The sequence below is a fragment of the Homalodisca vitripennis genome, unplaced genomic scaffold, assembly GCF_021130785.1.
Source record: "Homalodisca vitripennis isolate AUS2020 unplaced genomic scaffold, UT_GWSS_2.1 ScUCBcl_1108;HRSCAF=4325, whole genome shotgun sequence".
Classification (NCBI taxonomy): Eukaryota; Metazoa; Arthropoda; class Insecta; order Hemiptera; family Cicadellidae; genus Homalodisca; species Homalodisca vitripennis.
In genome coordinates, this window is record NW_025777241.1 from 13576 (window position 1) to 85664 (window position 72089).

General features: G+C 34.8%; 1 protein-coding gene across 1 annotated transcript; it reads right to left on the bottom strand.

Moving 5' to 3' along the window:
• Window positions 1-17043: 17043 nt before the first annotated feature.
• On the bottom strand, window positions 17044-33408 carry LOC124371215 (microfibrillar-associated protein 1-like). The gene is made up of 9 exons (XM_046829547.1): window positions 33126-33408; window positions 31728-32025; window positions 30581-30755; window positions 29942-30026; window positions 29010-29167; window positions 26120-26286; window positions 24974-25133; window positions 22492-22581; window positions 17044-17303 (listed from the first exon to the last, which is right to left on the bottom strand). The coding sequence occupies exons 1-9, from the start codon at window positions 33211-33213 to the stop codon at window positions 17121-17123; spliced, it is 1404 nt and encodes a 467-aa protein (XP_046685503.1). The 5' UTR covers window positions 33214-33408; the 3' UTR covers window positions 17044-17120.
• Window positions 33409-72089: the final 38681 nt, after the last annotated feature.

The following is a 72089-nucleotide window of genomic DNA, read 5'->3' on the forward strand; positions in this document are numbered from 1 at the left end:
ATGCCGGACATTCCGGCTCTGTAAGCTCGGAACGGTTTACTAGACATGCCAAAATGATTCCGGGCGTTCCGGCGGAACGAATAGGCTGGTAAATGAAGGAGGAGGAGATCTTCTTATTGGAAATATCAATTTTCTATTATTTTACAAAACAAAACTCACAATTCTCCAATAAAATACCAACAATAAATGGTATTTTATTGGAGAATTGTGAGTTTTTCTTTTGTAAAATAATAGAAAAAAGGCTGGTAAATGTTCTAGTTCCGTTCTGGATTGTAGGTAACCACAATATTTTCATGTGGCAACCTGTACTTAATTATTTTTATTGATATATTCAAATCATTATTTATACGTTGCCAACTAATAATTCATATACCGTACAACTGTTAGTGTTCGTAAACTGAAAGAATGGACTTTACCAAATTAAATGTTCGCACAGCTATAATTTAAGGCTCTTCCTAGCAATCAAAAGACAAAATTCTCTTTATTGACATGGACATAGAGTACAGTCATGGCGTCAGAGTTTTTCTTGGGTTCATATAAATTATTGTGGTGATCTTGCTCTATCCAGAAACTCTTCAATGGAATAGAACTCTCTCTCCAGCAGCCAATCAAGAAGAGTTTCTTTAAAGTTCCTCTTGCCTCTCTGTTATTTCAGTCTTGTTGGAAGGATGTTGTAGAGCTTAGCCCGATGTAGGAAGGTTTTTTCTCAAAACCAGTCATGTGATGTGCAGGAAGTATATAGTTTCCTCTGTGCCTGGTAGTATAATGATGTGTCTCTGAGAATTGCGGGGGTTCTTTCTTTATTGCACAGATGATTACCTCACTAATGTAAAGGTTGGCTATTGTCTGTAGCTTCAGTCTTTTGAAAACCCCCTTGCAGGAATCTCGAAAACCCAGTTTGGCCAATACCCTGATTGCCCTCTTCTGAAGAAGCAGTACCCTGTGGAGGTTTTCTTTAGATGAGTACCCCCATACAGACAGCGCATTTGCGACTCAAACAGTGCGAAGTAAGCTGTTCTTGAGGTTTCTATGTTGCTGATTTGTTTGAGTCGCTTAATTACATATAATGCAGTGCTAAGCTTTTTGCACTGTTGGTCTACATGAAGTTTCCAATTCAGGTCGCTGTCTAGGGTTATCCCAAGGTATTTTGCCTCTTGAGAATATGAGGCATTGGGTAGTTCGAGAGCATTCCTTCTTTGTGGACCAAAATGAAGCTGCTGTGTTTTGTCTTCATTTAGTACTAAGTCATTCTCCTAACTATATTGTTTTGCCATGCTGGCTGCGATGTAGGCATTGATTCTAGGTCCTTAATGTTCTTGTGGGAGATAATGAGGGCAGTGTCATCAGTGTATAGGAATACTTCACTTTTGTCCTGTAGTACTGAGACAATGTCATTAGTGTATAAGACAAATAGTACAAGGCCCAGCACAGATCCCTGCGGGACTCCTCTTGTTGTTTGTGCTTCTGTGGATCTAATTTTCTGAGATGTCTTGTTGATAATGTGGACTATTTCCGTAATTTGGGTTCTTCTGCTGATATAGCTTTCAAACCACTGATGCGCCACTCCTCTTATTCCTAGAGTTTGTAATTTATCCAGGAGATGTTTATGACTCAGGCTGTCAAAGGCTTTACTAAAGTGCAAGAAAATGTCAGTTGTTGTGACCCCTTCTTCAGTTGCATCAATGATAGTTTCTACCAGGTCAGTTATGGCCGTGATGGTGGACTTGCCTTTTCTAAAGCCGTGTTGACGGCTGGTTAAGAGATTATTATTTTCTAGGTGTGTAAGCAGCCTTGAGAGTACTATTTTTTCAAAGACTTTTGATAGTGTGCAGATAAGCGATAAGCGAGGTCTGTAGTTGTTAGCTAGACATGAGGGTCCTTTTTTGTATTTTGGATAAATCAATGACTTTTTAAGCAGGGAGAGAAAAATGCCTTGCTGGAAGGACTTGTTAATTGCATTTATTATTGGAGCTAGTATTTCATTTTTGCAGTGTTTAAGAACAACTGATGATATTTCATATATTCCAGAAGATGGCTTTGATTTCAGGGATTATATTGTTTTATTCACCTCTATTGTATTTGTTGGCTTAAAGCTCTCCTCAAAAGACTTGAATTCCCTTTCATAGCGTTGGATATATTTTTAAAGGCAGTTGTTGCGAATTTGATAGAACTTGTTCTGCAGCATTAGCAAAGAAGTGGTTCATGTGTTCCACTATTTTTTGGGGATCAGTTGTTGTTGAACCTTTAATATCAATAGATTTTATACAGTTATTTTTAGATTTACTACTGTAGCGATTGTTATTTATTATTTGCCAGACAGCTCTTGTTTGATTCTCTGCATTTGCATTGTGGTTTATTGTAGCTTCCTTTCTGAAGTATTGTATAGTAGAGAATTTATAGCATGACCGGTGACTTCGAGATGCGCCGTAGGCAAAGACGGAACTAAAGTGGTGGGGGGTGGAGCGGCTCAGTCTCTTGCCGTATTTAGCCTTGTGAACTTCGGTCTCCAGTCTTCTATACGTGCCGCCCAAAAAACATTCGCTTGAGCCAATTCACGAGTTGTAATACAATTTGTGAATTAACTGCGTTGTGCTCATTACGTTTTAAGTAAAGAGTTTGAGATGGATCATAATGTAAAAAGTAAAATTGGAGGTAGAAAGGTTATACACGGCCAAGCAAGAGAAGTGCTTCCCATTTTATGAAACGGGAAGCAGAAACCAACACACTTATAAATTTGAAGAAAGTTCAACAGCGTGTCGTAGAGGCAACTGGAATTTCTGAAAGTACGCTGAGACGAATTCTGAAGGAGGAAAAAAAATAAGTCCAATTGGCAATTCTTTTAGTACGCCCAACAAAGTAAGAAAACGCAAACATACTAAAAGTAATCTGGACAATTTTGATTTGGGTGTAGTTCGAAGAACAATAAATAATTTTAATCGACAACGGGGTTTTGTTATGTTAACTATTGCGTGTGGATCGTTGGCGTTATTGTTATTTTAAGTATACATCATTAAATTAACTTGATACAAGTTGGTAGATAAAACTGAGTTTTTTTTATTCTACTGTGTATATTGACAAATTAGTTTAACCAGTTTTATATTAATTTTTAATTTAGCAGCTAGGCTACGTCAGTTGAAAATTTTGTAGTGTATAATTGTATCTACTATCGTAAATCCTGAAGCTTACACGGTTAGTATATGATAAATTGAATTTTAATGGCTATAAAGCGTAACAATTACAATTCTGAACTGTTGTCGTCGTTGGAGATCAAGAATAATGTAAATTCCTACCTTTTCCCAATTTATAAGAACCCTTTCTTACCACCAGGTATCTCTACTGCGAACTCATTAAGAAGGGTGAGCTATGAACACAATTTCGGCAAAACATAGTCATTGTTAAGATCACGTACATCCGGTCCCAATATTTCCAAGATTTCCTGTATTGAATTCCCCATCATAAAAGTCCGTCGCCGTAACTTCAAAAGAGTCTAGAAATGTTCAAATATTCTCAAGGTCTCCTATACTAAATTGCTCATCATAAAAGACCACCGTGGTAAGAACATAAAGGTCTAGAAATGTTGGCAAACACTACAATATTCGGCTCCCGCCACCACTATGAGCCGGGAGCCGAAAACTCTCAGTAGGGTTAGTAGCACCGTATTCCCTCCCCTACTTTAGACTGTGCCCCCACGCGCTCAACTCCTCCACTCCTCACGCGCATCCCACCGGTCATGCTATAACTTCCCTAGAGTAGTTGAAGATCATATTCTATTATCCTGTCATTGGTTTGTTTTTTGTTTTCTTCCGTGCCCGTCATAATTGATTTATTAAGAGCTGTAATGTATGCCCCTTTCAATCTTATAAGCTCCCGTTCTTGCTCTTGATTTGTATGGATTTTTTTTCTTTTTTGGCCTTGACTGTACAGTTGGACATGCTGTATCTAGTGCGGCTTGTAGGATCTTGTGGAGTTCAGTATAAGCTTGATCTGCATTTTGGGTGTTTGTGACATTTACCCAAGATTCATGCTCTAGAATATTTTTGAGTTTTCTTAGGTTCTGGGCATTATAGTACCTTCTAGATGTACTTGGTATTATAGCTTTGTCAGTTTCCAGGCTTATTTTGTGCAGGTGGCCCGTGCGGTCTGATAAGCCTGCAGTGCTGATCTCTTTTGGCACCAAATTTGTTGCAATGATGTCAATTGATGTTTCTGAATGAGCAGTGATCCTTGTTGGTGGTAGAGGGATTCTGGTAAAATCGTGGCTCGTAAGAACATCATTCAGTTGCTTATTGTCATCCCCATCAGCTAGGCAGTCCACATTTATATCCCCTGTTATAATAATTGGATTTTTCCATGTAGGGAGGTCATCAAGAATAATGGACAAGTTGTCAAGGGCTGCTTCGAGATTATGATAGACTGGAGGTCTGTATATTCCCAGGATATAAAGTTTAGAATTTTTGGTTTTTATTTTTATGAGCTGCGTTTCACAGACAAATTCTATTTGATTTTTCTCTATGTCAATGCAGGAGACTTCGTTACTTAGGTATTGGTTTGCAAAAATTGCCACTCCACCTTTTCTTTGCTTCAGTCTTGAGAAGCCCCTAATATACTCATAATTTTCAACTTGTGTGTTAATTAGTTTGTCTTTAGGAAGACCATGTTCTGTAAGTATAACTATGGCTGGATCAGTGACTTTGAGTTGGTGGTTTAGCCTGTCAATTTTGTTCCCAAGGACATTAATATTTTGATGAAATATTGTGAAGTTGTCTGGTAAGGGCAAGGGCTTTTTATTATGCTTAGCTATTTTGTCATTTATGACTTGATTTGGAGTACTGGAAAGAAAAGTTGAATATTGTTGTGAGCATAGGTAGTTGAGTGGATCTGTTTTTTTTATATATATACTTCATGGCTGTTTTGTGACATTGTTAGGCTGTTTTTAATATCAGTTTTAGAGTTGTAAAAGAATCGGGTTTTGAATTTTGTCTTCTTCCGTTGAGTTTGGTCTAAAAAATGCTGATTGGTCTGATGATGTCTCAGGTCCAGTTCTGATGGGGATCCCAGTATTTCGTTGCTGTTCAGTTTTTTGGATGAGATTTGTCTGCCTTCTCCTGTCTGATAGTTTGGTTAAATTTTAGTGTCTCTCGGTGTGTCAGTGGTCCGTGTTGTAGCTGAGATTTGTCTCGACAGAGTTTCCAATTTTTCTGTTAATATCTGACCATCTTTAAGGTCTTCGTGTTGGAGTAATGTCGTTGTCACTTTCTTACTTTTCTTTCATAGGTAGCTTGGTAGTTCCATGTCAAATCCATCTGCAGATTTGTGGATGTCTGGAAATATGGTGATGGTATTCACTGTAAGGTGAGCTGGAGGGGCATTTGTTTTCATGTAGGTCATTTCTGTATCACTGCAGTAATTGGTATTAGCTTTTTAAGGTTTGTTAGTATTTTCCTCATTTAGTATGTTATTGTGTACTAGTGGATGATTCAATTTTGTTACTGGTTCACTCTGAGATGGACTTCTGTATAAGTCTAGATCTTGCTCTGTATAGGTCTTAGTCTTCCTTACCCATGTGCTATCTTCTCCGACTGGAGTATAGTACACAAATGATTGGGTGTGTCTGGAGACTGCTACTATACAGTGGGGTAGTGATTTGTAGATTTTCTCAGGTTCTTTTGAGATTATGACAACTGCTACATGTTTTGCTTGTTTCCCTTGGAATTCATGAATAGTTGGGGTGTCAAAGCCCTGTGAAATTAGTGTTCTTTTTTCGTGCTGCTTGAAAACAAGGACTTCAAATTTTTCTTTTTCAATGTTAAGGTTTACTATTTTGTTAAAATGAGCTAAGTTCATTTCAATTTTTTTACCGGATTGTTGGTCTCCATTCCTTGTTCATAGAAAGGTGATAGAAGTTTTGCAACACTGCTTGTACAACGATAGGACTGTTTATTAACTTCAGTTACTTCTGCAATTTTGAGAATGTCATAGTGAGACATATCAAAAGTTGTTCTATTTATAAAAGGTATTTGATTTTTATCACCAATTAGCAGTGCTTCCGACACACCAGCCAATGCAGGATTTCACCAGCATGTAGCATAAATGCTTCATCTAGCAGCAGCCTTGTGTATTTTACACCCTTCTTCACTTTATGAATCAGGTTTATTATAAATGAGTGTACCGTCCTGCAAGAGTCATTCACGTTGATATTCATCTCTCGTCGTTCCTGTGTCAATCGAATACGAAAGTCAGATGCTGCTTCTTTTGTGGGAAAGAGAGCTAGATCTTCTTCTCTTAAGTTGTTAATGATAAAGGTGGTCTTACCGCAACCAGGTACTCCTTGCACAAGCTGTAATTTAGTGCTGGCTATTCAAATTTTTACACTGTTGTATAGCCTTAGTTGGTTCATTACAAAAGTGTCATCTGAGACTAGTAATGCCCTATTAGCTGGCGTCACAATTGGGTCTACCTCATATTTATTGTTCTGGTAAAAAAGTGGTATAAAACGGGCACCATCATATCCAAAATCATAAGTTGTTTTATGGTTATTTGGTATCTGAAGTTTACCTACGCTTAAGTCAATTATATTGAAGTTTGTCTTAGTTTCCGTAAATTTTTCGATTGTAGTCTGGTTGAGAGGCAGACTGTAATTTAAATTGTATTCCTTGTAGATCTTGGAGAATTTCTGGATTAGTGATGCTTTTGATAGCCTCCAAGCCTCTACTTGTTCTTGCTCTCTCTCTCTCCCTATCTCTCTCTCTCTCTCTCTCTCTCTCTCTCTCTCCCCCCTCTCTCTCTTTCTCTCTCACTAGCTTACTAAAAAAGAGAAGAGCCAGGATATCTATATGAGAAGTATAAATTTATGAGAGATGTACATTTATGCCAACCAAGATTTGATGAAGTTCAACTACAAGTGAATGTAGTTAAAGTTATATTAAGAATAATAGTCATTATTCTAGAATTATCTGTTTGAAGAAAAACTTTTATTGAAAATATTGTAACCACAACTCATGTGTAAATGTATTTTGTACCTGTTGTGATGGTAGATTGGACCAATGGTCTAAATCACAGCAGGAGGAATAAAGAAATGCCAAATGTCTCTCTCTCTCTCTCTCTCTCTCTCTCTCTCTCTCTCGCGTCTACTGGCTTATTTTTGAGTCACTTTGACTGTTATTTCTGTATAATGGGACCTTCCCGGGATTTTAACCCATGATCTCTTTATTGGAAAGCTGTGACTTTATCCACTTGTCTACGGAGGAGTATAGAGTATTTGTTAATGCATTTGATACAATTTTATGTAAGGGAGAACAAGTATAATGCATAATGGTATATAAGGCAGCTCTGAGACTTATTAGTAAGAGTCTTGAAAAATGAACAATAACATTTCTAACCACAACGGTTATTTTTGCCATGCCATCTACTTCCAACCAACAGCTGCAGGGTATTTTTAATACTTAACCTAGCCTTTCAAGTTCATAATTATATTGGAGTAAAGTTACTTGTACTAGATGGACTTTGTGTCGATGTGGTGTGATATTTTCTGGTGTTGAAGTCTGCAGCCTTTCTTCGGCCAATGATCCACTGATACATTTGTTTGGAAACTTAACTTCAGGCTGTAAACAGATTACAGTTAAATCACGTGTCATTCTAAGGAAAATTTGACGTTTGTAAAGGAAGAAACTGAGCAGCTCCTCTCTGAATGAGTTATTAAAATATATTGCCACCCTGGATTTACAAGACTTTATCACTGATTCAAAACAAAAAGCTTGTCCTATTCCTTGGAAGAAGTTCGTCAAGTTGTACCCTGCTGTAGAGTATGTGCAGAGCTGAAACTAAGGTTTTGCAGCTACAAAGGGATCTGGTTAAAGGAACATAATCATTGGAAAGATTAAACATTAATTTTAAAGGACCTTTACCCAGCGCCTGTAAAAAAAATCGTTCTCACGAAAGTTTTTTAATGGAAGAAGTTAAAGTTATTTAAGCGGATCCTGGGCTATGCCCACGTCAGATTATCAGCTGGGCGGGAGAAAGCAGTGTGCTATGTTACGTACTTATGTATCTAACAAAACCTATCTTTAGGTTCTGTAATAGATTATATGTTAATTTTTTATCATATATGTATAATAGTGCTAATATATATATATATATATAGCAGACGCCAACCAGTTTAAACAAGATATTTAATGGAAACTTACATCAATGACAGCTACCAGAGGAAGATTTGTCCAATTAAGAATGCTGTATGCAACGTTTGTGGTAAGAAAGACCATTTCATTAAGATATGTCAAATGACTTCAAAAGTAGGATCCCTTCGTAGTGTGATGTTTCGTCTTGTGTTCTCAGTATTTGAACACAGAAAGAATACTTAGCTGATATCCATCCTGCATTGTCAAAAGCGACTGTTCCAGTAGCAGTAAACCACTTACGTGCTATCGCTTTGATCGACACTCGGTGGTCGTCTAACTTTATAAGCGATTCATTAGTTTAAAAAAATTAAATTAACAACTTACCCTTTTACTATTGGTTTAGTTACTATAGCGTCTAACTCTTTCAGACACTAGGTGTCCGTTCAAGAAGAATTAAACTACTAGGTAATGTTTACAATGATGTATCTCTATCTATTCTTCAGAGTTTATGTACAGATGTCATAATTGGCGCGACTTACTTGCTCGTTACTATAAACTAGAAATTTACGTAGATGGATCAGATAGTTCTCTTGTTGTTAGTTATCTGGCTGCAGCCAGAGTTAAACCAGTTTCATTTTTAGCACATTTTACCTCAGACTGTAGACCGATATCCATTAAATCCTGTTCTTACTCTTAATTAGAATCTAAATTTATTTCACCGAAATATCTTATCTATAAAAGGAAGGTGTAATTGAAGCATATCACCATGGCAAGCTCAAGCTCACGTCACATTTTGCAGTAATCATAAACGTCGATGGACATTGATTACTCTCTTACTACAAATAAGTTCATTCTCCTTGATGCTTATCCACTCCCTAAGACTGAAGACATAGTAAAGAAAGTAGCTCATTTTTGTATATTGACTTTGTATTTTGTACAATTGACTTGACATCAGATACCATTCAGAGCATAAGATAAACATTACACAGCTTTTGAAGCATGTGGATGACTGTAACAATTCAAAGAATCCCATTTGGTGTCGCTAACAGTGTTGCAACATTCCAGCTTGTTCTAGATTAAATTATTCAGCTTAAAGATATTAACCATATAATCTTACCTTGATGGCGTTACAATGTGGCAAGATTCAGGAAGACCACAATAAAATCTAGACAGATTCATGCAAGCTGTGGCGAAATATAGTCAATGTAATTAATATTTTGGTTAACACAATCAGTAATGGGGTGATCAAACCAGACCTAGATCGTCTTCTGCCCCTATAGAATCTTCTTTCTACAGATACTGCTTCTCTCAGGAGAACAATTGGCATATTTTCTCATTTCGCTAGATTCATACCCAAATCTTTTCGAGAGTGAATTGAAACACAGTTCTGTATAAAAAGAAGACTATGCTATCATAGAGGCTGTCCGGAGGTGGCAACAGTATTTAATCACTAGGAGAGGCGCTTTTAGTTGGTTATATATATATATATATCACATTGATTATACTTTCCGCAAAGTTAAACATATGAGACTGGCTAAGGGTTTTACAAAACCAAAATTTATTTGTATTTGTTATTGTGTTTATTTTCCATGTAGTTAACCTTTAAAAATTAAATGATAAATTGGGACTCATTAGTTTTTATACAAAATACAAATAAGTTTCTCTTAGCTGTAGTATATTTTGGTTCTACTGTATTCACACTTTATACGGATCAGCCCTCAATACATAATGCTGTTTAAGTAATTTCCATACATAAGCCGTTCGTACAAACTAACAATGCAATGCCAATGTGATTGCTGTGCTGAAATACGGATCTAATTGTCCAACAGGCCAATTTGGTTTGAGATAAATTCTTATTGGAGAATCTTAGAAATTGTGGTTTGAAAGTGATAAAAATTTAGATACATTTAAAAAGAAGAAAGTACGTTTTCACCAACAACTAGTACGATACAAGTCACTTCAATTGTGCCACTCAAGAGGAGTCAAACTCGTTACTACTACGTGAATCATGGCCAATCCATTAATTAGTTTCGAGTACGAAAAAATGAGGGAGTAAAAGAGTGACCTTATGTATGACTGAGATAGCAAAGTATGAGAGCCATTTTAACAACCACCATTACATATAAAGCAGCTATGGTGGGAAGGGCTGATTTAATGTGAATATTGAGTTTAGTTCCAGTTAACCTTCCTATTAAGTGCAGCATCTGAAATCTGATGCTGTTGCAGACTTGACTCCGGAAATCTGGCGTCATGTTCATCTGAAGGTATCCAAAAAATAGTTCACAATGACGAAGTTCAAAACGAACCCCCTCGTCCCCTGCATCGTTTTGTCATCAGTCACCCAGACTACAAAAAATAGTGTAATCTAGGTGAAGAATTTATTCTCATTATCTAAATTGTGCCTACTACAACACACAACTTTTTTGTCTCACTTTTTATGTTTACTGGTCCTACAAACTCCTGCACTACTAATAAACCAGCAAGCATGAAGAAATCACACAATAAATAAACTGACACTGTGAGCATTACAAGAATCACCATATTCTCCCACTACTTTCCTATTATTCTAATACACTGACACTTCTCTTGAAAATCACCAATGCCTCCCCAAGGGGTGCACTCCCAGGGTTGAGAACCACTGTTGTAAACCAAAGGACACTTCCAAATCCATTTGGAAAAAAATACACGTAGACCCACAATAAACTTTAAATTATAAAGTATAGTGGAATGTAGGTACTTCAAACCTCAAGGGACAAGTTAAAAGATTAGAAATATCAACAAATTTGAAATGCAAAAGTGTCTTAAAAGGGGCTGAAAAATAAATTTGACTCTATATTTATAAAACACAATTCTTAAAATGTTATAAATTTATTTAAACTTTCTTTATACTGCACATTTAATGTTGTATATTAATATATTGTAATGAACATTGTAAATCTTATCCAATTATCATCCAGGTCATGTGCATTCACTTTGACAGATGTGTCAAGATAGTGGTGGGTAAACCCTTTATTCTAAAAATAAAATAATCTAGGGCTAAACAATGACGCCATGAGGAGTGGTTATATGTTGAAGTAGTAGAAAGATGGGACATTGAACTTAACAGCTATGAGGTAGTTGGGATACAATCAAAATGCTAACATTTGAGGAAATCAAAATAGTGCAGTGAATGCTGTGGTACGGTGGAGGCTCTTTCCTTTAATGCCTGAACGTCAGCATTACCGCTCCAATAGGGGATTTTTGCTGTTCTAAGAAATTTTAACATATTATTTAAAAACCAATAAACAAGCATTAAACGTTATTAATATACTACTTATTACTTTAAAAGGATCACTCTGAAAGTTTTGAGATTTATGAAGAGTTTTTGTACTAGACTCACCAACAGGTGTGATCAAAGTAATCCCCTATAGCATCAAAACACTTTTGAGGTTGGATTTTCCACTTTTGGAATGGAGTAAAAAAATGTATAAACATAATTATCAAGTTTGGCTTCTGAAGAAAAGCTATGTTTTTCACATTGAAGAATGAATAACCAGAATTCGTACACAGTGAGCTCAGTTAAATAAGTGGGGTACTCCCATCATTTTGATGCATTTTCGGCCGAAAATTCTTCAGTTTTTGCATCAATGTGAGAAGAGACATCGCTATAGTGTCAAATTAAATCTTTAATATTCAAATCCAGAGAACTTCTGGCAAACATTGTTTGGTATATCAACTTGCTATGCCAGTCTTCTGTTCCTCCAGCATTCACGGGTCCAATAGTCATGAAGAAAAAAGCACACATTACTTTCTTCACCAATCGTTGTTTTTTTTGAAAATTGTGGGGATGGCATGTCTACAACCATCATAAAATGGTATGTATAAATCAACAGAGAAAATTTTGGAAATAATCTGATAACCACAATATTAAGCAGTTAGGAGGGTCTGCGGGATAATTTTTATATGCTGATTTTTGCAAATCTGCAAATTTATTCGCAATGCTGCATATCTAATCTTTAAAGAAGGCTCTTTTAATAAATAAGTGTAGTATCTGTCCTCTTATTTACTTTGAAGTGCTGTCCTAAAATCCAACAAATTTTTGAAGATCATGACATATCACAAGAACAGCTTATCGCAGCACATGTTAAAAAAATCAGTGACCTTGAAAAACAACTCTTACTTTCTGACAGAAATCTACCAAAACAAGTAGATAAAGCCCAACTGCAAAAAATTGACATTAAAACTCAGACAATAGAGGCTGTGAATCACTTCAAACTACACCCCAAAACCTTACTACTATCCTAATGGAAATAGCCCAGTTGAAAGCCAGACAGAACAACTTTGATACAGTTATAAGAAACTTCAGTTCTTGGCCCCAGAGTCACTGTTCAAACATCTCACATCAGTCAGTCCTGTACGAGCAAGGTACTCAAACTGAAACCACCCCTGAACAGGTGGCCGTCCCAAATTCTCCCTCTGGTTACTTATACTCCTGAGACCATTAAGAAAGGACCACCCATTAGAAACCTATCTTGCTCAAAACCTCATGACTCAAATAAGCGCAGGAAGAGTGCAACAGAAACTAAAACCAACCAGTTCAGTGTGGCTCTTCAGGTTAAGAAAAATAAAATACATAATGAAAAAATAAAAAATTACCCTAAACAAGTTGTAAAAAACACGCTCCAAAATGACAATTTAGTCAACGACAAGCAATACGGAACCTTTAATATAAGTAGATGCCCTCCATTGAGTGCAAAAATACTAGAAGATAATGAGACCTATGAAGGTTTCCCACAAAAGAGTACATACTGCACGTCTGTAGTCCTCCTCTACAGACCCTGCCGACCCCAGGAATCAACCTTCCAATACAAAATTCCCAGGAAATTATACAGGATGGAAGACCCCTGACACAAAAACTCCCAGGGACCAAGCTCTGGCCCCAACTGCCCCTCCTGTTCATATGCAGGCAACTCGCAAACCAGATTTTTTAGAACTCCGTCAAAGAAAAGAAGAGAGAATGAGGCACCATCAGAAGACGAGAATATACACAAACTCCTCACTAAGGCCAATTCATCTATGACAGACTTTTCAATTCTCCATCAGAATGTTAGGGATCTGGCAAACAAAATTGACCGTGTTAACCACCTGATTCAAACAACAAAACCAGACATCATAATTAATTCTAACAGAGCATGGTTTAAATAGAGATGAACTGAGCATGACAAATCTGATTCATTACACTCTCCTGACCCATTTTAGCAGAGTAGACCATAAAATAGGTGGTGTTGCAATTGCTCCCATTGATGTGCTAAATAAGTGCAAAGAACTAAACTTAGAAGCATCAATGATAAAACTAAACAAAGGAAACAGCAAACTGTTCTTGCTTGGACTATACAGACAACCAAAGGCTAATTTAGATGAAGCCTTGGAAAGACTTTCTACAATAATAGAAGAAACAGCAGCCTACAAGTATCCATTGATCATCATGGGTGACATTAATGTTGATATTCTAAAGACTGTCACCAACACAGCTAAATTAAATGAAACACTGGCCAATTTTGACATTGAGAGACTATCTATACCTCCTACCAGAGTAACAAACACCACTTCAACTTCAATTGACTGTCTGTGCAAATCACTACACAAAAGATTTGGATGTTGAGGTAATACTTACTGGCATATCTGACCATAAGGCCCAAATATGCAACTTCAAAATTTCACTGCCAAACTCAACTCAACCAGGTCGGATCATCCGACACTTCCGTGAGGAGAATATTTATCACCTGAAGTACCTCCTAGCAGAAAATAGCTGGCTCAAAGTTCACAATGCCATAAATGTTGACCAAGCCTATGAAAATTTCTCCAAATCACTGCCTGCAACTATAGAGGTGGCTTGCCCAAAAAAGAAACGAAGACCAAGAAAGAAGAAAATCTTAGATATGTATGACAATAAAGACGCACTTTTACTGAAGCAAGCCTACCTGCAAGCTCTCTCCAAATTTGAACTGACAGGAGATATTGAAGACAAAGCAATCTGCACTGATGCAAAGAAAAGGTACGATCTAAAATTAAAATCCCTGCGCAAACAAGCCACTGTAGAATACATAGAAAAATCTGTTAACAAACCAAAAGCTATGTGGGATACGATAAATAAGGAACGAAATAAACAAGGACAAAGGGAGCCTCAGATACAGCTGAAAGTGGACGGAAAGTTACTGGACGAGCCACTTGAAGTGGCAGAACAACTAAACAACTATTTCATAAAAGCTGCTGATGAAGCACTAAAAAAGAGTGACGTGACAAGAACTGCCAGAGCTAACCCTATCACATTCACATGTGACAAATATCTTTCAGAGCTGTCATTCACCAATCCTGAAGAAGTATCAAAAATAATTCAAACATTTAAACCGAAGTGGTCTGCAGGACTGGATGAGGTTCCCTCACAACTTGTAAAAATCTGCTTCAAAGAACTAATAACTCCATTAACCAGCATAATTAATAGATCATTTCAAGAAGGACAATTCCCAAGTGCTCTTAAATGTGCAAAAGTCTATCCTAAATACAAAAAAGGTTCTGCAACAGATCTAACTAACTATCGACCCATATCTCTAGTTTCCACTTTCTCTAAAGTAATTGAGAAAGTGGTGCTAGCACGATTAATGGATCATCTCGAAGCTAACAGCCTGTTAACTGAGAAGCAGCATGGGTTTGTAAAGGGGAAATCGACCACAACAGCAATAATCAGCCTCATGGAGAGTGTAATTGATCAGCTTGAAGACAAGAAACCGGTTACAGGAATACTTCTTGACTTGAGTAAGGCTTTCGATTCTCTAGGGCATGATCTTATCCTCTTAAAACTTGAAGCTCTAGGCATACATGGGACAGCAAAATCTTGGTTTCAATCATACTTGAGCGGACGCTCTCAAGTAGTTGAAATAAAGTCCACATCCAACAACATGGTACAATTTGTAAAATCCAGTCCCAAAGAAATAACAAGAGGAGTACCTCAGGGCTCTGTTTTAGAACCAGTCCTTTTTATTTTATTCATCAATGATATGCCACAACATCTTGGTAATCTGAGCACCTGTTTAATGTATGCTGATGATATTACTCTTGTAGTTAGCGGTGAATCAGCTGCTAGTTTAAAGGAACACTCTTCCCAAAGTTTGAATAAGGCCTATCAATATTGCAGGGAAAACGACTTGGTTGCAAAACACTACAAAAACCAAGCAGATAATTTTTGGAAGGAGAAGTGTCACACTAGGTATAGACAATGTAGTACAAGAAGAGAAAGTAAAACTGCTAGGAATGACGATTGATGCAAAACTCACTTGGACCCCCCACATCGACAATTTGTGCAAAACAGTTTCCTCTGGCCTATACGCTGTGCAAAGACAAATAACTGATATTAAAACTGAGTGCCAAAACAGCATATTTTGGACTAATTGAGTCACATATTAGATATGGTCTAATTATTTGGGGTGGAACCTCAATCTGCACCATGGAACGAGTGTTGATCCTGCAGAAACAAGCTGTGAGGATACTTGCAGATCTGCAGCCACTACAGTCTTGCCGTACATCTTTTAAAGAGCTGGGAATCATGACAGTGGTTAACCTCTACATACGAGAAGTAATCATGTATGCCGACAATCAAAATCCACCTCGTAACAGCAACGTCCACAGCTACCCCACCAGGCATGCTTCATACTTTGCAACACCACAACATCGGCTCACTCTATCCGAGAGACAACCACTCTACATTGGCTGCAGACTACACAACCATCTTCCAGATCAACTGAGAAGAATAAGAGAACAGAACCTGAAGAGAGAGCTCAGCAAATGGTTGGCGGAACGGCCTTTCTACAGCATAGCCGAGTTTTTCAATGACAATTGAACAATTGTATTTTGTGAAATATTTTTTTTTACTTAAGTATATTTTAACCTCTGACAAGCAATTGTTAACAAACTTCTTATTATTCTGTACTTTTTGGAAAACAGTATTGACGCCTTTGTATTTCTCTACAATATCACAAATAAAGAGATTGATTGATTGATCTTGAGTTATAACATGCAACTGATCAATGTTTTCTTGAGTGAGAAGAGGATTGCGACCTTCCTGAACGTTTGTCGACATGAAATTAATTAAGACCCCTTCAAAGTTATTAATACTTCCTAAAAACAGTAGTGCAGAATGGTGCTACAAAATCAAAGGTAATTTTGATATTCGATGCAATCCTCTTGAGGCAAATCGACTTTAAAATCATAGCCCAAAAATGCTCTCTCAATAACTCAATGACTTCAAGAAGAGATGTTTCTGAACAGACAACACAAGTATACTGATGAATGAGTTGCTGTCAAGTACTGATAGGTGCTCAGACAGTCAGATGAGAATGATAAGATTACTGCAGTATGCACTGTCCTGCTAATATCTCAAAATTTTCAGACTGACCCTAGTAAACCGCTAGTGACAACATTTGTTAGATCACCACAGTTTTGTGGTATTTCCTGCAAATACAGCTGGTTACCAAAAACTGCCACAATGGCACTCAGAATATGGTTTACAGTTCGTATTTGTATTGAAAATGGACCAGAAATTTTCAACCAGGAAATAACGGGGCATTTGAAAAAAGGTTTTGAGTGTTCATTCTGTAAATTTTGAATTAATTGTTACAATACTTAGTGATCCCACTATTTTTGTTTAATTCCTTGGGAATTAAAAAATTTTAAAAATCCCATAACCTTATAAGCACTATAAAAGTTATGGGATGGGAGGGAAGACTTCAAGTTGTACAGTACAGCAAAAACCCGTAAAAGCACTTAATTGTTTTCAATTTTCTAAAAATTACAGAACAATTTTTCACAAACCTGCAAGAAACATAAAAAAATAAATACTAGTCATAAGAAATTACAATAAATAATAATAACAATAATTTACAATAAAAGAAATAAATACTAGTCATAAGAATGTTTAATTTAATATTTTTTTATATTATACTGTTATATACAAAAGTCATAAAAGTTAAAAATCTAAGTTTGTTTTCTCTTGTAAACACTGGGCTTCTCAAAGAGCTGCTTCATGCCAGCTGCCTGATTGTGGTGAAACTTGAGGTTCTGAGCCGTTTCAGACACCCAAGGTGACTCGAAGTGTGTTGTGTCCTGATCCACCAGGTGAGTGTACTTAGTGCGGCCACTTCGGCCAAAGTTCTTGACCTGCACCAACCATCAAACATAATGTAATAAACAGCTCTGCACTAATATTAGCAAAACTTAAGTATCTTACATGTTATTTTAGGTAAATCTAAAGTATTGATGTTTTTACAACAGTTTTATCTATCTTGTAATTTATTCTAACATGTCAAAATGCTTATTCACGCTCTGGAGTTCTTAGCCATTTTGTTTTAATGTTGCATTGAAAGTTAAATTAATATGCTTACAACAATTGCAGCGATATCGTCCAAAAGGGTCTACTTATCCCATTTATATACTAGTTTCATATTATTACACAATTTAAATATTTGACTGCAAAATTGTATAACTACATTTTGAAGAACTGGGCTAATATTTCGTCTACTGACTAGCATCTGAGCATTCAGTGGATAAAGTCCTAGGTATAATATATAAACACACACATAATATATTTCACTTCTGGCAAGATATATTTATAAATTGCCAATAGGTTTTGCATCATTCTTAAAAAAAGTTTAATCTTCAATCAGTAAAATATGGGGAATATAACTAAATTAAGTAAAGTCTATTATTGTATTTTTAGTTTTTTTAATTACTGCAACAACATAAAACACTTTCTTCCTGGTATATGAACAAAGAAATGGGCCTAAAGATTGATTCAAATGTTACATATAAAATAGTTACAAATAAAATTTTAAATACATTGTTGCCAGTAAATTACTGAGATACATTGTCCCTCTAAGTCCAACCCCTCGTCCTCGTCGTGAGGGACGGGCAACGGCTCAAAGAGACGGCTAAACGGGGCTCTGGTGAAGCTACGTCAGGTCTAGCAAGCCGGTGGTAGTGGATAAAACTGCTTTCAAAAATAAGAACAGCCTCGGAAAGGATGGAAATTTACGGCAACGACCCGGCAATTGTTTAAGGTTAAGATTTGGTACAATTAAATGTTGTGACGCTTAGGAACAAGTTAGAAGAGGTAGTAGAGATGATGAAGAGAAGAAGAATAAACATAATGGGAATCAGTGTGAAACAAAGTGGAAAGGTAGTGGAAGTAGAGAAGTGGGACAGGGATACAGGATTTGGTGGTCTGGAGGAGAAATTGGAAGAAGAAAATGGAGTAGCTATAGTCATGGACAAAAAGATGACAAGCAGAGTGATGAAAGTGGATGTGGTAAGTGAAAGAATTATTAAGGTTACGGTCAGAATGGAGGGGGAGATAATGGACATAATACAGGTATACGCACCACAAACAGGATGCACGGACGATGAGAAGAGAGAGTTTGAAGAGGATCTGGAAAGACAAGTAAAAGAAGAGAGAACAATAATAATTGGGGATTTTAACGCACAAGTGGGTAAGTTTAGACAAGGATATGAAGAGGTAATGGGATGTTATGGAGTAGGAACAAGGGAATTTAGAAGGAGAAAAATTTACTGGATTTTTGTTTAAGGAATGATATAGTGATAGGGAACACCTGGAACAAGAAAAGGGATAGCCACAAATACACAAGATACAATTGGAATGGTGAACAGCCAAGTTTAATAGATTATATATTAGTGGGGAAATGCCTGCAGCCATACATGGCAGATGTAAAAGTTATACCCAGTGAAAGTATGGGAGGAGATCACAGGCTGGTGGTAGCTGATTTTCAAAGAATGAGGTTTGGAAAGGATACATGCAAAAGACTAACAAGAATCAAGACATGGAAGTTAAAAGATACGAAAAGTTAGAGAGGAGTTTGTAAATAAACATTAGAGGAACGATACCCATGGGGGAGGTCAAAACAGGAGAGGAGGAATGGACAAATTTCAAGAATGCTATAGTCAAAGCTGCAGAAGAAACATGTGGACGAACTTCAGGTAAAAGAAAGGATAAAGAGACCCCTTGGTGGAATGAAAGAATTGCTGAAGCAGTTAAAAACAAAAATAGAGCTTGGCGAGAATGGTTTTAAGGATAGGTCAAACGAAAAGAGGGATAAAATGGAAGAGACTTGCAAGGGCAATCAGCAAAGATGATGAAGGAGGCAAAGGAGAGGACATGGAAGGATTTTGAAGAAAAAACTGAAATCAAACTTCAAAGGAAATAAGAAGATTTTTTATGGGGTGATAAGGAACAAGACGAAACCTAAAGAAATGTTGACTAAGGTGGTGGATGTTTCAGGGGAAATCAAATGGGAGGAGAAAGAGGTTTTGAAGACGTGGAAAGAGTATTTTAAGGAACTACTGGAAGGAACAGAAAATGAAGAGGGAAAGAAGAGATATGACAGAGGAGACAGAAGATGAAGAGGATTTTAGTATGTGCGAATTGGAAAAAGCGGTTTAAAGAGATGAAAGAGGGGAAATCTGCGGGAATAGACGAGCTGACGGCTGAGATGATAAAGGCGGGCGGGGCCCATTGGGAATTCAATGGTTGTACAGAGTGATGAGAGTGATTTGGAAGGAAAAGAAGATACAGTAGACTGGAAAAATGGGAATAATAGTGCCGATTTTTTAAGAAGGGCAATAAGCAAAATGCGAGAATTACAGGGGAATAACTTTGTTGTGCCATACACAAAAAAAATTTATGAAAAAAATACTGTTGCAGAAAATTAGACCAGTACTGGAAGAAACAGGAAGAGAGGAGCAAAAATGTGGTTTTAGGAAAGGTAGGTCAACGGTGGATGCTATTTTTGTGATGAGACAAGTGTTAGAAAAGAGGTGGGGAATACGGAAAAGATACAATGGTAGCGTCTATAGACCTACAGAAGGCATATGATAAGGTTACTGAGAGAAAGGATATGGGAGAGTATGAGAAAGAGAGGATTGCGTGAGGGAATAGTAGAAAGAATAAAGAACCTGTACGGCATATGTAAAAACAGGGTAAGAATTGAAGAAAAAATATACAGATACTTTTAAAACAGAGAGAGGAGTAAGGCAGGGAAGCATATTGTCACCTTTCCTTTTCAATATTATAATGGATGAAATTATTCTAGAAGTACAAGGAAACAGAGGAGCAGAAGAACTTAGGACAATAGCATATGCGGATGACATAATGATATGGGAAAATAGGGAAGAAGAGTTAGAACGAGAGTTAAACAAATGGGCAAAAGTGGCGAAGAAAATATGGTTTAGAGATGAACATACAAAAATGTAAAGTAATGAAAGTAGAGAGAAGGGATGGAAATAACAAAGACGTGTTAGTTGAAGGAAAAAGACTTGAAAAGGTGAAGGAATTCTGTTATTTAGGAAGTATCATAACAGATAGGGGCACAATAAGAGAAGAGATAGGAAACAGAATATGGAAGAGTGGAAAGTTTTTCAATATGGTAAAGAAGATTGTGTGGAGTTGGAACATTGGGAAAGAATCAAAAGTATTGATGTATAAATCTTATTTCCAACCAATTTTATTATATGGAGCAGAGACGTGGACGTGGACTAAAAATGATTTTAAACAGATTGCAAGCTGCAGAAATGAGATTTTTAAGAGGGATAGAGAAGACTACAAGAAGAGATAGAATAAGGAACGAAATAACCAGAGAAAGATTGAAGGTAGTTTCACTGCAAGAGACAATGGAAGGAAGAAGAATACAGTGGATGGGGCATGTGAAGAGGATGGGAGATAATAGAATGCCTAGAAGCACTGGAGAAGGAGAGGAAGGAGGAAGAAGACCAAGAGGAAGACCGAGAGGAAGATGGGGAGGAACCAAGTGTGGAAAAGACATAGAGAGAAGGGGACTACAGAAAATACAGGTGGATGAAGAGGAGGAGACCTGGAACGATAGACTAAAGTGGAGGAGGCTGTGTACGATGACCCGTGAGAACGGAAACGTTCTGACGATGATGATGATGATGATGATGATGACATTGGTTTTATCAGTAAATAAGCTGTTCAACCTTTCCACAAACAATAAATTTGTAGACATTCTATTGATCCTCTAATGTATGATATCTATGGAGTGACCATACCAATCATATCTGATATAGTCAGAGCAGTATTTTCACTCAACTTACAGAAGGAAATACAACGGAATATCAAAGCACCCGACAAAACGTATGGAAAGTCTTACCAACTAATCCAACAACAAAGTAACTTCATAAATGTCACTATGTCGCATGATAAAATGCCATATAATTGTAGTCAGTTTTTTTACAAATTTAAAAGATTTGCTCGTTGCTTTCATGGTTACCCATAAGACCAATGTAAATATGTTTGAAGTGTTAACCTTTAGACCCAAAGTTAATAATTAAAAATTAATATTCTACCTTAGACCAAGTGCAACCTATTTACAAGGATCTTTCTATCAAGCGTTATTGCAGACAGTCAGACAAGAAAATTTTTATGTGATCTGCTACCCTTTATTCTAGTGCAAGTTATTGCCGAAAAGTGTTTTGTAACAATATTTTGATTTAATGTAATAATTTTGATGTAACATTATTATTTTGTTAAATTAGTGCAAGTAAATATAAATGAGCAGTGAATTATAATTTTTCAATTGCAATTAAAAGAAATTAAAATTGTATACTTCACTTCACTTATAGGCCTATAGTAGGATGATTTTATATATTAGCATTGCCTTAAAGCCTTGTAAGTTATTGTTCATATATTTTATGTACAAGTCAACCATATCTTATCCATATTACTTAACATTTCAGGATATATTTACACTTATATTTGCCTTTTTAATATACTACAATCAATGCAGAAAAATCACAAATAAAATAATTGTTATATCTTCAAATTAAAACATAAATATACAAGTGTATTTGTACTTCTCTGTAGGGTTGAACAATTTTTTCTTAAAGACAATTTTAAGAAAACATCATGATTCTCCAGTGAAAACGTTACTGATTTTTAATTAAAACACTAAAAAATACCAATTTGAGCTTAACAGAATTAGGTCAGAGACATGTTAAGAATGAATACTGTTGGTAAAGTCTTTTTTACACCCAAAGAATTTTAAAGACCTTTGGGTCTTTAATAAATTGTTCATATACTATCCACTGAAGTAAAATGTCCTTCAATAATGAGACACAATACAATAATTTTCTTACATTAAAAATTGTAAGAACATTCTCTTAGAAACATCTGCATTATTAACCTTATTCCAACTACAACAAATTAATAGGCCTATGATTAATTTGTGAGTTAAAGTGTATAGAATATTCTGAATCTGGCTAACTATTCATTGCACACCCGTTACACTTTCTCAATGACTACAAAGATATTTCTACACACCTGCATGACTTTAGGAAGAATAGTTTTGTCAAAGTGATCCTCCAATGTAGCAGCAGAGAAATCCCTCTTGAAGATTTCATTTTCATTATCCTGCAACAAACAAAACAATACATTAATCAATATTAAATGTAAATAATAAAATTAAAACATTTCTAAGTATAAAATAATTTCTATACTAATTTAACCACTGTTCTGATTAAAGTAGTAATAACATAATAAAAGTAATTTTTAACCCTACTTCTGACGCATTGACATCTTATGTGTTATTGAAGATTTATTGTAATATTGTTAATTTTATGAAAGTGCTCTTATTTTGATACCTCTCGCACAGTGAGGTACATACACAACTTAAGAAATTGAGATTTCCCCATCTGAATTCATTATGCCAACCATAATTAATAAAATAAAATAAAAAAGGTTTCTTCCCTAACAAATTTTATGTAAAATGATAAAAAGCTTGAAATATTGGAAAGTAAAATTCTGTTTCTTTCTATTTATGCAAACAGAATTTTAACAGCCTACATGATTGATTATATAAAAATTATCTTACAAATAGTAATAGTGTTTACAAACACTGAAAAACAATGAGATATTTTCAAGTTACAATGATGTACCAATTATAATTCTACTGTTTTATTTTTGATACTGAATTATACATGGTACCACTGGCTCTGTAATAGTGGATTTTGTGGAAGTCATAATTTGAAGTTGGCACTTCACTCAGTGTAGGCCGAGTCAATCAATATAAAAAGGGTATTTAACAAATACATATGCAAAAGAATTATATCAAATTTAGATTTAGAGCAGATCTTGTAGGTGTAGCAATTTTAAAAAAACTTAAAAATTGGGTGATTATTTTAAATATGTAACGTTGCACAGGTTAGGTTGATTTGATACAAAATATTTTGTACTATACAACTGGTAACAAAATATTTCGCATGGAAGAGACAACCAACTTGAATGAATGTTGTGAGTTACTTCTAAAACTCATAGTAGTCTGCCATTTTTTTTTATTTTTTTTTTTTTATGAAAGTAAATAATTATGAACTATTTCAAAGCATTGGACACAAACTGTGAGATATCCTTATTATAAAAGAAAATAATAAAAACCATTAATTATAGTCTACACAATTATTATTAGTGTAGAGTTATTTCACTCGTAAGTGAGGTGATTAATTTGCAGAAAGTAGATCAATTACCAACACTACCGAACCTCTGCTGTGCAGGAAGCTAGCAGTCTGTACTCATTGTCAAATGTTTTAGTTCAGAATCTGAGATATTTTCAATTACATATACTGTACAGCTTATGATATAAATATATAAAATAAAAGTGAAGACTATTCACACATATTTGTAGACATCATCCACCAACCTAATCTTTAAAGATATCATTTAAACCACAGCAAGCTTTATTTTATAAAAAAGGAATTTTTCAGCTTTTATTATGGTATGAACAAATTATACGCACATATGAGTTATAATGCCAATTTTGTCATGGGGGAGCAGGGATTTCCATACTCGCTCAAAAGTAAATCTTTTTCTCATTTGTAATGGGTGTTTTTTGTTACCCTGACTTGGGTTTATCAGATACACCACCAGCCTATGAAAATTTCTGTGAATTTTTCTTACAGTGGACTGTGTTAATGCAGATTGATCTAGATATAATTAATTGAAAATAACCTCAGTTCTCATGGACTTCTCAATCAATCCTCATGTCCAACAATAACCAATACTTTTCAAGAAACCAAGAGTTCTTTGTTTGTAGTATTAAACTAATTTTTAAACTGTTGTAAAGGAATAATATAAATTCAAAATTAACCAATAATTAATTAATTAGTTATTCATTAATGCTAGAAAATAGCTACAGAAATTTTGGTTTACCAGATTTTTACAAAAACATTTTTTCTTCCCCAAGATAACAAATGTCATTTGAGACAACAGAAAGTGGTAGGTGATAAGTGCAACTAATATGCAATAATTAATAGTAGAATTCCTGTTATCAGAGATTCTCAGTAAACCACTAATAGTATTGTAGTGACCATTTAATGGATCACTGACTTTCACATCAATGAGGCATAATACGCACATTAGTCATCAACACCTTATCTTCTTAAATTCAAAACAATCTAAACTGAAAATAACATTTATTTCTTTGACACTTAATAAAAATGAACTGACAATGTTGTCATTAATATTTTTAATGTACTTCATACTTTTTCGTGGATACACTGTATATTGACATAAACAGTGATATTCTTCTTCAGAGCCTCATAATTTGTAAAGTGATCGGAGAATATTTATTTTCTCACAAGTCATGTCTTACATGGGTCATATCTACAAACATCCAGCAATGCCAATTACAAAAAGACCATTATCACAAAAATCTGTGACTGCAATTTCTAGGGTTGATAGTGTCAAAATAGTATTGGCTAATGATTTAGTTTCATTTGGTGAATGTTGTGGCAACTTGGTGCAGACTTACCAGAAAGAAAGCTCCTCTGTGATAATACTTCTGCATGAATTTGTATTTGCCTTTTGTGGCTTTGTTGGTGATAATTTTTTGATTGTTGCGCAACTCTTGTCTACGGTCCTCTTCTGACATGTTCCGCATTCGCTCAATCTCAAGTCGCTCTTGCTCAAGTCTATAACATTATATACATAATATAAAAATATACTACAGTATTAAGAAAATAAGAGGGTTCGTATAACAGACATTTCTATGAGAAATACATATCCTAAATAAATTTTTGCTTTTTGATCTCTCGTTATATTTCAGTTGTTATTGGTCTTGATCTATCACATCATTAAAATTCTGAGTTAAGGATTAAAATATTAGTATTATATAATCACTGAAAAATATTCAACAAATTAATTTCAATAATTATTTAAAATTTTTTCATTGTCCCAATCTTTTAATTATTTTGTAATAGTAACACTGTTATTGTATTTTATAACTCTCTATTATCTCTATTTATTGGTTAAGCATTAGTGAAGTCTGCCTATCATTCGAGGGGCTAGAGAAACTTTATTTCTGCCTGTCAGTCTGTCTATACAATATTCCTCTCAATAATCATTTTGCATGCAGCCTCAGTGCAGCTCGTTAAATGACACTTAGTGTGGTATACTCTTGCTTTGTTATTAAAGCACTATTCAATGCCAATTCAACAAAATGCTTTAATCAGCTACATAATAAATGAATAGAAGCAACAAAATAGTGGTAAAAAGTGGTAGTTGGGTAAAAATTTCTATTTATGGATTTCTGCAACTTAAAAACAAACATCTCTCCTACCTAGAACAGAGGGTTATCATCACTTTGTGTCCATTTGGCAAGGCCAGGAACATGAAAGATTAAGTACCAAGATTTTCATGGGATGGATGCTATCTAGTTGCCTCCCCCTTCCTCCCTCTCCCATCATGATACATCAATTTTGAGTCAAAGTCCCTGACTAAATTATCATTCAGTACTTCACAAAATTACAATTTCAACTAAGTCACATCTCCCTAAAACTAATTGTGAAGTTGTGAGTATGTTTTCTGTGCATTTATTGGTAAGCTTAATCTAAATATAAGGTTTTATTATTACTAATTTTTATAAAAATACTATTTAAAATAACACAGTATAACTTACGCTTCTCTTTCTTCTCTATCTCTTTTTATTCTTTTTAATTCACGAAGTTTCCAAGCTTCATATTCAACTTCATCATTTTCGTCATCTGTATTTACATCATTTAATGCAGGTTCATCATTTAAACCTTTTGGTTTTGCTGAATCTTTACGAATTTCTTCCTCAACCATCTGTAAAAAATGTAGTATTAACCCTTTTAAACCCCAGCCATTTTTCCATGGACTTGCCAGAAAGCCATGGCGATAAGGGACCGTAGTGCAGAATTGAGGGAAAATTCATCTAGTTTTCTTATTTTTGAAGATAATTTTTAGGTTTTTGTTTTAAATTGTTCAAAAATAAGTGTACTCTTAGATCTAATAGTTAAAAAGTACTTTTACAGAATGATTTGTTTTTTTTTAGCGTATTTATACATAAAATTTTTTTTATTTTTTTAATTTTTTATAGTTTGGACATACATAAACAGTAGAAAAAAAAATTGTAGCCCCTGAAAAATGAAGCAATTTTGTTGTACACATATTTCTTACTACACACACAAAATTTTAAGAACTTTCCTTGATAAATGCAGGAGATATATCCAATTAATTGTATTGCTGCATAAGCACTTCTTCATATTTCCACATACACGTCAGTAGAAGTATACAGATATGTTTACTTGTTTTTGCACTTTTGAAATAATAACAATTGTAAAATAACACAAACTAATTGTAATGGTTTGTAAGACTAAAACTTGTTTAATTTTTCAAAAAAGTAAAAGAAATAATATTTACAATATATACATTTTATGGTACTTTGGGAATGGGGTAAGATTCCGTTATATGCCCCCAACGCTTAAACCTTTTTCAATGAACTTAGAACGTTATAAAACGATGTAGTTGAGTAACAGAACTAACATTCCATTAATCAACAAGAATTTCCAGGTATTGTGATCGGTATTTTTGTCGCTGTTATCTTATCTTTCTCGAGAATCCCGATTACGGCAGGCCGCGCGGCGGGACTCTGCAATCACTTATCTACGAGACCGCTCGACTTTGACCTCTGTCTGAGGATGGGGAGGGGTTTGCGATAAGACAATTCCTGTTTTATATTGACGAAATATTGTTCTACTACGCTAATCTAGTAATCAGTAGAAGCAAAATGTCAAATAACGATTCATGTATGGGTGTGGTTGGTATAATGCCAAAGTACCAGTGTTTATCAAAGTGTTTTCACTCACTGGTAACTTTTCTCTACGACGTTTACTAATGTTTTTTTACTAATAATACAATAAATCACACGAAAAACAACCGCTTTCAATCACGCAAACTAATTGAGGTTATAAGTCAGCATACAACAACAATGCAACTGAAGTCGTCTGACATCTGACATCGACAAATAAACTACGCTCAATGACGACGAAATACGATGCCAATTGGAAGGTTTATTGTTTTTGCATGTAGTCGGTTTCTTCACCGACTACTATACCGAAACTGATGGCATTTGGACATATTATTAGCCAGCTACATTAAATTCTCGAGACGTCCGGTATATCGGACGCCGGGGCTAAAAGGGTTAAAGATATATGTTTTGTAGAAAATTGTACCAGAAAATGGCAATCTTTCCTTATTACAACTACTGATATTACACGTATATTTTGCAAGTTTTAGTCTTAAGGTTTTTGACAACTGAGGGGACTCATTCTATAGTTGAAATCGACATATTAACAAATATAAAGCTTAACAATAGTTGGATAGAGATATAGATTTCCAGCAGGAATTCAATCTACACAGCAAGGTGTGTATGACATTTCACAGAGTTAAAAAAATAAACATGAACTGTTAAATTTTCACATTTCAATATGTATATAAATACACTTTTAAATGTTCCTATTTCAAAATTAATTAATTAAAAATGTTGAACTGCCATAACTAGTAATGGGTAAATCCAGAATTCCCAAATATGGAATCTGACCCAGAATTTTAAATCAATTCCAGATTCTGGAATTTCGAATGCTAATAGCTTTAACTTGATTATAACCAAAAAAACTCACCATCAATCCAATATGTCATTATTTAATTTTTGGAGATTGCATGATAATATAGAGTGATCCAAGAACCTATTATAAAGAGATTTGCAGAGGTTCAGAGAAATAGCTATTTAAGAACAAAGACATGTTTCCTAGAATCGTAGATTTCGTTTTACAGCCTCAGCTTCAATTACTTACTCACCCACAACACAATCCTAATTTGACATCTCGTGACTTTTCCTTTTTTCAACATTGAAAAATCTATTTTGTGAGAAGTGATTACAATGATTGAAGATGCTGATGCAATTTATGGAGAAGAGCTACATATGATGGAAGAAAAACAGTGGCATGAAACAACAACAGTGGTTGAGGTGAACAAGTACCAGAGTTGTGTAAACTGTTAGGGAGAATATTTTGAAAAATTTTACCATCAAAATAAGTAAGTTTGCTTGGTTCGAATTTGTATATCTCAAAACTTGTGAAAAAATGTTCAAAATCAAATGCAATGATTAAATATCTACATCTGCAAGACAACATTGTGTATGAATGTGTGCCTGCGTGCAACTGTATGGAAAGTCGAGTGAATGGATTTAGTTTTTAAGATAAATACCGTAAAAAATTGGTATTTGACTATTGCAATACAATGTAATATATATTGTCAACGCAATAAAATATATTCTATTCTATTCTATATTCTAACAACCACCATTCATGACATCATGGCTGGAGGTGACATATCATTGGCGTGGATACTATTTTCAAAGCCAACTAACTACTAAATATGTACAAATTTATTCTTCATATATACTCAAATTGCCTACAAAACCATTGCTACATCTTTGTCTACAAAGTAGCAATATGAACTACTCAATGTATAAAAGACATACATACTTTTAAGGTGTACCGTCTTCTTTCTTCAGCCATTTTTTTTGCTTCTATTTCTATTAGTTTTTGTTTCTCTTTTTCCTTTTCCTTTTCAATAACTGTTACACGATCTTTTTTACGTACAAATACTGGTTTCAATCTGGGTCCCGTTTCTTCTTCAGAATCTGTAACATTTCTTTAATTTTCAGTTGATTCAAAACAAAAATGTATAAAAAAACAGTTACAGTTTGAATGGTACTTGGTATTTCAAAATAAACGACTAGAAGTCTGTGAACAAAATAAAATTACTGCTATTGACGACATACTTGTTAAAATATAGGCTACAAAATAGAGTTGATGATTTTGATTAAAAATCACTCGTTCGTTGAATCATTAAATCCAAACCTTATTTTTATCCATTACAAAAAATCAGATGATGTTTTAATATCTAATGAATGAAACAACATTTGTGCCAATCCTTATCCTGAACAGATATTTTTCAAATTGAAATACAAAATACAATGTTTACACAACCAATACAATAACTATATGTCTATCAGCACTTTATTTATTTGTTGTTCATACTTTTTGTTCTTTACATTTACTCACTAAACAGTAAAAATTAATAGATCAGAGTCAGAAAACAAGGTAAAGGGGCTAAAAGTTACAACCAACCAAAAATCAAATATTTATATAATTGGGTGACGCTGATTTAACTTAAATTTCTGTCTTTGGTTTTAAGTATGTAAAAGCATTTTAAATAAACAAAACTAAATAACAAACATTTATTGCTTAATAGCATATAAGCTACAACAAGACCACAATACTAACCCAATCTGTAAATGATTTTTAGAAACTTGATTTGTATAAAACTAAATATATACCATTGTTTAAGGGTAAAATATACATTCATGCATTGTATAACTAAAACTAAAAAACAAGTAACAACAGGACTGTACCTGAATATTCCTCATACTCTGATGACTCCTCAGCACTTTCCTCAGGAGTGTGGCCCTCATCCTCCTTGTCTAATATTTCCACTTCCTGAAATTATAAAATGTACTTACAAAACAACAACCTCAAACAACTATTATTTACAAAATTGTTTCTTATGTTTCATTAACATTGTTGAATAGAATGAGTACTTTAGGTTTTATTTCAATATTATGTTTTACTAAATAATTACTTAGTTCCAAAGTTATTACAAATTTGTATTTACTTAAAAATAATTAAACTTATTCAATTCTTTAAAAATAGCATTTTCTATTTATTTAACTAGCTAAAAATACAATACATGCATGCAAGGTTTAAGGAAGATTTTGTACTGTAAAAATGGTTTAGCTACTTTTAATAAGAACTACATATTTAACCAATTATGTAAATTAAACATAAAGTACACAAATTGATTTCTAACAAATGAACTGAAATGAATTAATTATATCATAGTGGGAATAAATATAATCACAATATCATTCAATAATATTATTTGGATCTTGAATCTGTGATTCATAATTTAATAAGTAATAACAAAAGCTCAATAAAATACACTGTTCTTTTCCCCATGGATTCATTCTCAAATTTCTATAAAAAATACTAACTTGGTCATCTTTACGTTCCAAGACTTTCTGTCTGAGCATTAACCTTCTTCTTTCTATTTCTTCATCACTTAGCTCATCTTCCTCTTCTTCTTCCTCACTGCTTTCACCCCTTCTTCTTCTTGCTCTCTCATCATCTGATTCATCCTCATCTAAAATTTCTGGTTCATGAATGTGTCTGGAATACAAAGAACATGTTTTTGTTAGAAATTTAAGAACTTAGTAAATGAGATTTGCACAAATTTCAATCTACTTATTAATTCTCGGAGTATTTTACACAAAACTGTAGATTTTAGCAGCTCATAATATGAAATAACGCTTGTCCTTTGTCACTATTACATTCACTAAAGTTTATAAGTGAATGTATACTCTTATGAGAACTCTTAAATGACATGAAAATTACTTTACATACAACTAACAGATGGCCAAAGCATTAAAGTATTGAATAATTACAAGATGATCGTAAAAAATATAAACGATACCAGAAAATGCATGAATCATCACAAAAATTTCATATGGAGTGTATAATCTACAATGGTTTTGTCTCTTGCTTACGTCACAATGTGCCAACATGCCCTCAGACCTCAAAGAGTTCATTCTAGATTAAATTATACTACTACAAATTGTAATTGCGTAAGTCTACAAGAATATTCTTTTTTATTCTTTATAGTTAAGAAACTAAGAGAAACATTCCAAGATGGTCTATATTTAACAGCTTTGACAGAGAATTGTCTCTTAATAAAAAGTACAAAAAAATCTATCTCTCCCTAAGTACATATAATGTAGCTATGTTGAGGTTAATTCAATTTGAATGTTGATTTTAACTCCAGTTCACCTTCCTCTAAGTGCAGCGTCTTGAATCTGATGCTGTCACAGATTTGACTCCGGGTTGTACTATTTTATTCCAACTCTCCCCACCACAGCGACATTACTCGGTTGCTCCACCAAAAACAAATCACTGTTAAATTTGCAAAGTTTTGTATTCATTTATTTGTTTATTATCCTGTGTCAAAGCAGGTATTTATGATCTGTAATGTAGCCTATAGCTATATTTGAGAGATTATGTATACACACTGCATATGTATATTTATTTTAATGACTAAATAAATCTGGAATCATATATTTCCTAATATTAAGATCTAAAACCAACCTGTGTCTTTCAATTTTTGTTTCTTCATCACTTTCAACTCGGCTGTCTTCAAATCGTCTACCCTTAAGTCGTCGAAGTCGAGGATCATCAACATGGGTTTCGTCATCATCTTCTTCATCTTCACTCAGAGGTTTACTCCTAGTAGTTGCTGTAGTAATTCCTGCAGATGCTGCAATTACTCTCTTTTCAACAAAATCTTCTTCCTCTGATTCTTCCTCACTGCTAGAGACTGGGGCATACTCTGGCCGTTTACCGGATACATAACGATGGACTTTTACTTTCTGCATAGACAATTCACCTGTAAACAAATTATGGATTAATAGATTATTAGAGTTGTCCATTCACAATGATATTATCATATATCCCCCCCATTCCTGCCTGAAAAAGATTTTGTGTGCATATCAAGGAAAGATCCTTAGCACTACTATTAATAACCTGGGAGGTTTACATGTAGAACTTCAATACATACACACAAGCACACATATGTGCACACACCCACACACTCCCACGACCTTTAACAGAGTTTCCTTGTCCCTTTTATCTACCGGCACTAAAAATGTTTCGTGTGTGGTGCGGTCTATACCACCAAACACCCACTGCCATTCAATAAGTCGTCCTCTGTTATATTTACATTTTATATGAAAGTACGATAATTTCTCGTTGTTGGTATGATAATCGGTTTTTTAAAATCTGGCTATACTGAGTTTGAGCAGACGCGGAGCTATAGGAAACTGTCCAAAACGGAGTTTTCAGAGGATTTAAAAAATTGTAGCTCCTTTGATTTTCGTTGCCGACGAATTTTTTCTTCAATATTGTTTTCAGGCAAAAAAAATGATCATACCTTTCCATGGTCACATTTATGTAAATTGATACCGATTTTTAAAGTTTTTTTTTACACTTTACATACATTATTTTGTATTACTTTTTCAATTTATATTTCTGAACAGTCCTTCTAGACGTTTGATATTTTACTGACAGGTACTAATCTCAAGGGACGTTTGTCTTTCATTGACATTAGTGCGGACTGGCTGGAGGCACTCGTCTCAACCCAATAACAACTATTAATTTGTAGCTCGTAATTAAAAGCGGCCTTAATTTGGGTAAAAATTCCGCTCATTTCAGTATTATGTATTATTTTCCATTTATGTTTTCAAAGATGGCGGGATTTATATCTAAAAGCAAAACAAAATTATTAACCTAGCTTAAGTAGAACTTGTGTAATATTGCTAATATTATATTATGGTTACATGATATTCATTATGCATTACACAGGTGTAGGCTAGACTACATAATCCAATAACCCTCTTCTTGAAAAACTGGGCAGATAATTTTTTAAGATGTCTTATATTAGAACTTGTACACCAATGTTACATATTCTTTCCACCTGTTTAAATTTACCTTTGTCATTTTTCACTGGAACAGCTCCAGCAGTGCTTTGAATTCCAGCAGGAACTGCAGGCAAAGGATTTGGATTCATCATCATCATGTTGTATTTTGAGTTATATCAGTATTCTCAAATAGCTTCCAGCTTGAATTGTAGGTTTAGAAACGAAACAAATTCACTGAAACAAAGTGTCTATCACACAAGCTTATACATTACAACTTATGACAACTCAATCAGTGGACTAAACAAAACAAACTTCTCTCCCTTCACAGTTCTCTCAATAACTAGTCCTAGCCTACTTTCCATGTTTAGTTCAGTACAAAGAGGCAGCTGACGACAAACACTTATATTCAAAGACCAACACCAGATAAAACCGAGATAGAAAAATACACACTACAATAACTACTATAGTATATACACTGCTATAGCTTTTATATATAGATATGTATATAAATATATATCCATTTCGTCATTTCAAAATGACTTTGAAAATAACAAAAATTAAATTACATTTCTCTTACATACTAATTACGAGTGTACGTTGTTACATTTATTTATTTACTCTAACGGCAATACTATTTATCATTTAAATATTTATTTATTTATTTATTTATTTATTTATTTATACACGGCATACACCATTTTATAAGAAATGTTAAATCCGATACAACAAGAGATAAAATTATCCCTATAATACAGTACAACAAGCAACAATACATCCAAAAGATAACCAGCAAACAAATAAAATAACACCAACTATATGAACCAATAAAAAAGTAATAATGTATCTTATAATATATAATAAACAAACAATAAATACATCTATAACATTTTAACAAGCAATAAAAAACAAGACAACAAGCAGTAATTATAAAACTTCTCATTATCAAACACTGATATGCTGACCCTCTAAAGGCGCCACCAATCACTCATCACCAACTCCATCGTTCGCAGTAAATAGAAGGCGCACAGCCTGGCTACGAGATCGAGCCACACCAGGAGAGAAAAAGTCCAAAGATCCACCTATCTCATTGCCGAGTTGTAAAAGGCGTGGGAGCGTACTGCGTTGCTGTTATTAACGTAGAGCACTGAAGCCTCTCATACAAATCCTGGGATCTTGTACGACCAGGAGTGTGAAAAGGACAGCTCCTGTAACAGCTCAGGGCAGCCTCACAAACACCATTGATCAACTTCATGAGGAGAAACTGAGTCATGAATCCTTCTACGAATGTCTAAGTCATGAAGGCGGAAGTGAGACTTTCAGTAGTAGGTACCTGGACTTCAAGGTAGTTGTACCCCAGTTTCGGCAGCCAACAACCCTGATGAATCGGGACCTGGACTCTCTCAATATCCGATAGGGTGAGAGTAGAGTGATACGGTAGCCCACACACAGAAGAGTTGTACTCCAGGAGCGGAACGCCACATAGTGTCTTATTACAATGTTTAACTAGAGAGTCAGAATGCAGACCCCCCCCAGAGAAACGAAAGATGAAGCCAAGCGTGGAGTTGGCTCTCCTGCAAATGAACCGCACATGCTCATTCGGGGATGGAGTGTTGAAGTAGTTATGACACCAAGGTTCCATTCATCTTCCAGACTCTATGGAGACTTTCGCTGCCAAGGTAATAGTCATGAAAAACTGGATTCCGTGGATCTGGAAAATGTCATAACTGCAACTTTTTAGATACGTTCACGGTCCATAGCGTTTTTTTAAAGCACCAGTGCTCCACTGCCCTTAATGACGACCTGAGACGGTCCACATCATGGCCCGAGGATGATTCCAGGAAAGGAGCTTCACATCATCAGCAAATAAAAGATGTTTGGCGGTCAGGGCATCACCAATGTCGTTGATGAAGAGGTTTAAAAGGGAAAGGTCCCAGATGTGGACCCTTGAGGAACTCCTGACTCAGCACCAAAGGTGGGGAGAGATATAAGCAGTACCACACCCTCACCTATCAGCGTTTCGACACCGACCGAAGGATATTGGATTGGAAGATTGTAGGAGGAGAGAACTGGATGGATGAAGTCATCCTAAGAGTCCAGTCCATTTGCCAATTTTAGGTGTTTGTGACTAACCCGGACGAAGGCTTTTGCGAAGGCTTTTGCGGAAATTCCAGATATGCGTCCACCTGCCGACTCTTGCGAATTGCTGAGGTCTTGCGAAGTGTTGATGCATGGGTTATTATGGTGTGGGTTATTGGCTCGTTGTGGATCTACACGGAGCGGAAAGGTTATGCTGCTGCGCATGGACTATGTGTTTTAGCGATCAAATTCAAGCCATGCTGCTGGGCACTACTAGGTGTTTAGCTCAAATTCTCAAGTCCATCTTTGGGACAACACCAGACCTCTCCAAATACTTTGGACATTGTGTTAAATAACAAAAATAACGGTCTGTAGTTCGATGCAAGGGTCGTCTAGTTCGATGCAAGGGTTTACGTTATTGCCTAGATAGGTGAACCTATGGAAGAACTATGTCTTTATCCTGTCTTTAGGAGCAATCTGGAAAAATTCGTTAGAGAAGTCCAATTTAGCCAGAAGAATTTGTGTGAAAATAAATATAAAATGTGCGAGATGAGGGAGAAATCAGTCCACACTGCCAATATTTGCGAATGCTGCACGATGGAGTGTTAATGGGTGAACCGATGGGGAATGGACCTGCCCAGCTTAGCCATGCTGCTGCGTGCATCTAGCTGTTTGGATCTAGCTGGCATATGCTTACGCTCATATAATGGCCTCAGACTGAAAGGCACCAGGTTGTTAAGACTTTAGTGAAACTCTCGTAGGATGGTTTACGTACACAGATTTGAATACCGATACTAGGTGAGTTTTTACTAAAAATTCCTTAGTAGCGAAGTATGCTGACTATAAATATAGTAGCGAAGTAGCTGAAACAAAAACACGGCCAAAATTTCTTTCAGGAATCTCGCTCCGCTACCGATTCCTCAGTGACGAATCGTACCATGGGTATGTTCGATGTTTTCCTCCTGTTGACTGACCTGCATAGCCTCCAAAAATTTTAGGCACCAGTTGTTCAGGGACATCTGGAACTTCGACACTGAATCCAGGAGCTTCGATACCGACACTGAGTTTTACTAACAAGAACAGTACGACACTGATGGAAACAAGAACACGGCATTGGGCTCTAAGGCGCTGGAAAATATCGCGTAGTGACGTAGTGGTTAAGGTTACAGGAGGTTTCCTTGAAACGGTTTGTGAGATAGGCTTCTTATCTGAATAATCAGTTTTTTACGATCAGTGGATCAGTGGAAAGAAACAATGAGTAATTGAGGCCTCTAAGTGCCTGAAATTTTCTTTTTTTGAGTAGGATCAGAGGTTGTGGCCTATTTTTAGAATAGCATTACCTGTGAGACAAGCTTCATCAGAATAATCATTCCTGAGTCATCACAGAAGTGACTGAAAAGCGTTTCCGCATTAGTAGTATGGACAACCAGTAGTATAGCATTCCAATGGGTAAGAAGTGACAAACTGGCTATATAAGTGAATACAGCTGGGAAAGATCGCATGCGTCTGAGATACAGGAGATCGCAGCGTCCTGAGATCAGGAACAAGTTGCAATTTTCCATTTGAACGGCCACACTCTCAGTGCCTATGTTCATAGCCAGAGCTGGATGATCGGTCCTCCAAAGGAATCAAGACATCATGAGCTGGTTCAATAACACTTGAAGAGTTCAGAGGAGAAGATCAAATCCAAGATAAACGCCCCTCTTATTCCTGACAGTATTTAGCTGATGAAGGTCCAGAAATCGAAGCCAAGTCCCACCAGGAAACCCGGAAGAGCTGCTCAAAGGAGATACTGGATGACTATCCCAAAACTGTAGCTGGCTGATTGAAGTCCCCAGCAATGATTATTTTATCGAAAGATTTACCTGATGACAAAATTTCTTTTCCGTAGCCAAACTAAAAAAACTCCTCATAGACTGAGGAAGAGGCATCAGGTGGGAATATATACAGTTGCAAAAAGTAAGAAAGAGGTAGTATAGCTCTTCATCGCAGACATAAGACACATTCGAGAGAGGTGAATGAGGAATGCAGTCGCCAAGATGGGAAATCACTGTTAATAGCTATCAAAGAGCCGCCTCCAGATTTTTTGGAACTAGTGTGTTATAATCGATCTGTCTTGACGGTTGTACATTGTAGTTAGCCAGTTCAAGTTCAGAATTAGAAATGTCCTCCGGAGAGATTAGTTTCACATAAGCAAAATTATATCATAAATGCAAGTATTCACGGGCTTTCTTGAAAGTCTCCTTTTTTAGGTTCTGAGACCATTGACATTCTGATAGTATAATACAATATTGGAAATGCCGTGAGAATCTAATCGTTTTTTTGAACTAACCACCGTAATAGTAGTAGGAACACCGTTAATTATTACTTAATGGTTTAAATTTGTTTCTCCACTGTCGATGTTCGCACAGTATTGCGAGCTGCGCGCATAGTTCACTCGGAGCTTCTTCAGATGATTTCGCTCTTCCGAAGTACGATCTCTGGTATACAAGCAACTGAAGATAGTGTGGTCGGGGGATAAGCATTCTTCACTGCAGCATCCCTGGAAAAAAACTAGTACAGTAACAAATTTTCGAACTATTTGTCTGAGTCATTGAAAATTGCTTTTTACGGGCCGAACCTTGGTTTCTAGCTGATTTACACCCAAACCCCTAATGCATTTTATCTCAACAGAGGAAGTATCGCAATTTGGAACTAAATTCAACAAATTTTTAACGTTGGAGATATCATGACGTTTTCTGGTATCAATTGAAGAACTAGGAACTTTCGGGAATGTTGAATATCATGGCGTTGTGATTGAATGCGCGCTTGGCGCGGGTCATTAATTTCTGAAATTATATTCATCAGTGGTTGAAGGTGCCGGTTCAGATGGCCAAAGAATCAACTCTTTTTTCAAGGCTATCAATGCGACTTTCACTACTTTCAATCATCCTAGCCTTCCAAACCATCCAGCTTTACCTTGACACTATCAATTTTTTCTCAATATCATCTATCTTGACCGGGAGATCAAGAAGGGACTCTACCTTGTTTATTGAGAGCATCCCCAATGTTTCCTATCATGGTGTTCAATTTTTCCCATACATCACTAGGAGGGGGGGGGGGAGTGTTTAGCTTTTTTAGGGGGGGCGGAGCAATCCAACCTGGAGCACGGCCACTTTCATATTATTGTTGCTACTGTATTTTGCTGTATTCAGCTTTAGGCATTCCGATACATTTAATATGGAACCAACGTTGACAGGTAAAGTCGCATTTGAATTGCGTCATCTTCATCTCATAACAGCCTTGATACAGACTGGACATCACACAACTTCCAGGTCTCTTCTTTGGTGGCATTGTAATAAGCTGAGTCTTTTGTATTCAAAAAAGCTTTTCACTATTGAAAAACGGCTTCTCCTAATGAAGAAACTAGATGATCGAGGCCTTCCTATTTCGACTTTGCTAGCAGTTACAGATAGTATTGAAACTTCCGTTACAATATGATTGATTCAATCCTGAAGTGGCCCGCTTATTATACTGCAGCTGATATTAGTCAGGTTAATCAGATTGTTTTACTATACGTACTAGAATAGGGATATTTACTATTTTAGAGCTGCAGCCAAACATAATACGAGGCAATTCAACATTACATTTTCAAAACATACCTTATAAGACCACTATTATCAGTAACTGCTATCGTATGGAGTAAGTCAAACAATCATGGTTATCAGATTTTTGACTAAATCATAATGCAAAAATAAGTTGATGTTTGTCACGTTGACTGACAACTCACGGGACTATGTACCTAAAGTAGCGAGGAGCAACAAGAAACGAGATAATACACTCGTCCAAACAACCATACCAATCCAAGCGAAGCGAATTAAAATATACAGGCTACATGCATAAATAACAATGCCAAGCTATTTGGGGTTCATGTTGATTGAATTTAAGTGTCTGTGACTTGCTGAGTGATGATGACAGCTGGAGATCGTTAGTACTATCAACGGGTGAGTGAATTAGGGTTGAAAAGTATTAATTGAATTATGCAAAGATTAAACGACAGAATTTAAGAACTAATAGGTAGATGCACTCACTCTGTTCATATTGATGATACAAATATAGTCTAAATACACCTGAGCACCAATAACAAAGTATATACAGTCAAATAAATTGCACCAGTAAAAAATACGTTAGATTCAAACTGTTATCCAAAGACCAAAAAAAGTGTCTTATATATAACTTGACTTAAATATACGTACTTAATATAATAAACCTGAAACATAATAAAAAAGTACAGCAAACCTTAATTAGTATGAAATACATATGCCTTAAGATACCCACTAAATACTAATACACATGAAATAACAATAACACAGTAATGATAATACCGTACAATATAACAAATAATGTGATAACGATAATAATCATAAAAATATTAATTTACGAATGTATTAATAAGAGTGTAATTATAGTGGGCCACTTGTATGTATATGATGAAATCGAAGGAAAAGGAGGGGGCATAAGACGTTTCTAGCTGCCTAACAAACAATATGCGAAAGACTATAAACATGTGCTATTTTCAGACAGTTGTAGTGGACAAAACCGTAATATAAAGATGCCATTAGACATGTTAGGGCTTGTGCAGGAACAAATAGTGAAACTACTGATTAAAAATACATTATTCTAGGCCGTTCCGTTCTAATGATGCCGATTTCGGTATGATGGAAAGAGCTAACTAGAAAAACTACTAAATCGTTGTTCCAGAAGACTGAATAAACAATCGAAACTGCAAAACGCAAGGAGGCATAGTTCAAGGTGCATCTTATGAAGAGAGACGAGTTTTTTTTAATACCAAAGCATTAGATGAGGTTGTCAATAATACGAAGAAGGCTACCGATGGGGAAGCCAACAACTGGCTTTAATTTTCGTTACCTACGGCTTCAGAAAGGTAAACCATTTCAAAACCTGTTTAAACATACCTTCAATGAGGACGAACTTTTTAGGACTCTGAATATGAAACAGCGATGAGGAAAACAAGAAAAAATGCTAGGTCCAACGAAGGCCTAAGTGGAAACCCCTTTTAAAAGTGAGACCTATTCTTCCCTACCCTACTCGCAGAGCTGTCCTCTCTTGCTAAGAAAAACGACATGCTGTCAGCGGTCCAGTAAATGCATACCCAACATCAAAACTTCAGAAACCTATCTTTGGTTGTTAGAACATGGTCTAACCGTTCTAAAAATAATGAAGAAAGAGGTGAAAACTATGACATTTATTTCGAAGACTGAATAAATGGACTAAATTATTAAAAAGTATACAAAGGCTGGAAATTAAGTCTGAATAATTATTATTGAGAGTGTTTACACACTCATGTAAAAATGTGTTCTAAAACTAGATATAATTTGTATTTTCTAACAATAAAATATGAAATTAAAAAAATAATTGCTGTCAGTATTATCTTATCAGACTATCAGGTATGTAATAAAAAGACAGAAGTTAAAACATTCAGTAGAACACTAAGCCAAGTCTGAATTTCGGAGCAATAATGATCCAAGTCCTACATATAACCTTATGGTAAGTTATCACAGGCTTAGTTTGTAAAAAATAATTTTTTTCAGTTATCACAATTTAAGTTAAGGAAAATACAACATGCCCATATATAAATAATTTCAGTTTAAAGTTACTTGAGGGGCGTAGAACCCAAACTCACTTACTCCAAAAATAACAATTTTGGCAGAAAAACTGTTTTGGTTGTTTATTCATGGTTTGGAATAAAAGCAATGACTTGTCAATTTGAAATAATCATATAAGCTTTTTGTTACAACATGTATTAGCAAAACTCACACATTGTCCTTGTAAATTATAAAATAAATTTGGAGTTAGAGAGTGTTGACACTCACACCACACCTGGAGTTAGTTAGTTTTGACCTCTAACGATTTGGAATTAGAGAGTTTTGATCCTTATAGTGTAATATTGTTTAATTACTAGATATTGATTTTCGTTTCATTGAATAAGTAATATTTAATTGTAGTTTAGTTTAAACTACATCTAAATATTAGTTTTGCACCTAATTTAAAATTGTTGTCCGTTATTTAGTATTTAGTCTTTACCAGATAGGTAGTCTATCAAAACAAAGGTAGATTTTCATTAATCTTCTAGATTATACCAATTTTTTCCATAATGTTTAACTAACAGCTTTCTCATAACATTTTTTATTGCTAAAAGTGTTTGTTTCTGGTATGTGCTCTGGAGATGTGTGTCTGTAAGTTTTTCTGGGTAACCAAACGGTTTCTTGGGATTTTTATGTTTTAGGTAATATTTTTACATAAACCCTCTTACATCTAGAAATTTTAAAATGCCATTGATTGTTAGGCTTAAATGTGCTACTAACACAATGTTTGAAACCAAAGACATTGCAGTCTTTGCCAAAAATCTGTAGGGCCTCCACTTTTGAGATTATTTTGTACCTCCTTAGGATTTTTTATTGCATCCAATTACCTGGCTTAACTGGAGAAATTAACAACTCCATATTCCAATAAAAATAAATACAATTTTTCAAGCACAATAAACAATTTGTAGAACAGACTACCAAAATATAGCATAAAAACATAACCAAAACTAACTAAACCTGTTGTTGATTCAGTGCTGTATTCTGATTGGCCACAGTATCGATAAATACCAACATCCCTCGTTAACTGAACAAGTTAAATCTAAACTTTCTAAACGCCATGGAACTGGTGAGTTTAGATTCTGACTAGTAATTTAAAATGTATTTTTTAAATATGTTCTAGTGAATTTTAGCTTGAAATAAGGTAGATATAGATCTAGGGCTAAACAAAGAATAATAAGCAAAAATAGCGTGAAATAATAATATTTCGGAGTTAGTGAGTCTAATATACAATACATTTCCCATATCCTATACAGCCGTATGTGTAATTCACTTACTGACTCATAAGGTATACAAACTCTAATCCACTTCTAGAAGTGTTAGAAACTTGAAATTTGATAAGCACGTAGCTTTTACCGTGAAACCTCCAGGAAAAGTCTTAACCTTGGAAATGTTTACTTTTAAACCCCTCAAACCTTTAAAGCAAGCTGGGATCTGACGTAAAATTGTTATTCGGAAATAAAGTGAACTACAAAAAGGAACCTAGTGACTTTTTACTCAATCTCCATTGGTTTGGCCGCAAAACGCAATTATATGAACATTTTTTGTAACTTTTGACGCGAGAATTTAGTTCTCGGGCCCGATAGTGGCTAACCAAACCGTTGGTCGTAGTTCAAAATAAATTTTCAATTGGAATTAGGAAATGTCAAGATCTACAAAAAAGGTCAAGTAACTTTTTGCCCCATCCTCAATGCGTTTAAAAGAAGTATTTTGGTAATTTTTAAGTGATAATTTGGTTTCTGGGCTCGATTTCAGCAGAACCGCCTATTGTAGCCTAAATCAAGATTTTGTAATAAGTATAAAATTACATGATCTACAAAAAAGGTCATTTAACCCTTTGCTCGTTTAAATTCAAACATTTTCTAATTTTTACGTGAGAATCTTTATTCTGGACTCGATAGCGGCCGAACCGTTGGTCGTATCTCAAACCAGAAGTCGTAGCTCAAATCCGAAAGCAAAATCGTCAGAATTACATTTCCGACAAGAAAGGTTCAGTCACTTTTTCTCGTAACTCTAACTGTTAAGCTACAAAACGTGTTTTAAGTCAAAAACCTTAGTTAGATCTAGGCAAAATTTCATGTATTTGTATTCAAAGGCCAATTGTGACCGATATAGTGGTTGGAAATCAAATCTAACGTAATATCATTATTGCAAATTAAGATATCTTTAAAAAGTGTTTTTGTTACTTCCTCAAATCTCTATTTGTCGTCCCGAAAATACCCTCAAATTCAAAACATTTTAAATTCTTGTCTATTTTTTAGTTAAAGTTAGTCTCTTACTTTGTTATACTGCTAACTTTCGTCCGATTGGATTGGTCTCGAGCACAAGTTCATTTTTCTACGAAATGCATTGGTTATTTTTATATATCACACATCATTTGGCTGAGCTTTAGTTAAGTTTTATCCTTTCACGACTAACGAGAAAGGATAAAACTGCGAACATGAACTTTAGAACAATTATCTCCTAATTCAAATAACCAATTTCTCTTAACTTCGAAGTTGGAACCACTCATCCCTGGTGACTGGGGGAGTAGTCCCCCCCGAGCCGAAGGTGAGTTTTTGATTCTACACCCCTCACTTCACGAAAATATGAACATTTTCTAGAAGTGCTTTTTCTAAAAATTTACAAACATAAACTTGGTTCATTGTTGCAATGAACTCTCTAACTCTTGCTGATCTATTTGATGGTTAAAGAGAGTGTTTTTAGATACAAATTTGATACTGTGTAACTAGAAACCTATGTTTCTTAATGAAAGTAACAAGTTACATTTATTTCCAATTATAAATCCCACATGAAAGAAAAAGTAGTATAAAACTAAAGTATTGGGTGGGTAGGCCCTATAACAATAACAATAAATTACTTTAAAATCTCTTGAATCGTATAAAAATATGACTAAGTGTTAAGTTGTACAGATTTAGATTTGTTAACAATTAAATTTTTTATTGATAGTTAACAGCTATTAACCGCCATATATTTTATGATTAACATTATTTATTTTAAGTATGTTTGAGATTTAAAATTTACAAAGTTATTAGTATAGTTATTAGGTAGATTCAAAACAAATAAAAGTCAGCCTTTGCAATTGTTCTGATGGTAGCACTTTTCATGATGGTAAATTTCATGACCGCACGAGCACAAAATCACCATCCGTTCAAAATTTTATGTACCTTAAATAATTATGCTATATAACGCGGCTTGATGAAACGATGACTGACCCAAAAAATTGAGTTGACACTTGGTGGAAAAATGTATCTTAAAAATATTTTAACTAATGTAATTCACTGGCTACTTTGATACGCCTTTTCATTTCGATATGACAGCCGTTAAAATTGTTTTAATCATGACTCCGTCATTTAGGAACATAGGGAAAAAAGTAAGCGTTTTGAATGTTTAAAACATGTTATAAACTTGTTACAGTTTTTATCCCATGAAAATAAATAATATTAATATACTATTTTTTTATATATTATATTATATTTAATATTAATATTAAATATACAATAATATTTGATTTGTCACATAATCTACCTATTTCTTTCGATTGTGCCGGAAAGCTATTATATGATTGCATTTATTCCTTGGAAACTGACATATTTTAAGAAATTTTTGGAATTTCATTTACACTCACAATAATTGATTCTGTCCTTGCAAGCAGTCCGCACGCTCGGCCATTGGTTGTGGTTCTGAAGTCACCTGTAAGCCGTTGGTCCGTAGGTTAAGTGTTAGATAGGGGCTTCTAACATCGCCTGGTAAAAAAAAACGTTACTCTACTCTACTGAAAAAGCTATATTGTTTGAATTTGGAGATTCAAACAATACGTGTTCTAGTTTCTGTTTTGTCAGTGATGTTTTAACTTCATTTCATATCTAACATGGACCTATTCAGTACAAAGGTAATAAGTAAATAACTATATGTGAGGGTTAATAACAAAACACATGATCTAGCAGCAGCGGTCCAATGACGAAACTAACATAAACAGTACTTACCAAACACTCAAATAAATATATTAGGGGTAGATCTAGTACACTGTGCATATTTCAGTATTGATAAGAATTGTCAACTTGCTATTTGTGGCGAAACTTACTCCATTTTTATCTGCGTGAACGTAAAATAATTTTTACAAGTGAATATCTTCACGTGTAGTGGGGCTAATATTGATTCAGTTTGACTGTTCATAGGAAAATGTTTGCTCTCTCAAAGGTGGAAAAGCTTTTTCTTTAACATTTTTATAAACTAGTACAACCTTATAGTTTGCGGGATGATCCCAAACGCACAGTACACATTAGTAGAAGTATCTGAACTCTTATTACAAACACTTGTTTCATGATTGGAATCACATTGAAGATACCGTAAGGGATACCAACAGTACGACTTGGAATGGCCATACTGTTAGCACGTTTTGGTACTGCAAAAGTAATGTTTTTTTATATGAAGGCTCAAATTTAAATTTTACAGTCTTAAAAGCTGGATATTACAAATATTCTTATTTTAGCTGGCTCTATATTGATAAAAAATATACCTAAGACAGTTTTAGTTTTAGAACTAAGAACATTTGAAACATTCCTTACCTAATGCCCATAAGCATTAATATTAGAGACGATCAGTTAAATAGTACATAGTTGTTAAACCATATGAAAAACCTTCTTGTTTAAGTCGATATATGTAGAAGCTGACCTTTATCTCTGATAGTTTGTAATCATTTCTTTAGGCATCAGAGGCCTGAGGAGTGATCCGTACATTATTATTAGGCAAGAAAGTAGCCAGGAAAAAAATTGGGAGCGGGGGAGTCCAGGCAACTGATATTTTCCCAAGGTGGATAGGGAATAATGTCCCATTTTGTTCCCTAAAAAGTTCTTGTCCCGTTTCTTTGTTGAGAACGATCTTTCAGCAGTACATGTCAGTGATACTGAATTATTTAAATAATAATATTCGTTTATTTAAAAAGTAATTGAAAAAAGTGAAAATTGGTGGGAGGGGTTCAGATTCCTTGAACTCCCTCGCTGGCTACGTGATTGCTATTGGGTAAACGTTTGTAGAGATATTCATCTGTAGTCAGAACATATTCAATCAACTACACCATTTGCGTCACATTTTCAACATCTGGTACAATAATTGGTGGTCTTGGCTTCTACTTGGTGTTCGAGGACGCATCGCGTACTGTAATGGAGTCATCCTCGGTCAGAATAGTAAAGTTATTATATACACGGATCCTCATGTCGTTACATGAATCAAGCATATATTTCTTCAGATTATTGGCAACGTTGGGATTAGAGTACGTTCTGTTATTCCTTAGTGGCACTACTTAACAAGGTACGTCATCAGTGCGCACTGATTCTTGCTGAGAGGCGAAGATGTTGTTTGACTTGGCTAGGTTCTAATTAGAGTTTATACCCATCGGACACTAAACAATTCATCATTTGTAAGCGAAAGTTCGTTCCTTTCGATAGTCTAGATTATATTATATAAACAAATAAACATTGAAACGACTTGTCAGTATGTATAAGATACACTTAGTAGTTTAAGTAGTTTAAAGAAAAGCAAATTTCTCTATATATACATGGCAAAGCTTTCACTTGCTCACTGATCTCATTCTACAACTTCCCGTTATCTCAGAAAGTTGAAATTTGGAACACGCATGCTTCGTGGCGTAAATAGAAAAACTAAATGATTTTCGTAATGATCAAACATCTATAGCGGTTGAAATAATGTTGCAGCCCCTAGAAGAACTATATTGTTTTTTAAACTCTCCGAAGTCCTAGAAAAATGAAATGTCATGTACACGTGTCTCATCACTTAAATTAAAAATCAAAAGCAATTCCATGAAGATCAACCAAGTAGATAAACAAGGCACTCCCAATAAACTATTAGCACCGGAAGTACATTGCAATTAACGGAAGTTGTAATTTTTTGACGGAAGTAGTCATTTCATTCCTACGTATGTGAATACTTTCTTGAATGGAGTAACAATGTAAATATTACTACGGCAGTGAAAATGCCTTAAACGTAAGTAGATTATAATGGCCGGAAGTAGACGCTTTTTCATTCAAGTAAATTTTAGGCCCACGTATGGCTACCGTAAAACCGGGAATAATTTATACCGGAAGAAGATTACAAGGCCTGAAAGTAGACACTTTTTGACTAAGGCAGGCTTCTCAGGCGGAGTATGTATGTATATATTTATTTATTAATTCATCGCGATAACAAGACAAACTCTTCTATGGTGTGTGAAATATAATTGACTCAAACTAAAAGTGCTTCTTCAAGCGCTAAACCTGAATAGGATTCAATGCAGTCTTTTTTTTAACTTTTGAACCTCTTAAAAAATTAACACTGAAATAATTTATACCTTAAAGACGTCTACTTCCAATTCAAAGTCAGTCTAGAGCTCCGTCATATTACAAACAAGTATTTTCACTAAAATTAGCCTACTACAGCCTTAGTAGTATTCCCGCACTCTGACCTAAAATATTTCAATTGCGGAATTGTTAGCGATATTCATCAAAAGATTATGGAATGTTACAGAGTAATTTGTGTATTTCATTTGCACTCATAAAACTGTTTCACTCTCCAACATGTTTTGCATTGTTAGTGCTCTAAAACATTACTATTTAAACTTAAATGCCAAATATTCACAAATGGATCAGGAGATTTTAATATCTGTGTTTATTATCATATTTAACTTATTTGTTGGCGGTTTATAGTGAGAAAAATTCTTATTCAATAGAAAATTACGTGCAAAGCCGAGGGCAACTACTAGTTTAAAGACAAACACATAAAGAAATTATAATTTAAACATTTAATATTATATTTGAATTGAAAATGGTATAAAAATAATGGAATTATTCGAGAAATATTTAGACACACTGTTAACCATAAACCCTCAAACCGTTGTTGGTTCAATTCTGAAGATATATTTTCGACAACAACCTGTTGAATATGTAGGCGAATAAACTTGGAACAATTCCTAATGCCGGGTCCACACCAAACCAACAAAAGAAAAACAAAACAGCAACTCAATGTTTCCCAACATTTTTGAAACAAAAGCGAAACATTTCGGCAACAATTTTGTTTTGGTTCGTGTTTTCAACAACTTTTTGTTTTCCCGTCGCCTGGCGGTAAAGATCAAACTGTTGCTGTTTTGTTTGTGTTTCTGGCAACTTTGTTGGTCTAGTGTGTACGCTTTTCCACAGGAAGAAAACAAAACTTAAAATTTGTGGTTCAGTTTGTCTCGTGCTGTGTGCAAAAATGACTTCATCGGGAAAAAGCAATAAAATGGAGTGTTGAAAATACATGTAAATTAATCGAACTTTATAGAGAAAAGTAAATTGTTATGGGATGCCCGACACCCTGATTATAAAAATCGTTATAAAAAGGCAGACGCCTTAAAAGGAAATAGGAATATTGTGTAATGTTTCTTCAGAGGAAGTAGACAGAAAGATAAAAAAACATCAATACCCAGTACCAAAGAAATACAGAAATTATCAGTTTATTGAAAAAATCCGGAGCTGGTAAAACTTTCGTTTCGAAGTGGTTTGGTTATTCACTATTAAGTTTCTTAAAAGATAAAAAACAAGCCAAGACCAAGTGGGAATATAGGCGGATTATCGAATACACAGGTAGATATTTATTTATTTATTTTTATTTATTAGATATAAAATTTACATATATTTATGCATTATTTATTTTACTTATATTTATTCATTATACATTCTATCATTTTATCCTTAAAAAATCAGTACTTTTGCTCAATAGATTAACAAAATTTTAACTGCCATGGAACTTGTTATTAGTTATTAATAATTAGAATAATAAATCATTAAATTCAATTAAAAAATCATTTTCCCCTAAAAAATCAGTACTTTTGCTCAATAGATTAACAAAATTTTAACTGCCATGGAACTTGACCTTGCTCAGACATAAAATATTCAGCAAAATTCTTTTCTTATTTCCATAGCTTCTACAGATGATTTTCTTGCAGTCTGTTGTAGATTAAAAAAACGACTGTAAAGTTTGTTGATCTTTTCTCCATGCGCCATCTTCTAGTGTACCACTATCAATATGTTCTACATCAAAGCTGTTTGGTGGATTATATTTATTTTTCGACAAGACAACACCTTAGATAATTATGCAAACAAATGCATGCCAAAGTCACTTTTTCTACCTTTTCTGGTTGTAACAGCATTGGTTTGCGAAACACTCGAAACACAGACGCTAAAATGCCAACACATTTTCAACTATTCTTCGAGCACGTGAAATTCGGTAATTGAAGACACGTTCTATTGACCCCTTATCTTGATGGCCGCTATATGGTTTCATAAATGCATGGTTTAAGGGGGAAAGCATCATCTGCGACTAAAACATAAGGACTTTCTTTGTCCCTTCCAAGAAGAACACGTTTTTGTGGCAAATTTAGTTTTCCTTCAACCAATAGTTTGTAAAATGGCGTATTTTTTAAAAACACCTCCGTCAGAGATTCGTCCTTGACAACCAACGTTTGCATACAGAAAATTATAATTTTGCGTCAACAACAGCAAAAAAGAACTACACTGAATGTTCCTTTATAGTTAAAAAATTCACTGCCAACTGAATGTAGGTGCCTCGATTACAATGTGCTTTTTCCGTCCATTGCGCCTATGCAATGTGGAAAGTGCCAAATCTTGTTGAAATCATCGCTAACTTTTTCCCATTCCTCTTCACTTTTAGGAGTCTGAAATAAAATACAAATTAAATTTAATTGAAAGTTCTTATTATATATTTTTTTTAATATACATTTTTTTAATATATTTTTATGCAGTTTTTAATAACATACATTCTTTACTTTACAGGAAAGTGATGATTCAGACAGTGATGAAGAGGCAAAAGAATCCGAAACAAATGACGATGATACCGCTAGCGGTCAGCCAGAGTACAAGTAATATGGAGAATTACAAGAAAGCTACGAAGATTTGCAGGCTCAAAAGGAAATTACTGATAAAAACACCAAAAGCTTAAAAGCAAAATCTACCACACCAAAGAAAAGAGTTCTAACCACTAGTGAGAAGCAAAATGCAGAAGTTTATGGAATGCTACAAGAAGTATATAAAAAAAATCAGCAAGGAACATCTGTACAACCCGATGATTTTGATATATTTGGTGAGCTAGTTTGCTAGAAAAGTGCGAAAACTTCGTACTCCTTATGCGCAAGCTACTGTGCAGCATTTGATCAATGATCTTCTCTACAAAGCAGAAAATAGGAGAATATGACCAACCAAAAAACACAGAAACTCAAGAGCAATTGACACCGTTCCTTCATTTTTCGATCTCCAATTGCAGTTCACACTAGTTCTACAGATACAAACAACCACAATTATATGAGTCCAGATAGCATTCGGTCTTGCGCAAGTACCCTTAGCGTTGGAACCTACTCAAATCCAGGCGGCATACAACCTTATTCAAACCCACCCAGCGTTTCAAACCTACGAGATACTGACTAGTCCGTCTTGCTCATCGAATCAACATACCACCCAGATTGATGAATCCTGGCCAGCTAACGCGGATAACAACAAAATGAATCAGCTCAGTCATACATGTAATTTTTCAGATACATTCCAAATAAAAGTTATTTTAAAAAAATCAGTTTATTTTTTAACAGCTACCTATTAATAATGTTTAAATTTTACCTTGACATATGTATTTAGGGCACTTATGAGAGCATCGCAGGGTTTCTGGAATTTATTACTGATATTGCCTGTTTGGATACTTTGAAAAGATACATCAGACTCTGGTAATACTCCCCAGTTGCCAAAAATCTTAAAGTAATCACTAAACGTTCTGTTACACTAATGGCATTTCGAAAATTTGTATTTTTCTTCTGTATCGAGGGTCCAATGATTTCTATTAGATTTTCAAGATCAGTACTGGTCATTCTTAAAAAGTTTTTGAAGCTGCATCGCATTTCTCCACTAATACCTCTATCGTCTTTTCTTAAATCTTCCAATAGTTCCTCAACATAGTTTTTTTGTCGGTTCTTCAAGCTCGGCCTAACCCAAAAACGTTTTTTCTTTTTTTGGTTTAGGAATAGAAAACCAGCTGCCATAATAAATAATTCATTGTTCCTTTGTAATTCCAAATTTCGAGCTCGCCACATTTTCTATCGGGATCACAAAGTTGACTGATTTTTGTTTTCATAATGTGGACAGCAGTTGACAATTAGTTTCCTGTTTTCGAAAACTTGCAGTTTTGTTGTGTTGCTGATTTGTTGGAGTTTTTGTTTTGTTGGTTTGGTGTGGACCCGGCATAACAAGCTTACTGTGGTGTTGGACTGTATTCCCACAGATGCTAGTAGCCTACATGCCCATACAGAGAATGTGGAAATGCGCCAAGGACCTTCATCCTACAATTGGTAACGGTAATAATGAGAACTTGTGTGAGTGCTTCAAAGTCCTATTCAGCAGCAGAAACTACATATTTATCATATATCCATCCATTCATTGGCTGTGATAGCTAAGAATGCCGCATGAAATACCAGTGTATCGTTTTTATTTAATTAGGCGTTACGCAATTGTATGATGATAGCTTGGATTTCTCTGCTTTTCACTGATACAATTTGATTGCCTGGCATCAGTTTATGGTTATGGGTGGATTTTATCATCAACTATTAGTGTATGTTTCTTTACAATACATTTTAGTGGTTATATAAATGCACTTCCATTTTCGGCCGGCTGTTGTTAAAATGAAGTTTCTTTGCAACATGGTTGAAAATTTTATTTTCTGGTGTTGCCTTCTAACAAAATAAATATATTATACGCTACATTCATTTAACTTAAAATGCCAATATTCTTTAAAAACATAAGTAACAAAAGACATTTTGTACAGTTTGTTGTTGGTGTTTTATAGCCTGTGGGTCCTTGGGCCCCCTTAATGACAATAATAAAACTATAAATAAATAAAATGAATCTGATTGTTACATTACGTAAGTTACAGTGTACTTGCAGAGGCGGATGTGTGTTCTTGTAAGATTCAATTACAGGTACGATTTTAAATTTAAATATTTCGTAGACTGTTTTTATTCACTTTTGTACACTGCTTCCACGGTCAGTTGTCAATTTCCGTGTGTAAAAAGTAATGTTTTACAGCATTTGAAGTAGACAATTTACAAATAGAAAATCTTCTTTCTTCTCATTATTTTGATTGAAGACGGCTTATATTATGAATTATAGCTTAAAACGACTTTGCTTTAGATGCACACTAATTTGTAATTTAGTTTATATTTAAATTTTTGAATTAACCGAATCTTCGAGCCAGTAGGTGTTTAACTGGCGAGATTTTCCGTATTTTATAGACTAATACTAACAAAGAAAAAGGAAGAACCCATAAGTAATACGTTCAAACAAAGCTATTCTGGAATATTTGTTTGAGAATTTGTCATTATTAGAATATATTAAAATAGCTTACTATAAGCTCATTTTTTCTTATGCATTAAAATGTGATTACTTCTATAAAAGCTGTGCTAAACGTTCCGTTACGTTTAGCCAGAAAGCATTCAGCTCCACTTCGTGATGTGACGTTACGTTCCGTCCCTTATCGTGTAGCTAGCAAGCATTCCGTTCTACTGTGATGTGACGTTACGTTCCGTCCCTTATCGTGTAGCTAGCAAGCATTCCGTTCTACTGTGATGTGACGTTACGTTCCGTCCCTTATCGTGTAGCTAGCAAGCATTCCGTTCTACTGTGATGTGACGTTACGTTCCGTCCCTTATCGTGTAGCTAGCAAGCATTCCGTTCTACTAAGTGATGTAGCGTGACGTTCCGTTACCGTGCAACCAACAAACATTCCGCTCTGCTGCGAGACTTAACGTTACGTGATGTTCCACCACCGATTATAATATCTATTGTTTCGAAATTAACAGTTCACAATGGATAGCATGATAAAGGTTTCAATTTAAAATAAGTATTTACGTAAGTATCCAAATAGAAAACGAGTTTGAAAAAAGTATGAAACATTTGTTGAGTAAATAATGAGCGGAGAGTCTTTCTATCACCTTGTTAAAAAGTAGTGATATCTTTACAAGGCAATTAACTGTAATACATAACGCATATCTAATCAGTTAGACCACTTTATGGTAAATACAGCTTGATAACTGGAGTTAAAATAAGGATGAAAGGTGAAAGGAGGTATATTTATTATAAATAATTACATTTCGCGCGTAGTAATGAAAAAGGTATAACGAGAAAGTAATGTATCTTTTGGCCTTCACTTAAATCCTAAATGATAACAATCCATGAATTAAGTTTTAAACTATAATACATTTCTTACTAAAGTGAATTGTAAAATACTTTTCTGATTTAGACACATATTTTCACAAATAATAAAGCCTGTTTGTCAAAATTTAAACACACAAGGATTTATAGGTGTTCACGTAATTGTATGAATTAATTTTGCAATGCTTTTATAAGTCACACCGGTTAATAGAATCATACGATTTATTTGTATAACGTACATTAAACCAAACTTATATAATTTCATTATTTATACACTTATTGAACAATCCACATTGTTGAGTCAATTAATAACTCATGTTCAGACCGCATCAAACTATGACATTACATTATGATGAGGCCGATATCATGAGGCCGCATCAGCTTCTTGTGAAAAGTTTCTTTTTCTCTTCAACTTCCAGTTAACACTTCGAATGGCACTTCAACCTACGTCAACGTACATTATGTAGGTGTAATGTAATTAGAACTTAAATCGTCATAATGCCATCAGAATCCAATCGTACTTATTGTAATTGTGCGACTACTTGGTAACGTATTATACAGCTTCACTAGCCAATACTTATCCTTATAGGAACCTTCCTCAATCCAAAACTTATCAAAAATACTACTAAATTATAGATAATAATGGTGGAAAACTACTATGTAACGGTTTATGGTGGCTTCACCACAGTGAAATTAAAAAATGTTAGCGATTTTATTAATGCTAGGTTTATCGAATCGTCTCATATCCATAAGTATATTATTTAGGATCAAACAAATTACCAAGCCGTTGTTTGTTTTCTGGTACTCAAATGGTTTATGTATGCTTGTCCTTATTAGTTTGTAGGTCTGTTAACTTGGTCTACTCCGTTGTAGCTGCATATTAGATGCAACTAAGGTGTTAATGAAACATAAATACTAGATAGTAAATGAGAAATAAATAGACTGATGAATTTTTATTTGCACATGAAAACAATGATTTGTACATTCCTGGAATCTTTTTCTGTGTATTAAAGAGTGATGCGAAAGCCATTTCACAACTGTATTGCCTTATGTTCTTTATGAAATTCGAATCGTACAACATTATTTCTTTTAGTTCGTTATTTAAATGTAGTGTGGCAAATTAATAAATGATTCCATTGTGACAAAATGTGTCGATTTGTGGCCTTATCTGCAAATTGAAATGCGCCACAGTGCATGAACGTTTTGTTCAAGAGACCGAGATTATAAAAAAACTCACTTCCAGGCGGTCTTTTGAAAGCGGGTAAAGGTTTTAAGCTTTAGATTTTTTTGAACATTATTGTCTGCATTCTATCTGTTCGTTGGATTCCTAAACATTTTCCCTGTCTTGTATTCCTCACCTGATCGGTCGCCAACATTAAGTAAAATTACAAAAAAAAAAAATAATTTTGAAGTCTCATATGCATTATGATTGATTCACTATACGATGAAAAAAATATTACGTAGTTTTATATGCAAAAATTAACAAAAATCAACTCTTTACTTTTATTAGTAAACTACGTCATTTTTTTCTGACACAATCGCACTGAATTAGAGTAAGCGCTTTCAGATGTTCCAGCGGCTCTCATGAATTCATCAAGAGAGTTAAACTCATTGGAAAATAAAAAGCCCAGTATGGGCATTACCGAAACGATTTCCCATATTTAAGATTATATATATTAAACACACAATCTGTTTAAAACACAACCATGGCTTAGCTTATCTACAATAATAGAAACAAAACATACAACGTATGTCTCATAATAATCGCTTGGCAAATCTTTGAACTAGCCTAGGGTGGGTCTTATAAATATTGGAGTTTACGTATCATAACGAAAACTATACGAGTATCTAACGATTTGAGTAGTAATATTGAGTTTACTAGTTATTAGACTCATAAATAGTAAGTAACTAATGTATTGTGCAAAACGTAACGGAAGTAGTTCCTCTGTTTAAAAAATGCTGGTAGCATTGCGATGAGCGCGAGTCTAATATCGTAGTGGAGGCTCGACAACTTAAATCTACTTCCGATTGACCAGGCTCCGATTTACATGTTGGGTTATGTAGACTTCAGGGGCGTACTGACGGGAGGGGGTTAACGGGACCTGCCCCCCCCAAGAAAATTTTATTTCAAAATATTCGATCGCCTTCTAATCCATTTTGACTAAAAATAACACTACGTTGCTACTTTGTAACAAATCCAAATCAATTATATAAATTAAAACCTTATAACTATTTCAACTTACTGAAATACGGACATAATAATAATAAATTTTTTAACCCTAAATATTTGTATTTCACCGTCACACAGCAACCATGAGAGTGAAGTTAGTTCTTACTATCTGTTGTGGCTTCCACCTGTCCCCGGTATAGGCCTACTTCAGTAACTAAGTAGGTACTGATGAAACGGCGATTAACTCGTACTGATTTTCTCATACGTTACAGAGTGCTCCTAAAATGGTAAAGGTACAAGCTACTACTACGGTTACTGCTATAGCTCAAATGGTCAGACTACTTTGTACCAGGAACAGCGGTAACCGAGTAAAGTATAGATATTTATTCGTAAAATTATCGGAAACAGTGACCTGTACCGGGTACTTTCGGTTTTGCGGTAACTTGTACTCTCTGAACAGACAAGTAAACGGTACAAATAGTATCTTTTGCAGTAGCGGTCAGTTTTCACAGTAGTGAGTGAGTTGGCGAGCTTTGAACAGTTTTTTACTGTGTTAGTTTCTTGTCATTCGTTGTCACTATGAGGCAACACCCCCCTGGGCAGTCAGGCATGTTGCGCTTTAAAGCGAGCAGATTCCGGTTAGGGTGAATTTAAATAAAACCTGCTTAATGTAATAAGTATTAAAAATTAAACGTTTTGATTAGTGATTTACAAAATTACAAGATAACGACTAAGCTCTATAATGTGACAATGCCGAATTTTGTGGACCACTCGGTCAAGAATAAAACTTAAGATGATAATCTAATAATAGCTTTTTTCATACTATTCTTAAATGTATATAGCACAATTAAAATTAAAATAGACGTGTATCTATCGTGTATAAACATTTGGTCTTAATCGGGTCACAAATTTCCGAGTAATGAATTTTCAAAGTTTGAGATCGGTTGAAAATCGCCAAAAACTGGTATTTTTCATTTTTATCAATATAAAAACTGGAAGTTATTGTTAGAAAACAGTGTTATATTAAAAACGAAAAAACAAACAACATAAATTTTAATATAACTCCGGTTACTGTAGCTCTATTACTTAGTTTGTGCGGTCAACTCTCGAACTCGGATATGTGTAATTTTTTATTCGAGGGTGGACATCAAGATTTAGCTTTGGTTTTGATTAGTTATTTAAAATTACCATTTTCGTTCACTATTTTGTTTATGTTATGATTAAATTTTGTTTTAGACAAGTACATTTGATAGAAACTGTATTTGTTACAGGTGATTTTATTATCCCTTGGTGATTGTTAGTAGGGTGGTTTTCCTGTAAACTTTACACACTGACCTGATCTTTGCCCTCCTTTAATTAGTTTATAAGAACTATATTTAACGATTTTAGTACCTACTATTTCAAACATTTCCCTGGGGGGTCCCGGACAATACCTCCAGTATGAGTTTCTATACCCCCGAGTCTTTCGGACATCCTTCAGAGAAGATTTCTGGTGCGCCACTGTTAGGCTTAAGGTCTCTCTATCCATTAACTAACGAAATAGTTACCAATTAATAAATTACTAGTATTACGCTTATACATTATGCATAGCGTACTTAATCCAACTTATGATGCTGATTTATTTGCGGTGTATTGACTTCTTACTTTTCTTGAAATATGTTTTCCTTCCAAATTTTCGGGGAAATGATACATACATTCAGATATGACCCGTGGCTACGCCACAGCTAATATGCTAATTAAAATTTGTTTGGATTAGTATTTAAAATGTATTCCAATTCCATAATTGAACGCCTTCCTCAAGGTCCGATCTCCTGGAACTTAGGGCATATTGGCCCCTTTCCGGATCGCATCGGTGACGGAAACTGACCGGTCCGGTCAGTAGATGTAGTTGCAAGTCTCTCTGCCAGGTGGCAGCTGGGGTCGAATCCTGTTAGTAATGGCGGGTGGTTGTACAGTTATGCGAGGCGAACCAGAGACGAGTCTACACGCCACGCACGACAGCCGCAGCCGCCAACTTTTCGTTACCAACACTTGTTGATTTGCGCTGTGTTCCGCGTCGTTCCTCTTGTCTATCTCTGTATTTGTGGTGCACGCTTGACTTTAGTTCTGTCGGTTGTGTTCGATGCTGTGATTTGTGTTTGTGAAGTGTGGTATCCAGCGATACGGCAAAGGATTAGTTCCACTTGTTAAAGGTAGCGACTTTCAAATACTAGTAGGCTACTGTTAGCTCCGCATTTTACCTTCTGTTTCTCATTAAGACCTTGATATAATTGTAATTTATTGTCAATTAAGAGTTTGAGGCTTAGAAATAAAACTGGTTATTTAAAAATCAAGACACTATTTTTAAAATGTAAACATTGTTGTAAAATTAAAATGTAATCAAAACATTAAAATGAGATATTGTATTATTTGTTTTGCCGACGTCAAAGTAGTTCCTCTAAGTACTATACAAGGATGCAAAATTTCTAAAAATTAAACGGAAATCTTAAGTAAATGGATGAATACGTCAAATTATAAAAGTAATATTTTTAAGATACTTTAATATTTTAGACTAGAATCAGTACAACACATTTTTGTTGACTGGGTCTAGAAAATCTGAGATCGTAATTTTATTACTACCTCTTAAGATAAGGCATTTGAAATTCAAGTTATTGTATAAAAAATGTTAGGAACTTAAAAATGTTTCAATATTTCATTTATTATATTTTAAGTATAATTTATAACATTAATGTATTTGACTATAGGTTAGTTTGAATCATTATTTTGTTATTATTACTATTTATATAACTTGAATTAAGAAATATATGCCATAAGTTACATTATAAATAAAAAGCGGTATGACAAATTAGAATTCATTTTAATAATAACATTTGATTTAACTCATACAAAGTACATAAAACTAAAATATTTGGCAACACTAGTAAAAACTGTCAAAATTGTAAATTAGTAACACGAATAACGTTTAAGTTATAGGATTGTGATTAAAATGTTATCAACATTTTAAGTGCGCAATCATTTTACAAGCCACATTAAGAAATGTTTAATAACCCAAATCATACATTTCTCCCATTTTGCTATGGGAATACAGTACAATATAAACACATTAGTTTGTAACTCAAGAACACAACATCGTAGCACGAAAGTGAGTTTCAAAAAATTGCTAACACTTCTGGAAGTAAAAAGATGATCACTCAAGGAATATGACATGTTTGGTTAATGGCTGTTAATTTTAAAATGTTTGAGATACGACAAAAAATATTGGCATAGGTATTGAAGCAATCAAAACCAAAGCGACATAACATATAAGCGCTTTAACTTGTAGTCAGTACAATCACTTAATAAGTTATTAGTATTATTATAGGTTATTGTTATCACGATATTGTTATAAAATGTTTGATAACTTTGTGGTGTTGTACGCGGTATTTAAGTTTAAAACAAAACCAACAAGTAACATTTATTGTCTTATAATGATCATACATTTTTATGCATTTTTTAATTTCAATAAGTTTTAAATATTTTTAATAATGTTAATGTTTACTGGTTTCCAGTTTCCCCAAAATTGCGTTTTAGTTTTCCCTAACATTCGCTGTATTTTTGGACTAAAAGAAAATTATGAACCATAGTATTATCAAACACTCTGATCTCTCCATTCTAATTTTGTTTATATCCAGACCCGTACATTTTGACGTATCTTAAAACTGTGTGAATGTCCTCTGAAGGGACGTGAAAACCCGTGTTTTATAAATTATTTTTGTTCTGTAACCTGGTGGATATTGCACTAGAATTATCCTGGGGTGGTTTTTACATACACTGTATCAGCGCCTTAATGAGTGGCGCCTAAACCATTTGTCAACTGATTGACCTTGAGCAGCCAGTGTTTACTTTGCACATACTCAACTGTGTAGTAGGCCTACAGCTACTGATTTCTAATACCTTTGACTCCTGGCATAAATACTTCAATTAGCGTATATGTTGTAAATAACTCGGAAGTCTGGAAGAAGCGGGCTTTCGGTTTCAGTGTGTTAGGCAACAAGGTCAACTCCTCCTCCCTCTCTCCCCCCTCGCCTGAGGCACGGCTACATTCCTGGGGACCATCACATCTAGTAACGGCGACCGGCCGCGCCTCACCCAGCCCGCCACTCGGCACACAGCCTACCATCGACTCTCGTGCATCGGTTAGATTTGCTCAAGTGAGGAACCGTACTTAACTTGCATTGACATCTCCTACACTTACCACACCTTTCTGTTGTATGTAGCTAAATTCATAATTTAAGTCAATGTAACATAATGTAAAGCTTACCTTTGTGGCCGTAATGCAGTTTCCTTAAAAGAGAGGAAAGTTTAATTTTCTGTTCCTTCAGTTGAATACAAATCTGAATTTTCATAATTTCAGGGTGCTGTCAAATATTTCTCGCTATTTGAAGTACGTCATAAGCAGCCTTTCCCACCCCGAAATGATACACCAGAAAAAACAATTTCGTAATGGTGTAGGTAGAAAATTATTTTTGAAATAGTTGAGAAAATACTCTCCAAATTGAAGAGAATATCGCATTACCTTATAAGACCCTATGTCTATCAGATATATGTTTAAGTGGTTGTACCGTACCTGTTTAACAACATAGTTTGTACACATTGTCTAGCACTCCCATACTGTGAATGGCCACTCAGGCTGCCTACCTGAAAGAAAGGTTGTACGCCGCTAAACTAAAATAAATATTTTCACAGTCTTTAGGATTCCATTTCAATTCTTTGTCATATTTACTTTTTACTTTAAACTAGTTCCAACGCGACTATAATAATTTCCTCACAGGGAACCTATAGATATGTTCATTTTACATTTTGGTAACAACCTAAATCTCTTCTCTATTTGCTCTTCTCCAGTGAAAACCGCCATTTTTTTATTTCTGTCACCTGATAATATTTTTGTTACGGGGTGACAAACAATATAAACAATTCCTTCAACATGTTAGCCTTTACGCGCTGTTTAAGCATTTTCATTTATTACTTAGTTCTTGTGTAAGAGGCACCGTGTTTCTCGTAGTGATCTAAATGTTATTCCAAGAAAATGGTTCCTCGGTAACAGTTACCCCGGGCTGCGGTTGCCTGGGGGAGACGAAGCCCTAGATCCGCAACCAACAAGATTACCGTCTGCATGCCTATCCTATCTTGTTAATGTAACACTCCACACTCCAAGTAAAACACATGACATATACATCAAACACAATAAATACTTATAATTCAATAATAATGTGTTACAGACGCAACGAAATTTGAAAATGTAACCTTGTTATTATTATTCTGTAGGTCAGGATGTGGATTATGGCATACATGCATAATATCATGGTATGCCCTTGTGAAACTAAACAGAATCGTGAACTGTGTGGTTGTGAATTAATTGGGCTGATCACAAATATGTGGCCATTCTATTAACATTATAAATGCTCAACTGAAACTTTTTAAACATTTATAATGTGAGAATCGTAATTGCAAGAAAAGATATTGTTTGTTTGATTTGAGTAAAACCTTACAATTAAAACTGTTTAGAGGAGAGTATACTTTCTGACAACTGTAGAGGCTACAAAACACCAATATCGTACCTTTGTTTGAATTGTTTTGTTTTTCAGGCAGAATAGTATTTGTGGCTTCCTGACAGTTATTATCAATCTATCATTTGGAAACAATCCTTTCATTTCAGATGCTGGATTGGTAGCCGTGTAGAAGCGCCTCTTGCATGACGAAGAATTACAGTGATGAAGCGTTTCAAATACATTTAATTATTGATCAACCGGAAAACAAGAACAGTTAACATTGCCATTTTACTATAATAAGAGTAGAATGTGTGTAATCGGCGAGTTAATTACTTTGGTGTGAAAAATACAATCATGTTTAAATCGATTTAACTACAAACTAAGCGAGTGTAAGGCAGTGAAATGGATGGTTTGGTCAGAAAGGCAGTTCAAACGTAAAGAAGTTATTTTTTATGATTTTATGTTTTGAATGATTATAAATCTAGGGTTTATGCTGATTACAATGTTATATCAAATGTTATTAAAATAACGTTTAGTTCTAACAAAAAGTATGCCTCGAAACTTTTACTAAAACTTTCAAAAATAGTGTCCACCGGATAATACCAATGTACCATAAAAACACGGACGTAAAAGTAGATTCCTCATGTCAAAGACATTTAGCATGAAAGCAGACGTTCCAAAGACCACTAAACAAAGCAAATAATGAATACCATATTATATGAAACGATAGACACAAGCTGACTTACTTACTGGAGTGTGAAGCAATAGCGCTCTGCAAATTCGAAGCGTTCAGAATTAAACAACTAACAGTATTTAGCCACAAAATATTTATTTTTCTCTTTATTGGGAAGAAATTCATTATTATAATACTGCAATTTCATCTAAAATTATTGATATTTTCAAATACAGGACAGTAGATTTGTTTACTAGAATTTTAATTTTAGTATACATTACCCTTTATTCAAATGTCTCCATTTTGCCTGGAAACCAAATAAATTAATTGGAAAAGACACTGTTATTTAGGGAACAAAAATTCGCAAATTCAAGCGTTTTCTGTACAGATCCAACAGATGTCAACAAATTCAAGCATTGGCAAATATTATTAAGGTCAGTAACTTACAATAACTGCGATGTTCAGTTGAGTGCGAAGGAATAAACTCCTGCTGGGAAAGGAATTTTATTTACAGCTACAGTATCTATTTGATAAAACTGTGTAGATTTACATTATCATAAAGTCCTTGTCTTACAAGATAAACCGCAGATAGGAATTTTTTATCAGCAGAAAAAGGCTGAATTTTCGTGTGTACTCAAACGACCAGATTAACGCTTTCTAAAACAATTTATGAGTTTTCTTAATTTGAGTTTGTGTGAGCGATAGATTATTATTTGCTCTAAACATTATAAACATTTGTTATTTACAAAAATGTTTCTACAACCTTTTCCATGGAGGTTTTATAATTTCCCGCTTTAGGATCTTTATCTCTAAATCTAATAAGTTCATAGTTTATAATTGAGCGAATGTTCTTTGAAGCCTTGCCTTTTAAGAACACCCATCTCTAGAATACCCTCTACTTATTATGAATGTAAAAAAGTCTTTCGGAATGAGAAGCCCATACAAGTCAATGGTAACTTCACACTGACAGATTCCTCGTGGATTAGTGGTAACAGTCTTATACGGGAAACCTTATAGTTGATTTATCATCGTATCTTGTGCAAGGTTATATAATGTGATTGGCGTTCAGTGTTCTAATTTAAACTTTTATTACTGTACAAAGTTTATACAAATGTCCTTTATCGATTTTTATTTAGGTCACTATTTTTTAGTATTTTTAATCCAGGTCCAAAGTAATTTATTGACCTAAGACTGATATTCATACAATACTTGAGCCGGCTGTACTGGCACCACCTCTAGTTTGTCCTACAAATCCAGTTTTAGATTATGAATTATTATATTCCCTTATATTTGGCATAATACATTGCAAAGTATCTCGTTTTAAAGGTGTGATTTTATAAACACCCAGGTAGCTTTTTTGTTCTAATAAGTTGTCTTTTAGCATAAAACTTGGAAATGATTATTTACCCATTGAAATTTCAACGTTAAAGAAAGTACACTTGTTAATGCCTATGTAAATCGTACCTTTAAAATGAGGCAGCTCACAAGATATATGACCTAGTATAACGGAATAAAATTATTTATATTTGAATATTTAGTTTGTATGGGACCCAGAATAAGGATAATTTCTCGCAGTTTAAAACTCGTCTCAAACGCCTTGGGAACTTACTACCCAGTGACATTAGATCTCAATCAGAGTAGGCTATCCGTACGAGTAAATCCGAGTTTTAGTAAAATGTGTTGATTTTAGAGTTTGAAGTGCGATTTATTTCCCCCTGCAATAAACATTTATTGCACTCGTGGGGTTGGGAAAATTTCATTTCTATCCATCTGTTCGCACAATACAACGAAAACGAACTAACCTATAGACTAAAGATTGTTTGGAGTTGCATAACACTGAGTTCGATTATGGTTAGTGCATGTCACTCCATGAGATTTGGTTGAGCGTTAAAAAATATATTTACATTGGTCTTTTGGGTAACCACAATGGGAACAAGAATATACCAGAATACACAAATTCGTAAACCAACTACAACCCATATGGGATTTTAACATGTTACATATTAACATATGCAGCTTATTCATACAGTAAATATAAAAAATAATAAAGTAGAAAGTCGATTAAAAGTCTGTGGCAATATTGGATTTCAGAGCACCCTTGCTTTGTAATAAGTACTCTCTCTAGTTCACCGGAATATTTAAATGCCGCTATGAAACCTAGCTCAATGAACAAGAATGTGAATGAGAATGCTATAGATTTGACATTTTGCTTGCAACCTCAGCAACGCTACACAATATCTCGTGTACACGTGGACGTGGTTCGGCGTGCTCCTGCGTTGTTACTGTTAGTGCAGCCTACGAGTTTATTTTGGGCCGCTTTTGTTTTATTCCCTTTAGGGGTCTGTAGTGAAATCATTAACTGATGAACAAATTAATTTATAATTAATTAGCCGCTGAAATCTGTTCTGAAATTCAGAGATATTCGTCTGCTGATGATATTGTATGCCTACATGTTCGGACGCAAGGTACTCTACTACGTTTGACTGAAACCACCAAAGCTCCAGTATTTTTCAATAACTCTGAGCAGTCCAGTAGTTCCAGTTAGTGCGGAGAGGATCAGATCGAATTTGGCTTAAAACTAACTAAACACCATGAACGTAATGATATACAGTAGGTAGATTGTATCCTGAAACAAGGAATACTGGCGTGTAGAATGAGGTAAGCCAGCAATGTGCGTGGCTAGGGGCTGATGGTCCCATTCCCATTACACAGGTTATCCGGCATTCCGCCTGTTGACCTTGAAATAGTTGATTGGCTCTTCTTCAAATCATGCCCTCTCGCAGCTTCTCTGTTTCACCAAACCTGCAGCCACAGTTGCCAGTGGAATGCTAACTCTAGACCTCTCAGATTGTTTGGACAGCACGAGAAAATTCCTTTCACAAATTCAGGGGGCAAGGTAATTGTAATACCCGTTGTGGATTACAGGCTACTATGAACTACTACAGCATGGAAAGCGATAAATTGAAACATTGTTCTGGTTATGCTATTTTTACAGAACCACTGTAATACAATTCTTAGCGGTATATGCTTGAGAGTTATCCTAAAAATGTATTGTTGAGTTGGCATTATTATGACATCATACATACGGTACGTTTAATTAATAAAAATAGTAAAAGGGTACTTTTAACCTAAGCACATTTAAGAATCTAACCCCATCATGATTATAAATATTTGATGCAAAATTATTTACATTGTAATGTCATTTAATTTAATTTCCATAAATAAAACATGAATAAGTATGTTCTTAAGCGTTACCGGTACTACAACATCGCTAGAAATATTGAGTAAACTTAATATTATTATTATTTATACATTCCAAAACATTAAATTATAGTATTTTAAAATAATTTTGGCTCCATATTATAATATATTTGTTCGATAATATAGCAGTGTGTAAAAGTGACAGTACCATTTGACCTACTGTATTTTACAATATTCCCACACTGTTATGTTATTCTCTATTTGTACTGGTTACTATAATGAGAACGTAATCCGATTCGCGTGAGGCATAAGACGTCAGACTATAGACTGACTTGGAGATAGCGCGGTTCAAATCCTGTCTGTGACCGAAGCTTCGACAAGATTGTTTTTGTCTTTTAGAGTAGTATTTTCCATTCCAATTTAATTACGTATTTTAAATGTTGTTAATTTATACATATTTAATATCCTGTTAACTAGTTTTAAGAACCCCTGCTTACATGTAAAAAGGGCTGAGGTACACAACTTCAACACCCGAAATAAAAAACAATCTTGATGTACCTTTTGTTAGACTTGGAAAAAATCAATCTAGTCATAGGATAGTGGGGGTAAAAATATTAAAGTAGGCTGCCTAAAGAGGTGCTTAATCTGACTTTTAAACAATTTAAAATAAAACTCCAAAATTGGCTAATAAGTAATCCTTTTTATCATGTAAAAGAATTTTTTTTACTTTCCTGCTGCTGAAATCTGTAAGTAATTAACCTAAGGTTTTCACTTCTCTCACTGCCTGTACATTTTTTATTGAGTTCTAATTTACCAAATAATTAAGATTGGTAATTATTTCTTAAATTTCACCCACAAAACTTTCATATTTGTGTACTTTCAATCTCAATTTTATAGTTCCTTTTGACAATATTGTGAACAACATGTTTCCTGTTTTTTGACTATACCTCATGCATGTAAATCTGTACCTTATGGGTAATAAAGACTGATTCTGATTCTGTTCTTCTATCTTACCTTTAAGACTTAAAATATTTTAAAATCTTGCCTGTACATTTGTGTGTATGTATGTTACAATTCTAAAGTGTCATTTCCAATCACCCTATATAAAACAATCTGTGGAGCAATGTGCTATTTATCGCTGTGTACAGTGCACAACGAGTGTCATTTGTATAAGGGAAGGGTTAATTTGTTTGCTTGGTTGTCTTTCGCATTCATTCTAAATCACACATACATTGCTTCATAACTCACTTGCTCTCGCTACCAGACTCAGCGTTTATATGATACCCGAGCTACTTTTCATGTACCGAATAAAATACATTTGTGACCAATAACTGATTAAAGTCATCTATTTTAGCCTTATACCTTCAGGGAACCTATTCATCAGCATGACGCCTAACCTGTGAAACTAGAGCTTAAGAAACTACCGTGTTATGTTGTGTTGTTGGACTATATAGTTATCCCTGCTAGATACCACCACCACTTTGATTAACAGTATAGGGCCACCACAACATCTTATAGAAATAAAACAGCAGTAGCCCAAGCATCTTAAAGGAACATGAATCTCTAGAAATTCAAATTTGAAATTACTCTTTTGAAGTCTAAAACAACTTTCGAATTTTTTCAAGTCACAGTTCACCAAAATTTTGATTCCGTACTACAATTAAAAATAACAGACCAACATATTGCTAGTTTCCGAATTGCATAAACGTCAGATGTATTTTCTTACATATCGTAAATTTCAGGCTTAGATTTCTTAAATATTTTTTAAGGTGGATCCGTAGGCAACTTTTTAAAATTAAAAAAATTACTTTATCCTACGATAATATTTAATTTTTGGTAACATGCGTATATAACTTTTAACTTTTATAGTTTTTACTACCTGAAACTATTCGTTTATAGTTATAAAAAAATTAACTCAGAACTCGTGACGATCTGTTTGGCAAGTAAACACTGAATTGTCGTAATTGACAAATCATGCTTTTATTTCTTGAGAAGAGTTCATTTATATTCACATACAATGCAGTCTATTGCAGTTTGAACGATGTTACTCAAACGTTTCTAAAACCACTGTGTAACTCGTAAGTTTATAAAATATAATTTATAACTGATGCAAGTTCACATTTCTTTTAAGATTTCAATAAGATGGAATTTCTAAGTATTGAAAGTGTTATATTAACATGCCAACTAAGTGTCGGTATACAACCATAGTTCATATTAGCCTTTTAAACACGCATTTTCCACCTTGAAATTTAATCTAATCTAGCTTTCTTCCGACTACGCATTTTTTCTTACAGAATACGGTGATTTGTGTCAAGTGATCTTTTCGGCATTAGATCTAATTTCCTGCCTCGGTCTTATCTTACAAAACGACGATCGCTACCTAAAAGCTAAATTATTGTGGATCTTGTACATAAAATACACCTTACTATTTAAACCTTTATAACAATTTACATATTCCTAATCTTGACAGTATCCGTAACCTAGGGCATAAATTCGTACTTTTCTTTGGGGACACTTTTTATTAGTTGAGTTATATAAAGAACATGGAACCGAACGCGCATAGCGCTCGATATGAAGGCTGAATATTTTATATTTTCTTAAACGGTGTTATGAAAATGAAGAAATACTTCCGTTGATGAAAACTAACGTTTATGACTTATTCTCGAAAATGAAAAATTGTTAGATACCGTTGATTATTATGTGTAGTTTTACTCATTGAATGTGTAGCCTATACAGTATACTTAAAAATAAATATAATTAGAAATAACAAAAAAAAACTTGCATTTGAAATAATGATAAAGTTGTCTAACATGCTTTATTATTCTTAAGTAATTTAATGTTTATTACTCAAATTTCGTGTCTATTTAAACTTTCAGTTGAAATTCGCCAAACTACGTGTTCGGTGGCTTGATAACTAAGTATGTTACATTATAATGAAGCGGCCGTATCCGGTGTTTGAGACGTGACGTCAGAACAACAGAAACTATAAAACCGCACGTGGTCTTATACGAACATGCCGCCGGAACTTGACACTCAACTTTCGCCCAGTGTTGCCACCTGTACGGAAAACTATCACGAAAAATTACTTTACCAAGACAAACGTTTCGAAATAGTGTGAGTTTTGTCCTAAAAAGTATCTCGATGTTTGGCTTATTTTTCTCTTTTCACGCCTCACCGCGTCTCCCCTTACACGATGACGTATCGATGGCAATGTTTAGATTAAGTTTTGGGGAAATCCTTTGTACTGAGATTGAACCTTTTGTAGGTGTATGATATATATGTCCTGAAGTACCCAATGTAAAAAATAATATTTTTTTATTTATAAACACCTTGTCCCTTGGACATAACTTAAACGAAATATATCTAGGTTCCTAAATAAAAAAAGGTTTTCTTCAAATACAGCCAATTTCGTCTGTTAGAAAGTACTTAACTCATTCTTACCTGTTACAATTTGAAATATTTTTGAGTAAGCTGTTATAGTTTTAAAGTAAAATGTTATAATATTCTTGTCGCACAAATATTATTCTTCAGTTTCGTATTAGAGGAAAGAATCTAGGTAATTCAATCAATATTAAAACGGAGTCATTTCATCGAGATTAGGATTCCATTTACTCTAAGAATATTCCTTTCGAATATTCTTGGAGAATAAAACATACACGTCTAATTGTCCGTGAGTATATTCAAAGGATTTTTATTGAAGTACTCTGAAACGAATAGTTGAACTCGATACAAATTAATTGTCACAGTGATACAAAATACATTTTGACGTGACAACGTCTTAAATTAGGTTGCGGCTCGGAGTCACTCATGAAAAAGTGTAACGCCCGGTAACGTTACGATGCCCGTCCAGTGGGTCCGCCGCACTGGATAAAGCAGATAACTGTGGGTCCGCCGCACGGGATAAAGCAGATAACTATGTTTATTCGTGAAAATGTGGAGTGCTTAGATTCGTCATTTACAACAACTACAACAATAAAGGTAAATAATTGTACACTGATATTTCATTAAATCGTAAATCGTAATCTGTAATCAATCGTAATTCAGTCGATTGAGAAGAAACAGCGCGTATTGCTAGTCAAACATTTAAAATAACAAATTCTAACCTCTAACCTGTCATAACAGTGCGACCAAACAAACGAACTAAACCGACCAATCACCACGCGCGGAGTTAGAATTTAACTGTGTTTAGCAAGAATTTCAAATTCCAATTTTAGTAAATGTTTTATTCAACTTTACCATTTACAATAACAAATTTTAATTAATTTCAAATTATGTACAATGTTTTAGTAAACAAAATATATTTCTATAGTTAAAATTTGTGCAATTCTTATTTTCATTCAATTCCTTGTTCCTATTGTGCAATTTAATAATATTCATATCAATAAATATTCTACCGAGAAAAAGACGTTGTCACGTAAAATCTTCGCCCGTAAAACCGACTTTACAGGCAACCATAATTTTTTTCTAAGTCTCTTTATACCTACGGTTTAATACACGTTTTCTTGTCGAACATACATAATGACTAACAAGAAAAGAACGAACTAATACACATGCCAGTGTAGGCTGCGCGTGTCATTCATCTTGTATGAAGACGGGTCTGCCATCTAACCTCTGACCTCTGGCTTCCCGCATCTGATCTTGATACCGCGCCTGTGTGGGCTGGCCCGCAGAATGCAACAAATCTGGATAACATTTTTATTACAATAGCTTATTCCGGTTATTTCTAAGTACATTTACAGTCTACATCTGCGATATTAAATCATTCATATGAGGAGCATATCCAGATGGGGAAGAGGTTATCGTCGACAGGACAATTAATTACTCGTAGATTTGTATCAGTGACCTAAAAATAATAGGGGTTTGACTTATTTATCAAATTTAATATTATGAACAATGGTTTTTGTAGAAAACAAATATATTTCAATAGTGACATTATGATTCGAAGGAATGTTACTGATAATACGTAAAAATATTCAGAATTTACAGTTTTTGGACATCCTTTCATAACTTAATTATTACAGTTTATACTAACTTGTGTAATAATAGTTAAAGAGCTCATTATTGATAAAGTTTATAGGTGTAGTTTTATAGTATAGTGTATATCCAACTGTTAAAAGATATAGGTACAAAGAATTAAAACAAATGTTTGATGTAATAAAAGTAGAATCTTTCAGGATTGGTCCGAAGACGTATATTTATATAGACATCATTCCATAACCATCAACCAGTTACTTTAAACATGATAGTTTAAATGCAACATTAATGCATTCGAATACACTTTCGTCAATATTATAATCATAAGGACCGGTTAATAAGGTAACTAGATACAACACAAGTCAGAAGTGGTACATTTATTTACAACACGTGGCGTGCATTTATTGCGACATAGAATCGGATCTGCATGGCCGATCACTGTCAGATATCAGACAACAGTTTGGGGTTTGGGGTTAGACAAGGGCACTCGTATTTTGCTACGTGGCGTCCATTTATTACGACAGAGAATCCTATCTGCAGCGATCTGCATGACGTAGCCTTGTACCGATTACAGTTAGATACAGTATCAGACAAACAGTTTGGGGTTCGGGGAAGGACGAGAGCACTCGTATTTTGCTACGTGGCGTCCATTTATTACGACAGAGAATCGTATCTGCAGCGATCTGCATGACCCATCACAGTCAGATATCAGACAAACAGTTTGGGGTTCGGGGAAGGACGAGAGCACTCGTATTTTGCTACGTGGCGTCCATTTATTACGACAGAGAATCCTATCTGCAGCGATCTGCATGACCCATCACAGTCAGATATCAGACAAACAGTTTGGGGTTCGGGGAAGGACGAGAGCACTCGTATTTTGCTACGTGGCGTCCATTTATTACGACAGAGAATCGTATCTGCAGCGATCTGCATGACCCATCACAGTCAGATATCAGATTACAGTTTGGGGTTCGGGGAAGGACGAGAGCACTCGTATTTTGCTACGTGGCGTCCATTTATTACGACAGAGAATCGTATCTGCAGCGATCTGCATGACCCATCACAGTCAGATATCAGACAAACAGTTTGGGGTTCGGGGAAGGACGAGAGCACTCGTATTTTGCTACGTGGCGTCCATTTATTACGACAGAGAATCCTATCTGCAGCGATCTGCATGACCCATCACAGTCAGATATCAGACAAACAGTTTGGGGTTCGGGGGAGGACGAGAGCACTCGTATTTTGCTACGTGGCGTCCATTTATTACGACAGAGAATCGTATCTGCAGCGATCTGCATGACCCATCACAGTCAGATATCAGACAAACAGTTTGGGGTTCGGGGAAGGACGAGAGCACTCGTATTTTGCTACGTGGCGTCCATTTATTACGACAGAGAATCCTATCTGCAGCGATCTGCATGACCCATCACAGTCAGATAATCAAGACAAACGGTTTGGGGGTTTCGGGGAAGGACGAGAGCACTCGTATTTTTGCTACGTGGCGTCCATTTATTACGACAGGAGAATCCTATCTGCAGCGATCTGCATGACCCATCACAGTCAGATATCAGACAAACGGTTTGGGGTTCGGGGAAGGACGAGAGCACTCGTATATTTGCTACGTGGCGTCCATTTATTACGACAGAGAATCCTATCTGCCAGCGATCTGCATGACCCAAAGAACCTTTACGCTGCTTCCGAAGGGACAGGATATTCAGGAAGAGAAAGGTTAAGGGTAGAGGGCCGCCTCCATCCACCATGAGGAGAGATAACGGGTATTATATTGAAGGGGAAGAAGGGGATGTTATCTCTGTCCCCAAACTCTTCTAGTCAAGCGGGACCGTGGACTGCCCGAGGGGTACTCACACTTAACCACTAACATCTTGAGTCCAACCTACTCCTAACAGTCATCTTCCGCAGTAAAACAAGATCAATTGCTCAACCCCTTTACCCCAATATCTCGACATTGGCTTGCAAAAATGTTTTATACAAATAATAATGTATACTTTAATTCAATAATAGGCCTTTACAACTAATGGTAGCCTTCGAGAGATGGTTTTTGTGGATAATACCAAGGACGAATCCACCCTGAAATTAGGAGTTAAAAGTTTTTAAAACGATTACTTGTTAGACTTGATGTTTAGATCTCCGCGTGCAACCAAACAGATGTGAGATAATTGGAGCGGCGCGGCGCGGCGGGTCACTGTTGAGAATAACACACACTTATGATATGCATTATCACATTTAATTTTGAGAAACACACACAATTTGATAAGAACGTGAGTCATCTGGACTAACCCATTGATTTTTCAAAGGCAGAAGTGTTATCACAGCATATTGTAATGTCTTGTGTTTCACTTCATTTAAGGGGCGTCCGGGGTCCATTTTGGGTCAAAAATTTCAATTTTTATTTTATGACATTTTTTGTATTCTCTGAAATCTAACGAGTAATTTGACATATCGGTAACATACAATTTGGACGAGTGCAACCTTATATTATTAATTTATCTGTAATGGTCTGCACTGTGTTT

Coding starts and splice junctions, on each gene's coding strand:
- LOC124371215 (XM_046829547.1), bottom strand. CDS start 33,213: ATGATGATGATGAATCCAAATCCTTTGCCTGCAGTTCCTGCTGGAATT. Junction 29,168..29,941: donor AGAGTATGAGGAATATTCAG/GTACAGTCCTGT, acceptor GAAATGTTACAG/ATTCTGAAGAAGAAACGGGA. Junction 25,134..26,119: donor GATAGAGAAGAAAGAGAAGC/GTAAGTTATACT, acceptor ATAATGTTATAG/ACTTGAGCAAGAGCGACTTG.